At 43.0% G+C, this 61,077-nt stretch overlaps 9 non-coding genes across 9 annotated transcripts; 5 read left to right on the top strand and 4 right to left on the bottom strand.

Moving 5' to 3' along the window:
• Nucleotides 1-25,195: 25,195 nt before the first annotated feature.
• On the bottom strand, nucleotides 25,196-25,268 carry trnav-uac (transfer RNA valine (anticodon UAC)). The gene has a single exon. It is a non-coding gene; the product is annotated as a tRNA-Val (tRNA).
• A 1,325-nt stretch (nucleotides 25,269-26,593) lies between these two features.
• Nucleotides 26,594-26,675, top strand: trnal-caa (transfer RNA leucine (anticodon CAA)). Its single transcript has one exon. It is a non-coding gene; the product is annotated as a tRNA-Leu (tRNA).
• A 14,808-nt stretch (nucleotides 26,676-41,483) lies between these two features.
• Nucleotides 41,484-41,557, top strand: trnav-uac (transfer RNA valine (anticodon UAC)). The gene has a single exon. It is a non-coding gene; the product is annotated as a tRNA-Val (tRNA).
• Nucleotides 41,558-49,031: 7,474 nt separating this feature from the next.
• On the top strand, nucleotides 49,032-49,103 carry trnaw-cca (transfer RNA tryptophan (anticodon CCA)). The gene has a single exon. It is a non-coding gene; the product is annotated as a tRNA-Trp (tRNA).
• Nucleotides 49,104-49,764: 661 nt separating this feature from the next.
• trnav-uac (transfer RNA valine (anticodon UAC)) lies at nucleotides 49,765-49,837 on the bottom strand. Its single transcript has one exon. It is a non-coding gene; the product is annotated as a tRNA-Val (tRNA).
• Nucleotides 49,838-51,120: 1,283 nt separating this feature from the next.
• Nucleotides 51,121-51,203, top strand: trnal-cag (transfer RNA leucine (anticodon CAG)). Its single transcript has one exon. It is a non-coding gene; the product is annotated as a tRNA-Leu (tRNA).
• Nucleotides 51,204-53,877: 2,674 nt separating this feature from the next.
• On the bottom strand, nucleotides 53,878-53,951 carry trnaa-agc (transfer RNA alanine (anticodon AGC)). The gene has a single exon. It is a non-coding gene; the product is annotated as a tRNA-Ala (tRNA).
• Nucleotides 53,952-55,858: 1,907 nt separating this feature from the next.
• On the bottom strand, nucleotides 55,859-55,946 carry trnap-cgg (transfer RNA proline (anticodon CGG)). Its single transcript is given in 2 exon segments — nucleotides 55,859-55,894; nucleotides 55,911-55,946. It is a non-coding gene; the product is annotated as a tRNA-Pro (tRNA).
• A 2,852-nt stretch (nucleotides 55,947-58,798) lies between these two features.
• trnan-guu (transfer RNA asparagine (anticodon GUU)) lies at nucleotides 58,799-58,872 on the top strand. The gene has a single exon. It is a non-coding gene; the product is annotated as a tRNA-Asn (tRNA).
• Nucleotides 58,873-61,077: the final 2,205 nt, after the last annotated feature.

Below are 61,077 nucleotides of genomic sequence, written 5' to 3'. Positions count from 1 at the left end.
GCCTAAACCTGCTCTTTAGTATGATGGGAGTGATTAGCGACAGTGTGGGTGCTTCTGGTTTTCTTTCGACGCGTGACGTCCACATGCACCGGGCCACCCGATGTTAAACAGCTCCGTTAATGACACTGCTTCCCATGACGTCACTCTCACCCGTTCTCGTTGAACGAAATGCGCTCTCACTAAACCAACCTCACAGCTCACATTATGTAACATTGTCAATGCTGTAGATTTATCAAATTCAGCCTCAGAGAAATGGTTATTGTACCCCGCATGATCTTGCAGTGCCCGTTCATGGGGCCACATATTTGAAGGGGCCCACAAGTCAATTGCTGGGTGGATCTCGCTTGGCGTGTTTTCAGAGTCAAAGCGAGGTGGGAGGCTGCTCAATGTGAAGGCCTCACTCCCCCAGCAGACGGGAGTTTGGTGGGAGTTTTTACAGATCATGCTGATAACATTCGACAAGGTTCCACATAAGTGACTGTTAGATGAGAGCACATGGAATTGGAGGCAACCTTTTGGGTTGAATGGGGAATTAATTAGTAGGTAGGAGAGAGACTAGGAATAATGGATATATACTCAAATTGGCAGGATGTGACTAGTGGTGTCCCCCAGTGATCTTTACTGGGGCCATGGCTTTTCACTATATTTATAAATGACTTGGGTGAAGGAATAGCTGAACATCAAAGTTTGCTGATGACACTAAGTTAGGTGACACAGTAAATAGTGTAGATGGGAGCAGAAAGTTGCAAAACTGTGGAGACAGAGTTCAATGTGGGAAAGTGTGAGGTCATCGACTTTAGGCCGAAGAAAGTTCTAAGAATGTTCTGAATGATGAGAAGCTCGGAACTGTTCATGAGCAGGGAGATTTAGGGTCCAAGTACAGAAATCACTAAAAGCTAGTGGACAGGTACAAAATTTAATTTAAAAGGCAAATGGAATATCGGCCTTTATCTCGGGAACTGTAATGCAAAGGGGTAGAAGTTATGTTACAGCTGTACAGAGCTCTGGTTAAACACCATCTGGAAACATTGTGTTCAGTTCTGGGCACCGCACCTCAGGAAGGATATATTCGTCTTGGAGGGGGTGCAGCACAGATTCACCAGAATGATACCGGGACTAGAAGAGTTAAATTATAAGGACCGGTTGCATAGTCCAGTCTTGTGTTCCCTTGAGTATAGAAGATCTACTTAAGGTGTTTAAGATGATTAAAGGATTTGATTGGGGCAGATCGAGAGCCCAGAACAAGGGGTCATGACCTTAAAATTAGAGCTCAGGTGTTCAGGGATGATTTCAGGAAGCACTTCTTCACAGAAAGGGTAGTGGGAATCTGGGACTCACTCCGCCCTAAAAAGCTGTTGAGGCTGGGGGTCAATTGATAATTTCAACACTGAGACTGATAGATTTTTGTTAGGCAAGAGTATTAAAGGGTCTTGGAACCAAAGCAGGTAGATAGAATTAAGATACAGATCAACCATGATCAATAACAACAACAACTTGCATTTATATCGCGCCTTTAACATAGTAAAACGTCCCAAGGTGCTTCACAGGAGCGATTATCAAACAATATTTGACAGCGAGCCACATAAAGAGATATTAGGCCAGGTGACCAAAAGCTTGTTCAAAGAGGTAGATTCTAAGGAGTGTCTTAAAGGAGGAGAGAGAGGGAGAGAGGCGGAGAAGTTTAGAGAGGGAATTCCAGAGCTTGGGGCCTAGGCAGCTGAAGGCACGCCCTCCAATGGTGGAGTGATTAAAATTGGGGACGCAAAAGAGGCCAGAAATGGAGGAGCAAAGAGATCTCAGGGCGTTGTCGGGCTGGAGGAAGATACAGAGATGGTGGGGGCGGCGAGGCCATGAAGGGATTTGAAAACAAGGACGAGAATTTTAACATCGAGGCGTTACCGGACCAGGAGCCAATATAGGTCAGCGAGCACAGGGGGTGAGGGGAGAACAGGACGTGGTGCGATTTAGGATACGGGCAGCAGAGTTTGGATGAGGACAAGTTTATGTAGAGCGGAAGATAGGAGGCCAGCCAGGAGAGCATGTAATAGTCAAGTCTAGAGTTAACAAAGGCATGGATGAGTGTTTTAGCAGCAGATGATCTGAGGCAGGGGCGGCGACACGCGATGAAATGGAGGTGGAAACGGGCGGTGTTGGTGATGGAGCAGAATGTGGTCAGAAATTCATCTCAGGTCGCCAAGGATGTGAACAGTCTGGTTCATCCTCAGACAATGGCCAGGGAAAGGGATGGAGTCGGTGGTTCGGGAATGGGGTTTGCACCAAAGACAATGGCTTTGGTATTCCCAATATTTAGTTGGAGGAATTTTTTTGCTCATCCATTACTGGATGTCGGTCAAGCAATGTGGCAAATGAGCGACAGTGGAGGGGTCGAGGAGGTGGTTGTGAGGTGGGGCTGAGTGTCGTCAGTGTACATGTGGAATCTGAAATTGTATTTTCGGATGATGTCGCCAAGCGGCAGCATGTAGATGAGAAATTGGAGGGGTCAAGGATAGATCATTGGGGGACTTCAGAGGTAACGGTGCAGGAGCGGGAAGAGAAGCCATTGCAGGTGATTCTCTGGCGATGACTGGATAGATAAGAATGGAACCAGGTGAACGCAGTCCCACCCAGCTGGACGACGGAGGAGAGGTGTTGGAGGAGGATGGTGTGGTCAACCGTGTCAAAGGCTGCAGACAGGTCGAGAAGGATGAGGAGGGAGAGTTTACCATCGTCACAGACACATAGGATGTTATTTGCGACTTTTATTAGGGCCGGTTCAGTACTGTGGAAGGGGCGGAAACCTGATTGGAGATTTTCAAACATGGAGTTGTGGGAAAGATATCCACGGATTTGGGAGGCTACAACACGTTCAAGGAATTTGGAGGGGAAAGAGAGGTTGGAGATGGGGCGGTAGCTTGTGAGGACAGAGGCTTCAAAGGCGGGTTTTTTGAGGAGGGTGTTGATGACCGCAGATTTGAAGGGGAGGAGGACAGTACCTGAGGAGAGCGAACCGTTAAAAATATCAGCTAGCACGGGGGCCAGGAAGGGAAGTTGGGTGGTCAGCAGTTTATTGGGAATAGATCGAGTGAGCAGGAAGTGGGTCTCATGGTCAAGATGAGCTCCGAGAGGGTATGAGGGGAGACAGGAGATAGACAAGAGAAAGATGTGAGGACAGGACAAGGGCAGGGGGGAGCCGTAGGGGAAGTTTGGCTTGGTGGGCTAGGGGAAGGGAGGCAGCTGAACGGATGGTCTCAATCTTAGTGACAAAGAATTCCATGAGCGACTCGCATTTTTCGTTGAAGGTGAGGGTGGAGGGGGCAGGGATGAGGGGTTTAAGAAGATGGTTTGTAGTGGAGAAGAGAAGCCGGAGTTATCTTTACATTCCAGGATGATCCTGGAAAAGTGAGCAGTTTTGGCAGAAGAGAGCAGGACGCGATAGTGCCCGAAAGAAGGCCCAAAAGAAGGAGATATTAGGAGGAATGATAAAAGCTTGGAGCAAGAGATGGGTTTCATGGTCCGGACGTCTGAAAGAAGGAAAGAACTTGCCATTATATAGCGCCTTTCAAGGCCTCAGGACGTCCCTAAATAGTCAATGAAGAACATTGTGAAGTGTAGTCACTGTGGGAATGTAGGAAACGCGGCAGTCAATTTGCACACAGCAAGATCTCACACACTTCACTGAGATAAATGACCAGAACATCGGTTTCAGTAATGTTGGTTGAGGGAAAGTTATTCGCTAGGACAACGGGGAGAACTCCCCTGCACTATTTTGAATATTTCCGGGGGAACTTTTACACCCACCTGAGAGGGCAGATGGGCCCTCGGTTTAATGTGTCTGAAAAAAGTTGGCACCTCCGACATTGATGCGCTCCCTCTGTATTGACCCTCCGACAGCACTGCGTTCCTTCAGTAGTGACCCCCCGACAGCACTGCGCTGCCTCAGTATTGAGCCTCCGACAGTACTGTGCGACCTCAGTATTGACCATTCGACAGCACGGCGCTCCTTCAGTAGTGACCCTCCGACAGCACTGTGCTCCCTCAGTACTGACCATCCGACAGCACAGTGCTCCCTCAGTACTGACCATCCGACAGCACTGTGCTCCCTCAGTACTGACCATCCGACAGCACTGTGCTCCCTCAGCACTGTGCATCCGACAGCACTGTGCTCCCTCAGTACTGACCATTCGGCAGCACAGTGCGCCCACGGTACTGACCATCCGACAGCACAGTGCTCCTTTATTACTGACCATCCGACAGCACTGTGCTCCCTCAGTACTGACCAGCCGACAGCACTGTGCTCCCTCAGTACTGACCATCCGACAGCACTGTGCTCCCTCATCACTGTGCATCCGACAGCACTGTGCTCCCTCAGTACTGACCATCCGACAGCACTGTGCTCCCTCAGTACTGACCATCCGACAGCACTGTGCTCCCTCAGTACTGACCATCCGACAGTACTGTGCTCCCTCAGTACTGACCATCCGACAGAACTGTGCTACCCCAGTACTGACCATCCGACAGCACAGTGCTCCCTCAGTACTGACCATCCGACAGAACTGTGCTCCCCCAGTACTGACCATCCGACAGCACAGTGCTCCCTCAGTCCTGACCATCCGACAGCACTGTGCTCCCTCAGTACTGACCATCAGACAGCACTGTGCTCCCTCAGTACTGACCATCCGACAGCACAGTACTCCCTCAGTACTGACCCTCCGACAGTACTGTGCTCCCTCAGTACTGACCATCCGACAGAACTGTGCTACCCCAGTACTGACCATCCGACAGCACAGTGCTCCCTCAGTTCTGACCATCAGACCACATTGTGCTCCCTCAGCACTGCACTGCAGTGTCAGCCTGGATTATGTGTTCACATGTCCGGAGTGGGACTTGAACTCACACATTTCTGACTCAGATGTGACAGTGCTAACACTGAGCCACGGCTGAAACCTGAAATGGGGAGATGGAAATGGAGGGGCTGACGGAGGGCATACTGGAGCGTGAATATGGCTGAAGACACGGCTGTCAAAAGTCGGACAAATGAACTGTGGATGCACAAGTTGCCAAAGGTGGAGGACCGGAGTGGTGAGCGACTCACCAATCAAAAAGCCAGGGATGGGAAGGAATTCGTCACTCGGACTTCCCAATTTTTAACTGGAGGAAATTGTGTCTCATCCAAAACAGAATGTGGGTCTGACGAGCACAAAGACTTTGGAGTCATAGAATCTTAGAACGGTTACTGCATAGAAGGAGGCCATTCGGAGCATCAAATACGTGCTGGCTCTATGCAAGAGCAATCTAGCTAGTCCCACTCCCCAGCCCTATCCCCGTTGTTCTGCCTTTTTTTTCCTTTCAAGTACTTATCCAGTTCTCTTTTGAAGGCCATGATTTAATCTGCCTCCACCACCCCCTCGGGCAGTGCATTCCAGATCCGAACCACTCGCTATGTAAAAAAGTTTTTCCTCATGTCACCTTTGGTTCTTTAGCCAATCTCCTTAAATTGATGTCCTCTGATTCTTGACCCTTCCGCCAATGGGAACAGTTTCTTTCTATCTACTCTAACTGGATCCTTCATGATTTTGACTACCTCGATCAAATCTCCTCTCAACCTTCCCTGTTCCAAGGAAAACAACCTCAGCTACTCCAGTCGATCCACGTCACTAAAGTGCCTCATCCTGGGAATCATTCTAGTAAATCTCTTTTGCACATTCTCTAAGGCCTTCACATTTTTCCTAAAGTGCGGGGCTTAGAACTGGACACAATACGACAATTGTGGTCGAACCAGTGTTTTATTAAGGTTCATCGCGACATCCTTGCTTTTGTGCTCTTTGCCTCTATTTATAAAGTCCAGGATCCTGTATGCTTTTTGACCTGCTTTCTCAATCTGCACTGCCATCTTCAACGATTTGTGCACATATAACCCCAGATCTCTCTGTTCCTGCACGAAGGGTCAACAGAGGCGGTGGTTTTGTCATCGTCCATGTGAAAGCAGGTCCAGGTCTGTGGACTGTGTCACCAAAGGGCAGCATGTAGATGAGGAAGAGGAGGGAGCCAAGGATTGAACCTTTAGAAACATCAGAGATAACGGTGATAGGGTGGGAAGAGAAGCTTCTCCTGGCTCTGATCAGATCGGTGAATGGAACCAAGTGAGGGTAGTCCCAGCAAAAGAGACCAGTGTCCGATGAATGAGGAGGTCATTGGTGGGTTTCCTGTAGGTGTACAGATGGGGAGGGGTGGGCCATGGAGGGATTTAAACCCAATGATGAGAATTTTAAATAAAAGTGATATGGAACTGGGTGCCAGTGAGGGTCAGTGAGGCCGAGCAGGACCTGGTGCTGGTTGGACACAGACAAAAGAGTTTTGGACGAGTTCACATTTATTGAAGGTAGAGATTGGGTGGCCGGCCAGGAGTGCATTGGAGGAATGGAGTCTGGAGGGGACAGAGGCATTAATGAGGGTTTCAATGGCAATGGGCTGAGAAAGGAAAGGAGGCGGGTGAGGGAATCACTGGGCCTTTATGATGGAGGTCAAATCGGGTCATGAGCTCAGCTCGGTGTGACACGGGACCAATTTACTGGAGCCGTTAACCAATCTAGAATAAACGGGTAAACATCTGCAGTAAAATAGCGGAGAGAGGAATGTCAATGGGACACGTTCAGTGTCCGTCCCCTAATATCACCCACAGTCATTTCTCGGCTGCAATCCTCAACCTGCCCTTTAACTGTCCTCGTGTCAGAGACTCACAATTCATATTTTAACTGGGAAACTGCAGGAACAGAGTGAAACGGGTCTGCTTGTGCCCCTGGATTCAGTCCACACTGCGGAGACATCTGTCTAAATTATAAATGAAACACCAGGAGTGAACATGGTCAATATAATTATATAAAAGCTGTAAATGGACCCGCTCATTATTATTGGATCAGTCCTGCATGAGAACAGATTTAAACTTTATTCCTGAGAGAGGTCTGATTAAGTAATATCGTGGACTTTGAGATGTTTGTGTTTGATTCACCACATTATTTACATCGGAGTCAAAGCTGCTGATGTAATGTGTTTGTTGAACTGACTGTAATTAACAGCAATGGTCAGGAGTATAACCGTGTCAGTGGAGACTTACCCACTGTATAAATCAGGACTTGTTGGAATGGATCAGCTCAGAGTGCCTGCTGGAGCTGTGGTTTCCAGGCCAACAGAAGTCAGTGCTTCTCACAGAAATGGGATATCCAGTAATAATTCATGTACAACGCATGTATTATCCTGTTCTTGCAGCCGTTGGAGTTCCAGGTAAGCCATTATCCCAGCAATTATTTGTAGAAATCAGTGTTAAGTCCAATGCTGCACTTGGCAAATTACTTTTTCTCCCTACACATATTACACAGTGACCTGTTCTGTTCTATTGGTTGAATGATGGAATGTGTTAAGTCTCTGCTCTTTCGGTCTTGTAGGAGGTGCATTATATCCGTAATGAACTTCGTATATCCAACACTGGCATTGTAACTGGATTAATCCCTGTATTAATATATTGTTGATTCATGCTATCTCCTTAACTTGTAAACGCTCGAAGTTGTAGGAGTTATATTATGTCTGTCGTGACCTTTGTACTTACAAACCTGGCATCATTACTGGATAATTCCCGTACTGAATGTATTGGAATCAGACGCTGTCAGGACTAAGAGCTGGTATCAGACCATCAGGAGCTGTTAATATTTCCATCGTGTGGAACTAACCTGTTCTGGAATATGTTTTTCATCAATGTGTTTTCAGTGATTGATAATGAGACAGCTCACGGTCTCAGTGTTACAAGGAGGCAGTGCAGTGTCCTCCCTCCCCAATAACATGCTTCAGTTTAACTGGGATTTCAATGTATGTATTGGTGATCACTGTTATGAAATATTATTTCATTATGTGTGTATCTGACGCCGCTTCAGATGTCTGGCTACTGAACTGAGTTTGCTGCTGACTCTTTCACATCTCCTTCTCTGCTTCACTGTGGATGAATTCACTGACTGTCACTGGACTTCATTGTAAAATGAAATGTTTCGATGTTATCTTGTATCAGTTAACACTCTATCTGTTGGAAACAGGAGCCCTTCTATGTATCTGTAGATTATAAGTGTGATTTTGTCGTTTTGTTAATTGAACAATCCCGCCATCTATCACTTTACTTTATAATTACTGCAGCAGGAATCTTAATTATTGTGAGATCTATTTGGGAGAGGAAATTGATTCTGTTTATTCCATGATTTGTAGATGAAGTGAACAGTGTAGGTGAACAAGTGGAGAATCGGATGATCTGTAGAAACATTAAACTATTCCACAGAGGCTTCACTATTTAACAAACTGACACTGAGAATAGGATCGGTTGAACACGGGGCTGGTGAACAGAATGCAGGCACAAGCTGATAGGATTTAATCGGATATAAAAATGGACTTGAGAAAGAGAGTAGATTGAGTGATAGAGAGGGCCACTGAGAGGGAAAGCGAGAGGCTGTGGTGTGAATATATCATCAGAATGAACTGCTGAAACTTCCAGTACAATTAAATATAGAACATGTGACTTATGATATGGTCAGATTGGGTGAGTTTATATTGTGGGACTCGCTCCTTGTGTTTATATCCCTGTCAGGCACTCAGTCTGTTTTTGTGAATGTTCCTTGTTTTCCAACGTGTCACTAAACATGATTAAAAGTTACTTCAAGAAGAGAATCAATAATTTATTGATCGTAATGAATTATCCGGATACTGTACGTTAAAGTTGGGGTGAATTCAATGAACAACGAGGTTGATTTAATTAATACATATCAATTTAATTTTAATTGAATGCACAAAGTGAATTTATTGAACATATTTTATACCCAACACAGGTTCGCTGACAGCTATCACCACAGAAATGAACTGTTGAATGTATTAGTTGGATTGTGTTAGTGGGACCTATAGATTAGATTTCCTCTAACACTCTGCTGCAGTCTCTCCCTGTGAATCCCAGCCTCTCCTCCCACTGCATTTTATCCATTGTCTCCTCATCCGTTCCTTCAGTTTGTCCACTGTCCCAAATCTTCTGCTCCTGATTCCCCTCCAGCTCCGACATGTTCTTTTCCTTGTCTCCCTCCCAATCTCACTCAATGGCTCGGACTCCAGCTGCCTTTCCCGTTCAGTCCCAGCCCCTGTCGGCTCTCTTAACCCAGAGCAACAAAGAGGCTGCACGTCCCCCTATCCCCGCACCTTCCCGACACTTCCCTCTCTTTCCCATCAGTCTGGGACCCAAATCCAGCTTTAATCCGCTGGATTCCCATTGTGTAAAACGTCTTCTCCTTTCCGCACCGGCACTGCGCCCTCACTCACCCCTCCCAGTGGATCCGGTGCTCACTGTATTCGCTTTCTGTATCCATCTCCCAATTCCTTATTGATCGTTGTGTTTAAAAACATCTCTCTGCCCGAAAGTGCTGTCCACGTCAATCAATCACTTCCCACCCATCGATGCTGCAACAAAGCTGGAAATTTCACCCCAGATCCTCTCAAACTGCTGCTTTGTCTCCAGGTCTGATCAGTAATTTCTCTGCTTCCTTTTCTCTCTCTTACAGTTAACTTGGCGGCGATTGTGATCCTGTCCCGAGGAAAGTGCGGTCTCTCCAAATGTATCAGTCGCTACCTGGTGGGAATGGCAGTGGCCGATCTCATGGTCGTTATAGCGGATCCGATATTGAGAGAGATTCTTTGGATGTATCGCCCATTTTCATTCCTGGACATCACTCCCGTGTGTAGTTTTATTATATTCTTGGGTTCTGCAGCCACGGGGGTTTCTGTCTGGTTCACAGTCACTTTCACCTTTGATCGATTTGTGGCCATTTGTTGTGAGAAGCTGAAAACTAAATATTGCACGGAGAGAACGGCAGCTGTGGTTCTGGGAACAGTGAGTGTGCTGGGCTGTTTGGTGAATGTCCCCTGGTACTTTACAAATGAACCTGGCTTTATAATTGACAATGTTCCCTGGTTTTGTGAGACTAAATTGATCTTCCGTACTTCCCCCGCATGGGCCGCATTTGAGATGTTTCACCTCATTTTAACCCCATGTGTCCCGTTCTGTCTGATTTTGCTGTTCAATGTTCTGACGGTCAGGCGTATTTTAGTGTCCAGTCGAGTCCGCAGGGGACTCCGGGGCCGCAGCAATGGAGAGAATCAGAGTGATCCAGAGATGGAGAACCGAAAGAAATCCATCATTTTACTCTTCAGTATATCGGGCAGTTTTATACTGTTGTGGCTGACACAGGTTGAATTTTACATTCATGTGCGAATTGCAGACATTCAGTCTTATTACTCCTACACTGACCCTGTTTATCTCACAGAACACGCAGCAAAGATGCTGCAGCTTCTCAGTTCCTGCACAAACACGTGTATTTATGTCCTGACCCAGACTAAATTCAGAGAGGAGCTTAAGAACGCAGCGAAATATCCATTCAATCTAATTGTTAAATTAGTGAAATCATAGAAAGAGCTGAAGGGTTTCAAGCACTAGAATTAAATCGCATTTCATTCTCCATCCCCTACACTTCCCAGGGCATGGAAAGTACATTTTATATTTGCAGCACAGAGTCCTGAAATGATCTGAAATCTGATTCTGATATATTTTATTGACAATCTTTCCTATTGAGGCAGGATTTACTCTGCAGACGACACATGAATTGTTGCTCGAAATGGCGGCTCTAAAGAGCTCAGCTGGACTTCAACCAATTGGCCACCGGGCAAAATTTGAAAAGCTGGTAATAAAAGTAGCTGCTGTGGGCCTGATCAGAATGGATGCAGTCCACATAAATGGAAAAGGAGAGAGCGAGGGAGAGAGAGGGAGAGAGAGAGAAAAAAAATGACAGAGAGTTAGAGAAAGAGGGAGAAAGAGACAGAGGTGTGGGAGAGAAAGAGAGGGAGTGGGATAGCGAGACAGGGGAGGGAGAGAGAGACACAAACAGCGGGAGAGAGAAACAGAGAGAAGGGGAAAAAAGAGAGAGATTTAGACAGATGGGGAGAGAATACAGGGACAAAAGAAATATAATGATTAAAAAAGCGCAGAAAAAATTCAGACAGATTCACATAAAAGCGAGGGTGTGTGTGTGTGAGAGAGAGAGTGAGACACAGAGAGAGAGAGAAACAAAGAGGGAGAAAGACAGAGCTACTCGGCAAAGGAGAGATATAAAGACAGTTTGTAAGAAAGGAGAGAAAAATAAAGAGAGAAAGAAAGAGTGAAAGAAATCATCGATATAATGAGAGAGAGCAAGCAGGCATGGATGGAACGACAGAGAGAGACTGACAAAAAGTTACAAAGTGATGGAAGTAGAAGTGGAAAAAATAAGATAGAAAAACAGGCAGAAAATAAAAAGAGACAAACGATATAAACAGAGAACAGACACAATGAAAGACGGACAAACATATATAGTGACAGGAGGGTAGAGACAGGAGTGAGAATAGAACACAGAAAGCATTGAATAACCAAACAAACTGTGTAATCAGCCTGGAGTGTGTGAGAGTGCTGACCAGCAGAACAGCAGCAGATGAAGCAGGTCAGACAGTTCATGTTTGTTCTGGGGTAACACTCTTGTGGATTAAATTTTGACATTTCTAAAGGTGATGCCTGTAGGCTGCACAATAAAGTCCCTCAGTCTCGTGTACCTGACACTGACCATTACTTACTGCAGGAGTTTCCCAGCTGCTCTGTGTAGTGAAAGATCATCGGATGAACGAAAGCCTGAGAATAAGTCAGCTTCAGCATGTCTGAAGGAAAAGGATTGTTAAAAGGTGGAAGGGTTGTTAAAATGATTGATAATAACACATTATGAAAGATCACACAGCAGAGAATAGATCACTATAGCAACAAGAACGATTCCAGGAGGGCTAGAGGTGGTTTGAAAATCTACGGAATTAACTTGGTTCCGTTGTGGACACTGAGAGAAAACAAGTGAAGTGTCAATCAATCATGGGTTTTATTTGTAGGAACCTTTTGTTGATAAGCCATCGTCCCAGAGATGTGATTCTCTGTTAAAATGGGTCTTTAAAAGCTGGGCAGAAGTTGAGTGGGGAGAGACACAGATCCACCACTCGGGCTCCAACCTCACCTTTCGCTTCCTGTCAGCACCACCTCACCTCGAATTTTCCTGACTGCTCGCTACCTCCCAGCTTGATGCCTCGATGCTGGTTTACCGATTGCCTGTGAAGCAAATGACCTGGATGCAAGAGAAAGCCACGCTACACTGCAACATTATCCATCAAAATACCTGGAGACTTGCTCCAAGTTTGAGCCAACCACAAGGAAATAAATTTCGTTACGGACTTAGCCTAAGATCGACATTGGATTTCCAAACGGTTACGTATTTTTGGAATTCAGAATGTGTTGTTTTATTGGTGTTAAAGCAATTTTAATTCGGGCATAAACCCAAGGTGTTGTTTAAATTCTAATCTCAATTTTTCTGGTTTATTAACATTAATAAATTATTGTTTTCTTCATAAAACCATAGTTTGTGCCTGAAGTTTCTTCAGGATAAAGAGCCCGTTATTTAAATATGAAACTAAACCTTGTGGAGATAAACAGTCATTGCCGCAAATTAAAGTGTGAAATCACTTTGCACCTGTTTGCTCCTCCATCTGTACCATGTGTAACTTTCCCAGTGAGCTGCTGGATTCTGTAATAAATCACAATGTACTCTTACCCCTTCTGCTGTGTCACTAAAGTGCTCTGTATCTGTTACAAATACTGTTATTGTTTCAGATTAAAGAAAAATATGAATAATGGAGAAATTAACCAAATCCCAGATCAGAACGACATTCAGATTGAGTCCAATTTTACTCTGATTTATTTAGTAGAAGCTACAATTGCAAACTCTATTCAAAATGGCTCATTGGACCTTTCCTCTGAATGTCTGGTCTCTCCTTCTCTGTAAGAATTAAGTCCAAATAACCAAATGTTAATCCTTTTTTGCAGAAGTTCACATTTTGGTCTTTATTTCCCTCACTGCACCGCTGTCTTTGTGTTAAACACCAGCTAGTGCCAGTCTCACACAGTTTGTATCTTTAACTATAGTGCAACAATGATTTAACAGGAACACCAAATGAACCGTCTTCTTGTCTCTCACCGTAACAAGCTGCTCCTCAGTGAGATGGATGCCTTATTAACGGCCATTATGTTTCAGGATCAGGACGGCCATTTTGTTTAAGCTTCGTTGCGGTCAATTTGTTCCTGATCACCATATTGCCCCCATTAAGTTCGCCACCTTGCGCCTCAGTTAAATGGCAGCCTTGCCCCTCAGTAAGATGTCCAGCTTGCCCCTCAGTACGATGGCTGCCTCACTGGTGTCCATTTTGTTTCAGTTTCATGGCATTGAAGTTGTTGTTCATAGATTCATGGTTTCATGGTGACTATGGCAGAAAGGGAGGCCATTCGGCCCACTGTGCGTGTGCCGACTCTTCAAAAGGGCTGTCGAATTAGTCCAATTTCCCCCTCTGCTCTTTCCCCACATCCTTTATGGAGGCTTTATAATAGTAGTTGTATAATCGAAATACATGTGTATGTATAGATGCAAATTGATGTTGTAGCAGTTGCTGTAATATATAAATACAAGTTGTTGTTGTCGATAAAGATTGTCTCTCAATCTTTTACTCTTTAGATTCTTCTCCTTTATAAACTGGGCTTTGTTTCTGTGTCAATGAATGTTGCTGAGAGATTGTCCCTGTAAGTGAGTGAGGGATCATGCTGTTTATTAGCTTTCTAAAAAAAACTTTTTTGCTTTCGCTGTTTTAAACGTCATGAATTTGTTGGAGCTCTTTGGCTAATTGGAAAAATCAACAAACTGTAAGTTGCCCACAAACTGCAGGCTTTTTGTCCACTGCTAATTAAGGTAAGAGAAAAGAGCAAAGGCAAAGTTCGTTCACCTTTGCAAACTACAACAAAACGGGTGAAGCAGCAAAAAATGCCCTGGCTTTTTTCGGCTGCTCCAGGAACAGAAGATCAAATGAGCACAGGGGTAATTTGGACCCTGCAGCAAACACTAACCAGGACAGACAGACAGACCAGCACCTTTCAGGGGACGTTTGGGGGATGGTGAGTGAGGGAGTGAGGGAATGAGTGGCAAAGCAGGAGAGAACACGCAGCAAACTTGTATTAGAGAGAGAGAAGCAACTTGTGCTCTTCAGTCTGCCCTGAGTGTCTTTCTCTCTCTGTCTCTCTCTCTCTCTCCCAGCATTTCTCCCTTTTCTTCAGATTCTCTGCTTTTTAACTGAGGAGTTTGTTTGTCAGTGGTGTTTGCTGAGAGATTGCCTGCCTGTGTAATGGAATGAGTGAATGACTGTGTGTGAATATGTGTGAGTGAGTGAGTATGGGGGAGCTCTGGGCTCTTGCTGTGCCTTTTTAATCACTTGCTTTGTTTACAATCAATTCCTTTTCACAATCTCTCTCTCCAGAGGAATTTGTTTGTGGAAATGCTGTAACATAAAGATGTGGAATGAGAATGTTTTGGAGGAGGAGTATTCCTTGTACAAGAAGCTTTCTCTCCACAGGGGACTGACCGAGGCCTTCACCAGAGGCTGCACGCAATGGGGCTCACGTGAATTTTGTACGGATCACTATGGGATCAATGGGTCACGGTGGGATCACTAGGAACACTGTGGGATCACGGGCTGCTGGTGGATCACTGGGACACTGTAGGCTCACTGGGACATTGTGGGATCACTGGGACACTGTGGGATTAGTGGGACAATGTGTGATCATTGGGTTGCAGTGGGATCACTGGGACACTGCAGGTTCACTGGGACATTGTGGGATCACTGGGGTCACTGTGGGACCAGTGGGACAATGTGTGATCATTTGGTTACTGTGAGATCACTGGGACACTGCAGGTTCACTGGGACATTGTGGGATCATTGGGTTACTGTGGGATCACTGGGACACTGCATGTTCACTGGGACATTGTGGGATCACTGGGACACTGCAGGTTCACTGGGACATTGTGGGATCACTGGGGACACTGTGGGACCAGTGGGACACTGTGGGATCATTGGGTGACTGTGAGATCACTGGGACACTGGCGGCCATTTTGCTTAAGATGGCCGCCTTGCTGGCCGCCATTAAGTTTCAGCTTCATGGTATTAAAGGAGAAATGTCTTTCCTCATTCTATGTAATATATAAATATTATAACACACGTTATTTTATATACACAAGTTGTTGAATACAAAGAAAGTCTCTCAAACTTTTACACAAATGCAGTTTGGATACTGGGACCTCTGGGTGTACCGTGAAATCACTGGAAGCGCTTTGGGAACACTGGGTGCACTGTGGGATCGTTGGGATCATTTTGAGAGCACTGGGGCACTCTGGGATTAATGGGGCACTTTGGATCACTGGGTCCCTTTGGATCACTGGGTGCACTGTGGGATCAGGGGGTCACTCTGCGATCACTGTGGGATCACTGGGTGCACTGTGGATCATTGGGACACTGTGCATGACTGGGGAACTATCACTGGGTGCAATGTGGGATCACTCGGTGCACTTTAGATCACTGGGACTCTGTGGATCAATGGGGTACTATCACTGGGTGCACTGTGGGATTTTTATTTTACAGTTGGGCCGAAAGGCACTGTTTACCTGCTGTACATTCGATGCAATTCCATGTAGTATATAAATCGTTGTTGTTGTTGTTGTCGTCGTCGTCGTCGTCGTCGTCGTTGATGTTGTTGTTGATGTTAAGCAGGGAATCCCAGAGACACTTCTTTACCCAGGTGGGCCGAATGGCTTCTTTCTGTGCCGTGCTAGATTCTATGCAATGTGTATATATATATATATATATATATATATATATGTCTAAAGATAAATATATTTTACATATTAGAATACGTTGCTGCAAAATAGAAATAGCAGTTGGGCCGAATGGCCTCTGTGCTACACTGCGCTGTACTGTACATTCAATGTAAAATATATAGAACTATATAATTATATTATATATTATTTTATACTGCGTTTTCAAGAAGTTGTTGTTGTTGTCAAATAAGGATTTCAAAGGAAAATCTTTACCCATATGGGCCGAATGGTCTGTTTCTGTGAGGTGCTGCATTCTATGTAATATTTATTTAAAGATATATTATATTGTATTGTGCATACAAGAAGTAGTTGTTGTAAACTAGAAATAGCAGTCGGGCCGAATGGCCTCTGTTCTGTCTTGTACTCATGCATTCGATTTTAAATATATATAAATATATTGTTAGATTATATCTTGTATTATATTTTCTACTCCAGAAGTTGATGTTGTCAAATAAATTCAGGGGAACTTCTTAACCTGATGGGCTGAATGGCCTGTTTCTGTGCCGTGCTTTATTCTATGTAAAATATATATCAAGATATGTACGGGGTTAAATTCGATAACCCCTGATTTCGGGCGCGGGGGTCGATTAACCTCCACGTGATTAACCTGAACCCGGTCGTTGAGATTCAGACAGTCCATGAGATTGGTGCTGCCTGGTGATTCACCTGATTCCTGCGAGCAGTCAGGCCTGGCTGCGCTGTTGAGCGGCTTCTCACCAGCAAGAGGGAGGGGGAGCCCCCATATTGCGTGAGTGGTTTGCACCTCTTGAAGGCAGTCTACACCTCTAAAAGGCAGGTTGCACCTCGCAAATTCAAACATTTGATTCAGATACAAACCTCCGGGTTCATTTCTTCTCGTACAGTTTTGATTGGCAGTTTCTTTTCAATTAAACAGACCATTGTTTAAAATGACTCGCACCCAGTTGCTGTTTTTTTCAAACTGGTGAGTCTGTTTGGAATCTCTGAGAATTTTCTTCAAGTCGACAGCTTCCATAGTTTGTGAGAAAAAGACAACAAAGAACCAGGATGTTCGAAAGTTCGGTCACAGTTTCGTATAGTATTTGTGAATTATTTATTATTTTCTTTACCAATAAGGATCTGGTTGATCTTTACAGTAAAACTGTTGTCTTACTGCGACTATTCTGTTTGTTCTCATACTGTTTCATCAATTTGTTTGACAGTTAAAGTCTAAAACAAGGCCTAGTCTAGTGCGAATCTGTCACCCTCTGAAGAGCAGGCACTATTAGGCACTGGATAGAACGAGTGGGCTGAGATAATCTGAAGGGGTTTCACTGTTCATTACCTGGAGCCCTTCAAATGTTACATTGATATCAGGACAAGCGGAAACACTGAGACATTGGGAGTGAAGCCTCACCTAACAGAGGAGCTGCTTTTTCAAGCCTAGAAATACAGCTGATTTTAAATCAGCAAAATTTCACTTCATTAAAGTTGACAAAAAGGCAACTATCTCTGAAATGTCTCCACTATCTGAAAAACACGGACATTTTACTGACCGTGGAATAATGATCTTGTTGAAACTGTACAAAATAAAACTCAATTGTAATCTTTTTACAATAACGATCTGATATAAAGCATTCTCCAAACAAACAAAAGCACCAAGCATCCCCGGGACATTGAGAGATTATGTGAGTGGGTAAAACTGTGGCAAATGGAGTTCAATGTGGGGAAATGTGAGGCCATCCACTTCGGATCTAAGAAAGATAGATCAGAGAATTTTCTAAATGGTGAGGAGCTCAGAACTGTGGAGGAGCAGAGAGAATTAGGGGTCCAAGTACAGAAATCATTCAAAGCTGGTGGACAGTTACAAAAATGATTTAAAGGCTAATAGAATATCGGCCTTTATTTCAAGACGGCTGGAACAAAAAGGGGTGGAGGTATATTTCCACCTGCAAAGAGCTCTGGTTAGAGCCCATCTGGAGGACTGCATTCAGTTCTGGGCACTGCACCTCAGGAAGGATATATTGCCCTTGGAAGGGCTGCAGCGCAGATTCACCAGAATGATATCGGGGCTAAAAGGGTTAAATTATGAGGACAGGTTGAATAGACTAGACTTGTACCCCCTCAATATAGAAGATTAAGGCGTGATTGAATTGAGTGTTTAAGATGATGAAAGCAGTTGATAGGGTAGATAGAGAGAAATTACTTCCTCTCTTGGGGGAGTCTAGAACAAAGGGGCATAATATTAAAATTAGAGCTGGGCCGTTCAGGGGTGATGTGAGGAAGCACTTCTTCAGACAAAGAGTAGTGGAAATCTGAAACTCACTCCCACAAAAGTCTGTTGAGTCGGGGGGTCAATCCGAAATTTCAAAACGGAGAATGATAGACTTTTGTTCGGCAAGGGTATGAAGGATTCTGGAACCAAGGTGGGTCGATGGAGTTAAGATACAGATCAGCCATGATCTAATTGAATGGCGGAACAGGCTGAGGAGCTGAATTGCCTACTCCTCTTCCTATATAACAGGCTCGTGTGGCTGACTGGACTCCTCTTGCTGCTATGTAACATATGCGAGGGGCTGAATGGCGTCCAGATCCTGTATAACAGTATCGAAGGGCTGAATGGCCTCCTCCTGTTCCAGTACAACAAGCTCGAGGGGCTTAATGGCCGAGTCCTATTCCAGTGTAACAGGCTCGAGGTGCTGAATGGCCTTCAGTTCCAGTCTAACACGCTCGAGGGGCTGAATGGCCTGCTGCTGTTCCTATGTAACAGGCTTGAGGGGCTGATTGGCCTCCAGGTTTGGTGTAACGGGCTCGGGGGCTCAATGGCCTCCTCCTGTTGCTATCTGACAGGCTTGAAGGGTTGAATGGCGTCAAGTTCGAGTATAACAGGCTCGAAGGGCTGAATGGCCTACTCCTGTTCCGATGTAACAGGCTTGTGTGTCTGTCTGGCCTCTCGTTCCGGTGTAATGCGCTCGAGGGGCTGAATGGCCTTCAGTTCTCGTATAACACGCTCGAGGGGCTGAGTGGCCTCCTCCTGTTCCGATGTAACAGGCTTGAAGGTCTGATTGGCCACCAGATCTGGTGTAAGGAGCTCGAGGAGCTGAATGGCCTCCTCCTGTTGCTATCCGACAGGCTTGAAGTATTGATTGGTGTCTAGTTCCTGTATAACAGGCTCGAAGGGCTGAATGGCCTTCAGTTCCCAGATAACAGGCTCGAGGGGCTGATTGACCTCCTCCTTTTGCTATTTGACAGGATTGAGGGGTTGATTGGCCTCAAGTTCCTATATAACAGGCTCGAAGGGCTGAATGGCCTCCTCCTGATTCTATGTAACAGGCTTGAGGGGATGATCGGCCTCCAGTAACGATGTAACGGGTTTGAGGGGCTGAATGGCCTCCTCATTTTCCTGTGTAACAGCCTTCAGAGGCTCAATGTCCTTCAGTTCCCATATAAGAGGCTTGAGGAGCTCAATGGCCTCCTTCTGTTCCTGTCGAACAGCCGTGAAGGACTTACAGCCATTTTGTCCAAGATGTCCTGCGAACTTGCCACCATTTTGTCTAAAAATTAGATCCGGACCTTTCAGGAGCGAGATTAGAAAACATTTCTACACACAAAGCGTGGTAGAAGTTTGGAACTCTCTTCTGCAAACGGCAATTGATACTGGCTCAATTCCTAAATTTAGATCTGAGATAGATAGCTTTTTGGCAATCAAAGGTATTAAGGGATATGGGCCAAATGCGGGTATATGGAGTTGGATCACAGATCAGCCATGATCATATCAAATGGCGGAGCAGGAACGAGGGGCTGAACGGCCTACTCCTGTTCCTATGTTCCTATGATATTATTTGTATGGAATTACGACAGGCATTTGATAAGGTTCCACACAAGAGACTGTTGGCAAAAATGAAAGCGCATGGAACTTGAGGCAATGTATTGACATGGGTAGAGAATTGGTTAGGAGATAGTATTCAGAGAGTGGGGATAATGGGTACATATTCCAATTGGCAGGAAGGGACTAGTGGTATCCGCCAGGGATCTGTAACTGGGGTCTCAGCTTTTCACCATATTTATCAATGACTTAGATGAAAGAACAGAGAGTCGTACATCCAAGTTTGCTGATGACACTAAGTTAGGTGGTACAGTAAGTAGTGTGGATGCGACTGGAAAGTTGCAAAGGGTCTTTGATAGATTAAGTGAGTGGGCAAAACTAATGCAGATGGAGTTCAATGTGGGGTAATCCACTTTGGACCTATGGTCAGGGTATTTTCCAAATGGTAAGAAGCTCGGAACTGTGGAGAAGCAGAGAGAATTAACGGTTCATTTCCATAAATCAGTAAAAGCTAACGGATGGGTCCAAAAATAATTTAAAAGGCTAACGGAGTGTGAGCCTTTATCTCAGGGGCTGGAATATAAAGAAGTGGAAGTTATGTTCCAGTTATATAAAGCTCTGGTTAGAATGCGTCTGGAGTAACTGCGTTCAGTTTTGGACACTGCACCTCAGGAAGGATAGATTGGCCTTGGAGGGGGCGCAGAGCAGATTCACCAGAATGTTACCGGGGCTAAAAAGGTCAAATTATAAGGACAGGCTGCATAGACTGGGCTCGTATCCCCTCGAGTATAGAAGATTGAGGGGCGGTCTGAGCGAGGTGTTTAACATGTTCAAATGATTCGATAGAATAGAGAGAGAGAATCAATTTCCTCTGGGGAATCAAGAACGAGGGGGACATAACCTTAAAATTAGAACCATGCCATTCAGATTCAAAATCAGGAAGCACTTTTTTACACAAAGGGCAGTAGAAGTCTGGAACTCTGTCCCCCAAAAGGCTGTGGATGCTGGGGGTCAATTGAAGCTTTCAAGACTGAGATCGATCGATTTTTGTTGGGTCAGGGTATCGAGGGATCGGGAGCAAAGGCGGGAAATGGATTTGAGGTACAGATCATCCATGATCTAACTGAAGGGCGGAACAGGTTCAAGGGGCTGAATGGCCTCCTCCTGTTCCCAGTGGAAATGTTGAGAATATGTTTTGTTGAGGCTGTGACGTCTGGGTCAACCCCTGTCCAAACAAGGCAGGCCAAATTTTGGAGTTTAATAACTTTGAAATGAACATTTTTCTTTTGTGACTTGTGCAACTTCGATCAATTGAATAGTTATGAAAGAGAATCAATGCAGTTATTCGAACTTCTGGTTAATAATCAAATTAGTAGTGTAGCGGTTATCACATTTGCTTCATAATGTGAAAATTTCCTGGTTCGATCCAGTGCGGGGACATTATGTTGGGGCAAATTTATTTTTTCTCTGTGAAATAGCCGATCCTGTTAAATTTAACACAAATTCGTGGTCTCACGAGCACTGAACATTTTAAACCGAGCCCTTAAAAATACAGTGTGTAAAATGAGAAGGGATAAAAAGTTCATCGCATAAAATAAATTATTAAAGTTTTCCAACTTCCCTTAGTCGCCTTTCATTCTGCAAAATAACGTTATCGGTTAATTAATGGTGATTAAAACAATTATTTTTTTTTCCCCACAGAGTTTGAGTAAGTTCATGCAATTAATGTAACAAGTTTTCAAAAGTTGCGTTTTGACTGGGATTCGAGCCTGGGCATAGTGATGAAAGCGATGAATCCGAACCACGAGACCACAAGGTATGGTGGCTGGTTAGTTTATCAGGTATCACATGGATTTCCCTTTCTCTGTGATTCATCTTTTAATTCGTTTTAGCTGATTGAGGATATTCCCGTCATTCAATAGGAATAAAGTACAATAGGCTCAGGAAACAGTAGCGCCTCTGACTCCCGATCAGAAGGCTGCGTGTTCAAATCACGTCGGGGTCACACTTGTTCTCAGCGCTGGTAGGAGTTTGAATAATTCCGGAATTCATATTGCATTGCCTTTTTCACAATAAACAGAACCCTGCTCTGAATTCTGCTTCACTACTTCCCCAGTGTCAGGGAGAGAAGCGTCTGATTCCCTCATTTATTTATTGCAAGAAACATACACAAACAAATTAATTAATTCAAAATCAGCCTGCAGCTCCACACGCACAGAGATAATCACAGCCAGAGACACAGGCCAATACCGGGAAATAGGCAAACCGGTTTCTCAGAGAATTACCTGTACCTCCACGGTCGAATGTAAGGGCTTTTGTTGTTCGCTTTCGTTCCACACTTGGAATTCAGGAGAATCTGGTACATGGCTTGTCGGCAAGGCACGGGCGCGATGGCCCGAATGGCCTGCTTCTGAGCTGCATCCTTCCTGATTCAAAATTCAGCCCCTGGGGCGGAGCCAGCAGCCGCCTCGCTGCAATAATGGACCAAATGGAGAAGTTTCAGCATGCCCTGCTAACTCGATCGGTAGAATAGGAGACTCTTAATTTCACAGCTCGTGGGTTCGAGCCCCACGTTGGGCGAATTCTATTTTAAACTTTGACACTTGCTTGACTGTCAGTGCAAGAGACGATTCTGTCAGTGCCGCGTCAGTGTGCAATGGTCAAAACTTCAAAAGGAGCAGAAGGTTATTCGGGGTTCAGATACACAAACCTCTCTGATGAGCCTGAGATTATATCAGAGGTTGCTGCCTCCCCTACATCTCTTGCCCTCTGACGAGGCACTTGCTCCGGTTTCAATTTACAAACTGGGTGAGTTGGTGATCGGGTGTAGGAGAGCTGGTTTGTGATCTGAGTGGGAGACTCAGCGGCCCTGGGTGAGACAGAGAAAAAAAATCAGTCCAGGCCCGGCCCCAATCTGTGGATGTGGAAGAAAACACGGGAGGAGGGTGCGGTGTGAGGTCCCTGTCAAACCAACTGCCCGAACAAAGCTGGCCACAGTCACAGAATCAGAATGGCTACTTCCTGACGGGGGGAGGCTGGTTCATGTGGAAACGGATCCGGAGCGAATGATCTGATTCATACGGTTAGGGGAGGGAAATTAGGGAGCTCCTTCGGAACATTAATTACTTGAAAATGAAGACTTTTTCCTGTGTAACTTGTGTGGTTTTGATGAATCAAATGTTTGTAAAAAGGCATCCGTGGAGAAGGATTGTGAGCTTTTAGGACTAGAGGGGAAATGAGGAGATTTTTTTTCACACAGAGGGTTGTTACGATCTGGTAGCCACTCCCTGAAAGGGTGGTGGAAGCAGCTTTCATAGGAACTTTCAAAAGGCAATTGGACAGGTACTTGAAGAGGACTGATTTGCAAGGTTACGGGGAAAAGGCTGGGTTTTTTGGACTAAATTGGACAGCTCTTTCAAAGAGTCGGCAGGGCATCACAGCCGAATGGCCTCCTTCTGTGCTTTAATAGTCCATGATTCTATTCCATGATTTTAGTGTGGGAGAGGAGAGATGTTGTTTAAAGAGAGGTAAAACTGTCCCAATCAGAGCAGAGAGAGGTGACTGGTCGGTTCCCCTCTGCCCAGTATAAGTCACCAGCGGTTTTTTGTGGTGTAGTGGTTACCAGTTCGCTTGACACGCGAACGGCCCTGCTTTCGATCCTGGGCGGACAATTTATGATGCAATTGCTGTTTACATTCTATATTAATGACATGGATGAGGGGACCGAGTGTAATGTATCCAAGTTTGCTGATGATACAAAGGTAGGTGGGAAAGTAAGCCGTGAGGAGGACGCAAAGGGAGGTGGACAGGTTAAGTGATTGGGTAAGAAGGTGGTAGTTGGAGTATAAGGTGGGAAAATGTGAAATTGTCCACTTTGGTAGGAAGAATAGAAAAGCAGAATACTTTTTATAAGGTGAGAGTCCAATAAATGTTGATATTCAGAGGGAGTTGGGTGTACTTGTAAACAAATCACAGAAAGTTAACATGCAGGTACAGCAAGCAATTAGGAAGAAAAATGGTATGTTGGCCTTTTTGCAAGGAGGTTGGAGTATAAGAGTAAGGAAGTCTTGATGCAATTAAATAGAGCTTTGGTGAGAACACACCTGGAGTACTTTGATGTAGTCTTCATGGATTTTAGCAAGGCTTTTGACAAGGTCCCAATGGACAGACTGGTCAAAAAAGATGCGATTGCACTAGAGAGGGTACAGAGGAGATTTACGAGGAGGTTGCCATGGCTGGAGAATTTTGGCTGTGAGGAAAGATTGGATAGTCTGGGGTTGTTTTCTTTGGAACAGAGGAGGCTGAGGGGTGATTTAATTGAGTTGTACAAAATTATGAAGGGCCGAGAAAGAGTGGATGGGAAGGACCTATTTACCTTAACAGGGAGATGAATAACTTGGGGGAATAGATTTAAAGTGATTGGTGGAAGGATTTCAGGGGAGCTGAGGAGAATTTTTTTTTTTCACCCAGAGGGTGATGAGGGTCTGGAACTCACTGCCTGAAAGGGTGGAAGAGGCAGAATCCCTCGTTACATTTAAAAAATACTTGGACATGCATCTAAAGTGACGTAACCTGCAAGGCTAAAGACCGAATGCTGGAAAGTGGCATTCGCCTGGGTAGCTCATTTCCGGCCGGTACGGATACGATGGGCCAAATGGCCTGCTTTGTGCCGTAAGTTTGCTGTGATTCGACAAAATTGGCAATTCTTTTTTGTAACAGCATATTCCCTGACCGGGAACCCAACCCAGGCCGCCGTGATGAAAGCACCGAAGCCTAACCACTAGGCCAGCAGGGAAGTGATATGAGAGTGCTAAATATATCAGGGAGTGTTTGTATTCGGTACAAATAATATTTCTGGTTCAGTGACTCTGTTCGTTGCAAATGTATTTTCATGTATCTGCATTATTTATTTATTTATTGGGGTGTATATATTGTAAAGCTACTTTTGGCGCTGATAAGAGTCTGTATAATACCGCAATTAATGCTTTATTCGCGTTTTCACAATAACAAGTCTGTCTCACTGATTCCCCAGTGTCAGGGAGGGAAGTGTCTGATGCCTTCTTTTATTTAATGTTATATACAGAAGATAAACACACGTCTTCGTTCAAAAACCACCCTGCAGGTGGGCACATAGTGAGATAAACACAGGGCAGAGATGCAGACAGTATCCAGAAACATCGAGAAATAGATTGAGCGCTTTGTTATCAGAAAATTGTCTGAACCTCCACGGTCAATGAAAGGGCTTTTGTTGGTCGGTTTCCCATTGCACCTTAGAATTCAGGAGAACTTGGTAGATGGTTGGTTTGGTTCCCTTGTCCCCAACCAGCGGAAAAGGATTGTTGATCCCACCCTAATAATTCCTTTCAAAAGCCACTCTGTCCAATGCCAATATATCCTTCCAGATTAAAAGGGAATAAAACTTGAAATGTGCATCACTGTGGATCAGTTTTCTCTCACTCAAAGTTATCTGTTTAATGAAGTAAGAGATGCAGCTTACAAAGAATAAGGGAGCAGCCACTGTCTCCCTTTTTGACACGAGAAAAAATTCGATCTGGATGTTCATGGAGACCAAGTTCCAAAATAATGCTTTCGCCCGGGATCGAACCGAGGACCTTTTGCGTGTAAAGCAAACGTGATAACCACTACACTACAGAAACCGATGGCATTTTGTTCAACACATTGAGCAACTGAATGGAGTCCTATCTCTGGTCATACTTGGAATGTGTTGTTTCAAGTACAGCAAGAGGTACAGACAGTGGCTGCTCCCCCTTTTCATTAAAAACTCTCAGGGTAGTGGGTTTGAGCCCCACGTTGGGCGAGTACCGTTTTAAACTTTGATGCTGCTTCCACCGGTGAGCCCCAGCTCTGACGCTTCCCACACCCCCCTCCGTCTCACCGCGCACGATGGGGCCGCGCCCGGGCTGAATCTCTCCAAATAGGTTTCCGCCACTGTCGCAGCATGAAATGGTCCTTATCAAGGTCACAAATGATACCCTATGTGACTACCACCATGATAAACTATCCCTCCTCATCCTTCTCAAATACAATATCTCACCGTGCTGTTATCCTGTTAGACTGGTTTCCTCTCTCTGCTCTTATTTGGAATGTGTTGCTTTTCCATCTGATAACACTTGGTATCATCGTATTATGCTAGTCAACAAGAGGAGATCATTCGGCCCATCGTGCCTGTGCCGGGTCAAACACATTAATTCCTTCAATGTTCATTCAGAGATAGATTGAGTGCTTTGTTATCAGAAAATTGCCTGAACCCCCACAGCCTACAGCTTTCTTCCTCGCTATCAACGACACGGCCAATTTTTGTGTCACCTGCAAATTTCTTAATCATGCCCCCTACGTTTAAGTCCAAATCGTTAATGTAGACCTCAAAAAGCAAAGGACCAAGTACCGAGACCTACGGCACCTCACTGGAAACAGCCTTTTAGCCGCAAAAACACACGTCGACCATTACCCTTTGCTTCCTGCCAATGAGGCAATTTTGGATCCAACAAGCCACATTCCCTTGGATCCCATGGGCCTTTACTTTTTTGACCAATCTGCCATGTGGGAACTTTTCCAAAGCCTTGCTAAAATCCATTTGGACTACATCAATTGCGCTACCCTCATCGATCCTTCTTGTCACCTCCTCGAAAAATTCAATCAGGCTAGTCAGACACGATCTCCCCTCAACAAATCCATGCTGACTGTCCTTGATTAGTCCGTGCCTTTCGAAGTGACAGTTTATCCTGTCACTCAGAATTGATTCCAATAATTTAAAATGGAGTCTTTCTCCTGCTTGCTGCAATAACAGATAAGGCGGTTAGGCGAATTTAGGACCGGCTAGCTCAGTCGGTGGAGCATGAGATTCTTTATCTTAGGATCGTGGGTTCGAGCTCCACATTGAGCGAGTGCCATTTTAAACTTTTATGCTGCTTTCGCTGGCCAACAGTGCAGAAATGATGCAGAATGAAAGTTGAAATCGGTAGTCAGAATGGCCGAGCGGTCTAAGGCGCTGCGCTCAAGTCGCAGTCTTTTCGAAAGGTTGGGTTCAAATCCCACTTCTGACATTGCTTGTTTCTACTAAGACGTGGAAATATTTTCTTTGTCGATTGGGCTGCAGCTGATTTTTCGACCAAGTTGATTTGCTCCTCCCACAAAAGCAACTGGCTTTGTCATGGATATGTGACTTGAGAAGTTTCGAACGGTGAAATGTTTGACAGATGAATGACCTGGATAAAGAAATAGAACAGCAGTGGGAAACATTTAAAACGGTGATCAATAGAGTCCAGGAGAAATATATCCCACGAAAAAGCCAGAAATGACACACCAGGGATGAATAAAGAAATAAGGGCAACATTGAAACTAAAGAAAAAGGCACACACTGGACAATAAAGGAGAGGGGGAATGTGAAAAGACTGGGAAAGAAGTCTAAAGAACTATTAGGAAGGCAAAAAGTATATTAAAAAAAAGCAAAGTATTCTAGACACATCAACAGCCAAAAAAAATTTAGGATAGGAATAGGTCCCCTAAGGGATACACACGACAAACTCACAGGCAATGACAGCGAAATGGCAGAAATATTAAATAATCACTTTGTTTCAGTATTTACCAGGGAGACTAGCATTGTGGGCATGACAGTGGAAGAAGAGATCAAAAAATATGTAAAGACATTAAAGATCGAAAGGGGGGAGATAATTGATAAACTAATTTAACTTAGAGAGGAAATTTCATGTTAGGAGCCAAACCTGAGTTTCAAACCGCTCAGCCACGCTAATTTCCGTATTACTGTTCAGGAGCTCATTTCACAGGGACACGATTACTGTCCTCCATTTCGGGAGGCTCAGTGAAATGCGGAAATTGATCTATTAATCGAATCATAGAATAAGACAGCGCCATTCGAATGCCATTCGGCCCATCGTGCCTGTGCCAGCTCTCTGAAAGAGCCCACTCGCCTGCTGTTTCCCATTTCTCCCTGAAAATGTTTCCATCCAAGCGTTTATCCAATTCCCTTTTGAAAACTGTGAGTTGAGAAAAACAATATTGAAAGGGGTGCTGGGGCCTCTGCAGCGTCGATGTAGAGTGTGTGATGATTGAAGTTATCAAGATGGTTGCTTTGCACATGGTATGTTGTGCAATCATCCTGAAATATCTTCAATATCCAATACAAATTGAATTGCAAACCTGACGGACAAACACTGGAAAACAAGTCACGAGTGAACACAAATCATCTGGGACCCGTTTTTAGCTTCACGGCACTTTAAATAAAGTGAAATAACTTTGCATTGAAAATATTTGGAACTTGCATCTGTGCCTTCACCTGTTCCATTTCTTAAAGTTGCTGGTGTCTGATGATGTACTCGCCTCTGCTCCCTCTATTGAACAAGAAAGGAGATGTTTGACGTTGACGGGACCTGTTGGTTATGAGCTCATCCTTTGCATTGAGTGGGTTCGCGTTTTATAAACGGCGTCAACTTTAGCCCAGCGGTGAACTTCGCAGCAAACAAGTTCGATACCGTCTCACCGCGGGCGCTGACTGACACGTTTATTGTTATTTCTTTCAGACCAAAATAAATAGTAACCGTGATTTTAAATTTGCACTAAGTGATTTTTAGGTAGTCTCCTTTAAGTGTTTCAAAGGCGACTCCTAATTTATGATAGTCCGGCCATTTCACCAGCCGTGTTGAAAACAAAACATGTCTCTGCTTTTCGAGTCTTTTTTCGAAAGGCAAAAAATATATTTCCCGTGACCTCTGAAGGATGGACAAGTACATTTCAGAAAGCAGAAGCAAGTTCACCGAGCTTAAATCGCCTGACCACGTTAAAGGCGCTATATATATATATATATATATATATATGCAAGTAGTTGCTGTCTGTTTCTGTGGTTGTCTTTTTTCTGTGTGTGTCCATCTGCAGGTCGATTTTGAATCAATACCAGTATTCGTGTCAGTTTGTTGCATGAAATAAATGAGGGTTTCAGGCGCTCCCCTCCCTGCCATTGGGTAGGTACTGAGTCAGGGTTTAGACCAAACATCTTTTTTTTTGTGAAAAAGCAATTAAAACCTTCATTCGGGAATTATCCAGTTTCATGTGAGCGGTGAAAGAAACAGTGACCCCGATGTGATGTGAACACGCAGACTTTTGATCTGGAGTCAGATCTTTGCGACACAGACTCTGAAGACAGGATCCTGGATAATATTATATATATGAATGTTTCTCAAACACGGTTTCATTTCTCCCACCTTTGATGAATAATTATCCCACCTTGGTCAAATCTCCGCCAGGTCCCACCGGGAATGAGACAGTATTGGAAGCAGCCTTCACCCCCAATACCACGCTGGCATTCATCGCCTGCTCCCAGCAGACTGCAATGACAGGGCTGAGAGATATGGACTTTGTTCACTTTGTTCGTTAAATATTTACTCATTTTTAATGGGAGCAAGGTTTACAAAATGCTTCCCCACGGTTCCGAATGAGGAAATTTACACGTGTGAGGCAAACGTGATAACCACTACACTACGGAAACCTAGTGATTATCATTCTGTGTTAGGGACATAACCCTTCAGCCAAAGTAATTCCCGCATTGCTGTCCAGGAGCTCATTTCACAGGGATACATTTACTGCGCTGTATTTAGGAAGGCTGCAGAGAAGGATCGGTGGCGATGGTCAGGCAGGGAATCCCAGAGCAAAGTAACAGTGTTCCTCAAACAATACAGCACTTCAAACTAATAACGTATCTCAAACAAATACAGCACCTCAAACGAATAGTGTTCCTCAAACAAATACAGCACCTCAAACGAATAGTGTTCCTCAAACAAATCCAGCACCTGAAGCTAATAGTGTTCCTCAAACAAATCCAGCACCTCAAACTAATACTGTACCTCAAACAATACAGCACCTCAAATTAAGAGTGTTCCTCAAACTGATGCAGCACCTCGAACTAATACAGTACCCCAAAAGTAATCATTAACTGAAATGTCAAAGACCGAACTGGACAACCAGGTTGACCTTGACAGGTGGCGGATCTGTTAAGAGGATATCAAGCTGCAGCAGAAAGTCCCGTTCAGGAACTGTAGTTGTATTCAATTAATTTCGAGTCTTTTCTCAACATTGGAACAGAGAAACACGTGGTCCGTAATATCACCGCAGGGCCTTCCATGGTCTGCCGAATTCAGTACAACATCCCCAGTACATTTCGTCTGAAGCTCATCACCAGATGCCTTTCAAGTCACCTTTGCTGATTTGTTGCATTTCAGTTTGGGTTTAAATCGAGTTGTTTCTTTACCAGCATAGCTTTATTGTGGCGAGGGGTATTTGAGTTTGTACCGGGCAATTTGTAGTTGCCCATTGCTAATTGATCTTCAATTGACTCAATACATTTCAATTAAACTATCACAAAAAGGCGGACAATTACTGCACCCATTCCCCGCCCCCCGCATGGTACTCAGTTTACATTGAATAAAGTTACAGTTAATTAGTTACATTGGAAATGGTGACCAGTATTCAGGGAGCAAATTTACAATAAATTGTTTAATTGAACATAGTAACCAGTAAACAGAGAATAAAGTTACAGTTAATTATTGAATTTGGAAAAGGTAACCAGTATACAGGAAGTAAACTTACAATAAATTGTTAATTGGAATATGGTAACCAGTATACTGGCAATAAAGTTACAGTTAATTGTGATATTGAAGATGGCAACCAGTTTACAGGGAATAACTTTACAGTTTATTAGTTAAATTGAAAATGGTGACCAGTATGCAGGGAAGAAAGTTACAATTATATTTTAAATTTAACATGCTAACCAGTAAACAGGGAATAAAGTTACAGTTAGTTGTTAAATTGAAAATGGTGACCAGTATAAAGGGACGAAAGTTAGAGTTAATTTTTAAATTTAACATGGTACCCAGTATACAGGGAATGAAGTTACAGTTAAATGTAAAATTGAATATGGCAAACAGTATACAGGCAATAAAGTTACAGTTAATCAGTTAACTTGAACATGGTAACCAGTACAAAGGGAATCAAGTTACAGTTAATTGTTGATTTGGACATGGTAACCTGTATACAGGGAATAAATTACAGTTAGTTTGTTAAATCGAATATTGTAACCAGTATACAGGGAGTAAAGATAAAGTTAATTGTTAAATTAAACATGGTGACCAATATGCAGGGAATAAAGTAACAGTTAATTGTTAATTTGAATAATGTAAAAAGTATACTGGGATTAAAGTTGCAGTTGATTGTTAAATTGAACATGGTAACAAGTGTACAGGGTATAAATTTACAGCTAATTGTTCAATTGAACATGGCAACCAGTATAAAGGGAATTAAGTTACATTTAATTGTTAAATTGGACATGTTGACCAATATACAGGGAATAATGTTACAGTCAATTGTTAAATTGACCATCATAACCACTATACAAGAAATACAGTTACATTTAATTGATTGAATTGAACACGGTAACCAGTATACAGAGAATAAAATGACAAATAATCAGTGAAATTGAAAATGGTGACCTGTATAAAGGGAATAAAATTATAATTAATCAGATAAATTTAACATGGTTACCAGTATACAGGGAATAAAGGTAGAGTTATTTGTTAAATTGAACATGGCTACCAGTAGAAAGGGAATAAAGTTAGAATTAATTAGTTAAATTGAACGTGGTAATTAGTATACATGGAATACAGTTACAGTTAATTGCTAAATTAAACATGGTTACCAGTATACAGCGAATAAAGTTAGAATTAATTAGTTAAATTGAACGTGAGAACCTACATTCAGGTGACGATCCGGATTCTTTCCCCTCAGTCTGGTTCAGTAATAACTGAAGTCGAATACATTTTAAAATTCAACACATCTTTAATAGCAGGGTTCTTAGTCTGCAGCATTGATTTGGACTCCTGATAGAGTCCTTCTATGCTGGCAGAGCAAGAACAAAAACATACAGAAATCCACACGTTTTTATACAAATCAATAGGGTTGGAACATACTTAACGAGGGTCAACACCAATCATAAGCCGGGCACAGGTTGCCATGCGAGGTTACATTATTTCCGGCCAATCATAAATAATCATGTGCTGACCATGTTGCTGTTAGACATCAAAGGGGATAACTTCCTCACTTTCCAACTTGGAATGTTCTTCCCTGTTCCTTCTGTTCCTTATCTCCCAACCTGGAATGTCTTTCAACTTTGGCTAAGCTCGTTACCTATATTGATCTGCCATAAACATGGAGACATTCAGACCAGTCCTTGACTCACATCAAAGACCTATCATTGATAAGACAATGCAGGCCTGCTGACTAAGCAAACATATGGCCCAGCAGGAGGGCCAGGCCACTTGTATCAATCTCAGTTACTAACTAATTAACCCTTTCTAACCATTTTGCATTCTGCTTCTTTGCCACGTAGGCATTTTAATATTTTACTAAAAACTGACCACGTAGGGATTCTCATTCCCCCCTTTTATCATATCATGATAACCAATTATTACGGTGCTCACTGGTTCTGCAGGTTCTGCAGTGCAGCAACATTTAAGTAAGCAATAAACTATAAGAATTATAACAATGAATATGACTAGCCCTTGAACGATGGAAGTCCCAATAGAACACAGACATGTTTCATCAATACGCCTTTGTATCTTATCTGTTCTCAGGAACAGACTCCTTCTAAACATCTCTCAAGTAAGCTGCGAATGTCCTTGGTCAGCTAAACCTATTCATGTTAGTTTGAAAAGGCTAACATAGTCAAATATCCTATGGTGCTTTATATTTTGTTTCCAGCCTAACTAGACTGAATGGTACCTTTCAGACCATTTTACACCTGTGAATTGGTGCCCTCCCCATTATATCCCTTAATCCAAATTCTCCCTACAATATCCCGTTAGATGCTGTACCTCATCTTAACCAGGTTCCCTTCGTGTTGGCCACCAGTCCGGGTGGAAGAGAGGCAGAGCATCTGATAATCCTATCAAACTATAATTGTCTTCCCTTTTACATGCACCTTACCCCAGCGGGTGCTACTCACGGTACCATTAAGATGTTTTCTTAGTTGAAACCACAGAGACAATGGGGACATTCTCACCCAGGCTCTGTTTTACTATCTTTGCCAAACCCTTCATCCTCTGCTTACATTTATTACATGCAATGAAAATCAAGAAGCACATTACAACAAACTGCACTACGACTAATACATATGAAACTAATCTAATCCAAAGATGGATCTGTATATTCAGTCCCAAATTCCAGAGGTCATTTGACCAGGTGGTGACTTTAATTTGGTCAATGTCATGCTTAATGTTGTTATTGTCCTGTTGTAGGTTATAATAAACCTTCTGGGAGAGGCGTATCTCCATTCGCAATGCTTCCAAGTATTTAGGCAACAGGGGTGTCAGATACCCAAATGTGTCCTGATATGCTTTTAAGTCCTTTCTGACATTCTCAGAAACTTGTAAGGTGGTGAGGTTATGCCGATGTATCTCTACCAGTTCCTCGGGTCCAATCCGAACCAGGACTTCAGAAATGGAGTAGAATTCTGGACTTAAAATATCACAAGTTAGATTGGCATATTTAAACGTTTTCAAATTACTTGTAACACAATATTCGCCCTCTCCGGCATATACCACTTAAGTGGGTTTTAGATCCGCCTCTAGGGCCTCCATGGTACAGTTAATATCCCGATTGGTACCGGTATTATTAAACCCACACTGTGCTTCTAGGCTGTGTCCAACACTATGTGGACACACAGTGACAGCATGTCTAGTAACACATCCCTTTAATTTTGTTCCAGCCAATCAGCTTAAATCTACGTCCTCTAGTTCTTGAACCCTCTGCTAGGGGAAACAGGTACTTCCTGTCGACTCTATCTGGGCCCCTCATAATCTTGTAATTTTGTATCCATCGTGCGGATATCTTCTAAATATTGTTTCTCCCAATTTTATTGTTAACTGATGGGAACCTAACCCTGAATTTTGGAAATCCAAATTACTGTGTCCCTCTTTACTTTAATTTCAGTCCTTTTGATTGATACCAGTGTTTCCTGACTGTTTCATTAATTAGTTGGTTTCTCTATGGACCATGTGTCAGTGCCTTGTTTAAAAGGATTTCTCACTCGCCTGAACCACATTAACCATTTTCCTGTTGTGCTGTTGTCAAGTAACTGAGCCTGTCTGAGACGCATTCTTCAATGTATCTTCTTCATGTATCTCAGCATACTAGCAGCATCTCATAGGAATGAGCTTAGTGTTCTTGGATATTAACTTTCTGCTGGCCAGTCTCTTCTTCCTCATGGTATTTCCGAACATTTTCCATGGCACACATCATATGTCCTGTAGGATTCAGTCCTGTAAAAGCAACTGGTTTGTTTAAAGAGTGGTTGCAATAGCTCACCAGGCCATAGGCATTTGTAATCATGTTCTTCATCCTGATCTCCGTTTCAGATGATGGCCACATACATTTGTATCGTTTATGTCCACTGTAGCCATTCTTAGGTTTTCAGGTTATCTTATCAAAAAGATCAGGGGTATCTAGAGTGCTTATCTCCCCCTGCATGGTCCCGATGTCAGGGTAATGGCCAGGCTTTTGAGTGTAGTTTTCTCATTATTCATTATAGGCAAGGACACAAATATCTCCACGAGAAAGCTATCAATTTACTATTCTCAACTACACTTTCCTGACTACCACTAGATTGTATATTTATGCCAGATTGATTTTTTATCATGCCCAATTCAATGACTTTAGAGAAATTCCCATATCTCCCCACCTCGAGCATTCTGTCTCGGAAGACAACAAATAGGTTAAAACAAAACAAATCAAAATGTTTTCAAAAGAGAATCAGGTTGATATCACCACGCTGTGACATTTGGTATCCGCTGATGTCTGCAGCTCAAGTCTTAAATCTTTAACACCACTGGATCGTTTCCTGCACCAAATTTCTCCAGCAAAGGTTGCACCGTAACTTTGTAACTACTCTTGGTCATCCTGCACCATCAACACTCACGTGGTCCCCAAAAAAAAAACAGGGTCACCTGTTTTAAAAGAAACACAGACAATCCATTCCGGCTCTTCTTGAGAGCCCAAGTGATTAATTTGTCAAATCTTCATTTATTATTTATTTATCCAAAGGAATAATCCCTTCACCCGAAACAAATTCAGAAAACAAAACAGGAGAGAGAAATTGCCGAGCCTCTCTCTCTCTCAAGCACGCAGCCTGTCTGAAATAAACACTGTCTCTTCTACATGCAGATGTACGCAGGGCTGCAGACTGGAATTTCTAACTCCAAGTCCTAATCTCTGTGTTTTCAAGATGTAACCACATTAAGCAGATATCATTAGCAGCCGCCTGCTAAGATACGTTATATTCCTCTTTTATTAATTTATTAATGGTTTGGGCATGTGTTTCTAGCACTGTAGCTATCCTTTGCAAATATATGGTCAGCATTTGATCCTCAGACAATTCCTTATCTGTATTTTCATTTATCTTTTAATATATCTTTAATGCGAGATCCTAAATCTCTGACCTTTTGATCTAATGTTGTCAAATCAATGGTGTTAACAACTGAGGCAAAGGCAGTTGCTATATCACTTATCACAGATCTTTACATCTCCATATTTGCCTATCTCTTTTTACGATGTCCACCTCCATTCCATGTTTTAACACTTGAGTTAGGAGGTGTTGATCTAATTGTTGAGTTTTCTTAGCATTCTCAATGCGAGTTATATAATTTGTCAGGGAAGGTCTCCCCTCTTTGGTCAGATCTTGGATTCTACTATTAATTTCAAATAAAATTGAATAGCCCCAGAACTTGTCAAAACTTCCTTATCATACTGTGGCAGGGTAAAACTGATAGGCGTTTAGTACCCTGTGTCAGTACATAGCTCAAGTAATGGACTTCCAATTGTCTAACCTATGCTTCCTTTTCATATGATTTGTTTTATATTCCTTTCTAATCAATTTTTCACTGTAGCGTGAAAACTTATATCTCAGTCAATTGTAGCCTTTGGCATTTCCGAGTGATTGGGACAATTTTACTAATATAACCTATACCAATTATTACCTCATGTTCACCTGTGTTCTGGGCAAGCCTCAGACAGTTCTCAACCGACTGGGTCATTTCTATCTGTTTGAACTGCTCTTGGCATGACAGTCTGGCTTCTTGGGATGGAAGGGGTTAATATTAACTTGCTCTTGTGGTAGGAGTTACTTGATCCTTCTCCCTTTTGAGATTAAGTTCCCACCTTCAAAATTTCACTTCACACAGGTTTGACTGATTTGTTTACTTCTCACATTTGTGGATTGCTTTATACTATATTTTTGCACACTATTTTTTCACATACTTTTAGTGGATCTGATTATAATCAACGCTCCGAGCTGTTCCAGCTTTCCGACTTTTCCTATCACAATGATACCAGATAGTTTTTTAATGTATCCCGTTAATTTGTAACCTCTTTTTAAACCACAGCCAATCACAAAATAAACAATCAAAATGCCAATTTTTTGAAGATCCCATGTCTGGAATTTAACATGCCCACACTTTATAAGAACCAGAATTTAATAGGTCACTTAACCTCAATAACTCCAATTTTAATTCGGCAGTATCAGAATTAAACACACGACAAGACAGATACATTACACAAAGGAAGAAAACACACAAGACACAGTAAGAAGGGGGCGTGGCCCACAACACCGACAAAATAAACACTGATCAAAGACAGGCTTTTTAAAGGGACAGTACACTTAAACAACAAAACCTTTCTTTTTCGGGTCTCTGTCTTTTAAACATTTGTCTAGTCACTTAATTCTATCCATTTTTTTTACAGTACTGTCTCCATAAAGCAATTAGTTCTTTGGCTGAGGTACCTCTGTTATTTTTCCAAATTAATTCCTGAGCCTTTTTTGGCGGCATCTAAGTCTTTATCAATAGTTCCTGTTTATATCCAATCATCAGGAACTTAAACCCTGACTACCCTCAGTGATATTAACCACTGACCTACCGCTTACAAGTTATTCCCTCAGTGATATTCGACCACTGACCTCTTCCTGCTATTCTGTGTATTCGCCAGACTGACCTGAATCTTGTAAGGATGCCACACGAGTGTTAGCGATCGGACGATTCGTCGTCAGACTGACGGATTGGAGGAAAACCGACATAGTAAATTAAGACTACTTACATCGGGGCGCCATTTCCTTCCTCCGTGTCTGAGACAATCCGCCTCTTACTCCGCGAACCCTCGGTGAACGACCGTTAAGATCCCACCGCTGCCACCAAATGACGATCCGGATTCTTTCCCCTCAGTCTGGTTCAGTAATAACTGAAGTCGAATACATTTTAAAATTCAACACATCTTTAATAGCAGGGTTCTTAGTCTGCAGCATTGATTTGGACTCCTGATAGAGTCCTTCTATGCTGGCAGAGCAAGAACAAAAACATACAGAAATCCACACGTTTTTATACAAATCAATAGGGTTGGAACATACTTAACGAGGGTCAACACCAATCATAAGCCGGGCACAGGTTGCCATGCGAGGTTACATTATTTCCGGCCAATCATAAATAATCATGTGCTGACCATGTTGCTGTTAAACATCAAAGGGGATAACTTCCTCACTTTCCAACTTGGAATGTTCTTCCCTGTTCCTTCTGTTCCTTATCTCCCAACCTGGAATGTCTTTCAACTTTGGCGAAGCTCGTTACCTATATTGATCTGCCATAAACATGGAGACATTCAGACCAGTCCTTGACTCACATCAAAGACCTATCATTGATAAGACAATGCAGGCCTGCTGACTAAGCAAACATATGGCCCAGCAGGAGGGCCAGGCCACTTGTATCAATCTCAGTTAATAACTAATTAACCCTTTCTAACCATTTTGCATTCTGCTTCTTTGCCACGTAGGCATTTTAATATTTTACTAAAAACTGACCACGTAGGGATTCTCACAGGGAATAAAGTTAAAGTTAATTGTTAAATTGAACATGGTAAACAGTATCGAGGGAATAAAGTTACAGTTAATTCCTTGAATTGGACGTGGTAACCAGTACACAGTGAATAAAGTTAGAGTTAATTTGTAAAATTGAACATGGCAACCAGTATACAGGGAATAAAGTTACAGTTAATTGTTAAATTTGACATGCTAACCAGTATACAGGGAATAAAGTTAGAGTTAATTGTTAAATTGAACAATGTAAACAGTATAGAGGGAATAAAAATACAGTTAATTAATTGAATTGGACATGGTAACCAGTATACATGGAATAAAGTTAGAGTTAATTGTTAAATTGAACATGGTTACCAGTATACAGGGAATAAAGTTACAGTTAGTTATTAAGTTGAACATGGTAACCAGTTGATAAAGAATAAAGTTAAAGATAATTTCCAATTTGAACATGGTAACTAGTACACCAGGGATAAAATTACAATTAATTGTTACATTTAATATCGTAACCAGTATACAGGGAATAAAGTTAGAGTTAATTTTTAAATTGATCATGTTAACTATTATAGAGGGAATAAAATTATAATTGTTTGGATAAATTGAACATGGTTACTTGTATACAGGGAATAAAGTTCGAATTAATCAGTTAAATTGAACATGGTAACCTATATATAGGGAATAATGTTGGAATTATTTGTTAAATTGACATGGTAAACAGTATACAGAGAATAAAGGTACATTTAATTGTTAAATTGAACATGGTAACAAGTATACAGGGAAAAGAGTTACAGTTAATTGTTAGATTAAACAAGGTAACCAGCATAATGGGAATAAAGTTACAGTTAATTAGTTAAATTGGTCATGTTGACCAGTATCCAGGGTATAAATTTCCAGTTAATTGTTCAATTGACATGGCAACCAGTATACAGGTAATAAAGTTCGAGTTAATTGTTAAATTGATCACGACAATCAGTATACATGGAACAAAGTTACAGTTAATTATTGGAATTGGAAACGGTAACCAGTATACAGGGAGTAAATTTACAGTAAATTGTTAAATTAAACATGGTAACCAGTATACAGGAAAAAATGTTGCATTTATTTTTTGAAATTGAACTTGGTAGCGAGTATAAAAGCAATAAAGTTACATTTCAGTAGTTGAATCAAACATTGTTACCAACATACAGGCAATAAATTTACAATTAAGTCGTTAAATTAAACATGGTAACTAGTATACAGCAAATACAGCTACAGTTAATTTTTAAATTGAACATGGTACCCAGTATACAGGGAATAAAGCTGCAGTTAATTGTTAAATTTAACATGGCAACCAGTATACAATGGACAACGTTACAGCAAATTAGTTAATTTGGACATGGTAACCAGTATACAGTGAATCAATTTGAAATTAATTGTTGAATTGGACATGGTAACCAGTATACTGGGAATAAAGTGACAGTTAATTGTTAAATTGAACATGGAAACAAGTATACAAGGAATAAAGTTACATTTAATAAGTTGAATTGAACATGGTAACCAGTATACAGGGATGTGACTAGTGGAGTCCCGCAGGGATCTGTCTTGTGGGCTCAATTATTCACAATATTTATTAACGACTTAGACAAAGGCATCGAAAGTCTCATATCAAAATTTGCTGATGACACAAAGATTGGTGGCATTGTAAGCAGTGTAGATGAAAACATAAAATTACAAAGCGATATTGATAGATTAGGTGAATGGGCAAAACTGTGGCAAAAGGAATTCAATGTAGACAAATGTGAGGTCATCCACTTTGGATCAAAAAAGGTTAGAGCAGGGTAATTTGAAAATGGTAAAAAATTAAAAACAGTGGATATCCAAAGGGACCTCGAGGTTCAGGTACATAGATCATTTAAGTGTCATGAACAGGTACAGAAAATAAACAATAAGGCTAATGGAATGCTGGCCTTTACATCTCGAGGACTCGAGTACAAGGGGGTAGAAGTTATGATGCAGCTATACAAAACGCTGGTTAGAATGCACCTGGAGTACTGTGAGCAGTTCTGGGCACCGCACCTTCGGAAGGACATATTGGCCTTGGAGGGAGTGCAGCGCAGGTTTACGAGAATGATACCCGGACTTCAAGGGTTAAATTACGAGGAGAGATTACACAAATTGGGGTTGTATTCTCCAGAGTTTATAAGGTTAAGGGGTGACCTGTTCGAAGTTTATAAGATATTAAGGGGAACGGATAGGGTGGATAGAGAGAAACTATTTCCGCCTGTCGGGGATTCTCGGAGCAGGGAGCACAGTCTAAAAATTAGAGCCAGACCTTTCAGAAGCGAGATTACAAAACATTTCTACACACAAAGGGTGGTAGAAGTTTGGAACTCTCTACCACAAATGGCAATTGATACTAGCTCAAATGCTAAATTTAAATCTGAAATAGATAGCTTTTTGGCAACCAAAGGTATTAAGGGATATGGGCTAAAGGCGAGTATAGGGAGTTAGATCACAGATCAGCCATGATCTTATCAAATGGCGGAGCAGGCACGAGGGGCTGAATGGCCTACTCCTGTTCCTATATTCCTATGATATTATTTATATAGAATCCCGACAGGCATTTGATAAGGTTCCACACAAGAGACTGTTGGCAAAAATGAAAGCGCATGGAACTTGAGGCAACGTATTGACAGGGGTAAAGAATTGGTTCGGAGATAGGAGACAGAGAGTAGGGATAATGGGTACATACTCCAATTGGCAGGATGCGACTAGTGGTGTCCCCCAGGATCTGTAACTGGGGTCTCAGAGTGTCACCATATTTATCAATGACTTAGATGAAGGAACAGAGAGTCGTATATCCAAGTTTGCTGATGACAAGAAGTTAGGTGGGACATTAAGTAGTGTGGATGCGACTACTTAATGGAAAGTTGCAAAGGGACATTGATAGATTAAGTGAGTGGGCAAAACTATGGCAGATGGAGTTCAATGTGGGGTAATCCACTTTGGACCGATGGTCAGGGTATTTTCCAAATGGTAAGAAGCTCGGAACTGTGGAGATGAAGAGAGAATTAACGGTTCATTTACAAAAAATAGTAAAAGCTAACGGACGGGTCCAAAAATAATTTAAAAGGCTAACGGAATATCAGCCTTTATCTCAGGGGGCTGGAATATAAAGAAGTGAAAGTTATGTTCCAGTTATATGAAGCTCTGGTTAGACTGCGTCTGGAGTAACTGCGTTCAGTTTTGGGCACTGAACCTCAGGAAGGATAGATTGGCCTTGGAGGGGGTGCAAAGCAGATTCACCAGAATGTTACCAGGGCTAAAAAGGTTAAATTATGAGGACAGGCTGCATAGACTGCGCTCGTATTCCCTCGAGTATAGAAGATTGAGGGGCGGTCTGAGCGAGGTGTTTAAATAATTCGATAGAATAGAGAGAGAGAATCAATTTCCTCTGTGGAATCAAGAACGAGGGGGACATAACCTTAAAATTAGAACCATGCCATTCAGGTTCGAAATCAGGAAGCACTTTTTTACACAAAGGGCAGTAGAAGTCTGAAACTCTGTCCCCCAAAAGGTTGTGGATGCTGGGGGTCAATTGAAGCTTTCAAGACTGAGATCGATCGATTTTTGTTGGGTAAGGGTATCGAGGGATAGGGAGCAAAGGCGGTTAAATGGATTTCAGTTACAGATCACCTGTGATCGAATTGAAGGGCGGAACAGCTTCAAGGGGCTGAATGGCCTCCTCCTGTTCCCAGTGGAAATGTTGAGAATATGCTTTGTTGAGGCTGTGACGTCAGGGTCAACCCCTGTCCAAACAAGGCAGGTCACATTTGGGAGTTTAATAACTTTGAAATGAACATTTTTCTTTTGTGACTTGTGCAACTTCGATCAATTGAATAGTTATGAAAGAGAGTCAATGCAGTCATTCGAACTTCTGGCTAATGACTGAAGCAGAAGTTTCTGTAGTGTAGTGGTTATCACGTTCGCTTTACACGCGAAAGGTCCCCGGTTCAATCCCGGGCAAAATTTATTTATTTGGAGCAAATTTATTTTTTCTCTGTGAAATAGCCGGTCCTGTTAAATTTAACACAAATTCGTGGTCTCACGAGCATTGAACATTTTAAACCAACCCCTTAAAAATACACCGTGTCAAATGAGAAGGGATAAAAAGTTCATCGCACAAAATAAATTATTAAACTTTTCCAACTTCCTTCAGTCGCCTTTCATTCTGCAAAATAACGTTATCGGTTAATTAATGGTGATGAAAACAATGATTGTTTTTTTTTCTTCTCACAGACTTTGAGTCAGTTCATGCGATTTACATAACAAGTGTTCAAAATTTACTTCCCTGATCGAGAATCCAACCCGGGCCGCGGCGGTGACAGCGCCGAATGCTAACCACTAGACCACCAGGTAATTCTATTAACCACCTTATCAGATGTAGCATGGATTTCCCTTTCTCTGTGATTCAGCTTTTAATTTGTTTTCGCTCTTGATTGCGAATATTCCCGTGATTAAATAGGAGTAAAGTACAATAGGCTCAGGAAAAGGCAACGCATCTAACTCGAAATCAGAAGGCTGCGTGTTCAAATCACGTCGGGGTCACACTTGTTCTTCGCGCTGGTTGGAGTCTGAATAATTTGGGAATTCATATTGCATTGCCTTTTTCGCAATAAACAGAACCCAGCTCTGAATTCTGCCTCACTAGTTCCCCAGTGTCAGGGAGAGAAGCGTCTGATTCCCTCATTTATTTTTTGCAAGAAACATGCGCAAACATGCTTATTAATTCAAAATCAGCCTGCAGCTCCACACGCAGAGAGATAAACACAGCCAGAGAGACAGGCAAACACCGGGAAATAGAGAAACCTGTTTCTCAGAAAATTGCCTGTACCTCCACGGTCGAATGTAAGGGCTTTTGTTGTTCACTTTCGTTCCACACCTTGGAATTCAGGAGAATCTGGTACATGGTTTGTCGGACAAGGCACGGGCGCGATGGCCCGAATCGCCTGCTTCTGAGCTGCATCCTTCCACGATTCGAAACTCAGCGCCTGGGGCGAAGCCAGCAGCTGCCTCGCTGCAATAATGGACCAAATGGAAACATTTTTGCAGGCCCGGCGAATTCAGTCGGTAACACATGGTTGTGGGTTCGAATCCCACGTTGGGCGAATTCTGTTTTAAACTTTTCCGCTGCTTTCGCGAGTGAACCCTCCGCTTGCTTGAAGGTCAGTGCAAGAGACGAGTCTGTGAGTGCCGCGCAGTGTGCAATGGTCAAAACTTTAAAAGGAGCAGAAGTTTATTCGGGGTTCAGATACACAAACCTCTCTGATGAGCCTGAGATTTAGTCAGAGGTTGCTGCCTCCCCTACATCTCTTGCCCTCTTACGAGGCACTTGCTCCGGTTTCAATTTACAAACTGGGTGAGTTGGTGATCGGGTGTAGGAGAGCTGGTTTGTGATCTGAGCAGGAGACTCAGCGGCCCCGGGTGAGACAGAGAAAAAAATCAGTCCAGGCCCGGCCCCAATCTGCGGATGTGGAAGAAAACACGGGAGGAGGGTGCGGTGTGAGGTCCCTGTCAAACCAACTGCCCGAACAAAGCCGGCCACAGTCACAGAATCAGAATGGCTACTTCCTGACGGGGGTGGGGGAGAGCCGATTCACGTGGAAAAGGATCCGGACGAGAATGATCTGATTCATCAGGTTAGGGGAGGGAAATTAGGGAGCTCCTTCGGAACGTTAATTATTTGAAAATGAAGACGTTTTCCTGTGTAACTTGTGTTGTTTTGATGAATGACATTTTTGTATAAAGGCATCCGTAGAGAAGGATTGAGAGCTTTTAGGACTAGAGGGGAAACAGAGGAGATTTTTTTTTCACACCGAGGGTTGTTCCGATCTGGTAGCCACTCCCTGAAAGGGTGGTGGAAGCAGCTTTCATAGGAACTTTCAAAAGGCAATTGGACAGGTACTTGAAGAGGACTGATTTGCAAGGTTACGGGGAAAACGCTGTTTTTTTGGACGAAATTTGACAGCTCTTTCAAAGAGTAGGCTGGTCAACACGGCTGAATGGCCTCCGTCTGTGCTGTAATATTCTATGATTCCATTCCATGATTTTAGTGTGGGACAGGACAGGTGTTGTTTAAAGAGAAGTGAAACTGTCCCAATCAGAGCAGAGAGAGGCGACTGGTCAGTTCCCCTCTGTCCAGTATAAATCACCAGCGGTTTTTTGCGGTGTAGTGGTTACCAGTTCGCTTTACACGCGAACGGCCCTTGCAATTTAAGTTGCAATTGCTGTTTACATTCTATATTAATGACTGAGATGAGGGGACCGAGTGTAATGTATCCAAGTTTGCTGCTGATACAAAGGTAGGTGGGAAAGTAAGCCGTGAGGAGGACGCAAAGGGAGGTGGACAGGTTAAGTGATTCGGTAAGAAGGTGGCAGTTGTAGTAAAAGGTGGGAAAATGTGAAATTGTCCACTTTGGTTGGAATAATCGAAAAGCAGAATACTTTTTAAAAGGTGAGAGTCCAATATATGTTGGTATTCAGAGGGTGTTGTGTGATTTAAGTGAGGTGTACAAAATTATGAAGGGCCAAGATGGAGTGGATGGGATGGACCTATTTACCTTAGCAGGAAGGTCAATAACAAGGGGGGCATAGATTTAAAGTGATTGGTGGAAGGATTAGAGGGGAGCTGAGGAGAATTATTTTTACCCAGAGGGTGGCAGGAGTCTGGAACTGACTGCCTGAAAGGGTGCTGGAGGCAGAATCCCTCGTTACATTTAAATAATACTTGGAGATGCACCTGAAGTGGCGTAACCAAAAAGGCTACGGACCGAGTGCTGGAAAGTAGGATTCGGCTGAGTGGCGCATTTTCGGCCGGCGCGGACATGATGGGCCGAATGGCCTCCTTCTGTGTCGAACATTTGCTGTGATTCTCCAAAATTGGCATTTGTTTTTTGTAACAGCAAGTCCTCTGATCAGGAATCGAACCAAGGCTGTGGCAGTGAGAGCGCCGAATCCTAACCACGACACCACCAGAAAACACATGTCAGGTTTCTAAATATATCTGGGAGTGTTTGTATTAGGTTCAAATAATATTTCTGGTTTTGTGACTCTGTTCGTTGCAAATGTATTTACATATACCTGTATTATTTATTTATTTATTGGGGTGTATATATTCTGAAGCTACTTTTGGCGCTGATAAGAGTCTGTATAATTCCGCAATTCATGCTTTAGTTGCGTTTTCACTGGTTCCCCAGTGTCAGGGAGGGAAGTGTCTGATGCGCTCTTTTATTTAATGTTACTAACAGAAGACAAACACTCGTATTCGTTCAAAATCAACCTGCAGATGGACACACACACACAGATAAACACAGCCAATGATATGGACGTTATCTTGGGATTGCTACACATGGACACCCAGGGGCGAGTTTACTGCAATGACAGACAAGAGTGGTTGGATTTCTCAGGCCCGGCTCGCTCAGTCGGTAGAGCATAACACTCTTAATCTCAGAATCGTGGATTCGAGCTCCCCGTTGGGCGAATTCGCTTTTAAACTTTTTATGTTGCTTTCAGGGGTGAACCCAAGCTCTGACTCCACCCCCGACCTCCCCTGCAGTGTCACCGCGCACATTGTGGCCGCGCCCGGGCTGATTTCTCTCTCTCTCACCCGGGACCGCTGAGTCTGCTGTACCGTGATCACCAACTCATCCAGTTTGTGAATTTAAACCGGAACAGATGTCTCGCAAAGGGCAAGAGAAGTCGGGAAGGCTGCAACCTCTGACAAAATCTCATTCCCATTAGAGATTTGTGTATCTGAACCCCTGACACTTTCTGCAACTTTTACAAGTTTTGACATTCACTGTACAGGACGCAGCACCAAGGGGCTCGTCTCTTACACTCACAGTGATGCGTAGGGCCGTTTTCACTCGTAAAACATCTACTGTGATATTGTGATATTGTCTTAGGCTCCCTCACCAGCGGAAAGGGTTTGTCTATCTACCTTTCAAAATCATAAAAAGCCTTCTATATTCCAGGGAATAGAAGTATGTAACCGCTCCTCATAATTTAACCCTTCGAGCCCTGCTTACATTCTGGTAAATCTGGGCTGCGCTCCTTCCAAGGACAATATACCCTTTTAGAGTAAAAGGGAATAAAACTTGAAATGAGCGTCACTGAGGATCAGTTTTCTCTCACTCAAAGTTATCTGTTTCGTGAATTAAAAGATGCAGCTTTTCAAGAATAAGGGAGCAGCCACTGTCGCCCTTTTTGGCACGAGAAAAAGTCTCCTCCGTGGATGTTTATGGAGAGCAAATTTCAAAACAATGTTTACACTCGGGAACCTTTCGCATGTGAAGCAAACGCGATAACCACGACACTACGGAAACCGCTACTATCTCATTAAAAACAATGGTGAACTGACTTAGTCTCCTGTCTCTGTTCTGATTTGGAATGTGTTGCTTCTCCGTCCAGCAAAACTTAATATGTTACAACACAGAAGGAGATCATTCTGCCCATCGTGCCTGTGCTAGTTCTTTGAAAGAGCTATCCAAGATGTCTCACCACCATAAGCTTTTTCCTCATAAGCCCTGCAAATTATTTTCCTTTTCAAGTATTTATCCAATCCCGTTTTGAAAATTACTATTGAATCTGCTTCCACCGGTCTTTCAGGCAGCGCATTCCAGATCATAACAACTCGTTGTGTAAATTATGTTCCCCCATGTCGCCTCAGGCTCTTTTGCCAATTACCTTAAATCTGTGTCCTCTGGTTACCGACCCTTCTGCAACTGAAAACAGTTTCTCCTTATTTGCTCTGTCAAAACCTTTCATTATTTTGAACAACTCTTTCAAATCTCCCCTTAACCTTCTGCGCTTTCAGGGGATAATCCCAGATTCTCCAGTCTCACCACATAACTAAAGTGCCTCATCCCTGTTACCATTCCAGTAAATCTCCTCTGCACCCTCTACAAGGCCTTGACATCTTTCCTAAAGTGCGGTGCTCAGAATTGAATACAATGCTCCAGCTGCAGTCTAACCAGTGTTTTATAAACGTTTAGCATAATTGTGCTGCTTTTGTACTCTATGCCTCTATTATTAAAGTCAATTTCACCAGGCTTTCTATGTCCTCCTGAAGTCTGATACGATCCACCACATTGTTTACTACATTCCCGAGATTCGTGTCATCTGCAAACTTTCAAATTATACCCTGTATACTCATGTCCAGGTCATTAATGTATGTATCAAAAATGAAAACGTTTTGCAGTGTGACTTGTGTGATTTTAAACCTAATTTATACAACATCTTCTCATAATTTAACTTATTGCACCCTGGTAACAATCTGGTGAATTTTTGCTGCACTCCTTCCAAGGCCAATATATCCTTTCAGATTAAAAGGGTATAAACTTGAAATAAGCCTCACTGTGGATCAGTTTTCGCTCATTCAAAGTTATCTGTTGAGTGAAATAAAAGAAAGCGCTTTTAAAGAATAAGGAAGCATCCACTATCGCCCATTTTGACAAGTCTATTTTGTGGCACTTTATCAACCGTCTTTTGAAAGGCCATTTACACAACATCAACCACATTGCCCTCATCAGCCCTCTCTGTCAATTCATCACGAAACTCAATCACGGTTTGCCTTTAACAAATCCAAAGTGGCTTTCCTGTCCAAATGACTATTAATTTTGTCCCAGATCATCATTCCTAAAACCTTCCCACCATCGTGGTGAAACTGACTGGCATCTCGTTGTTGGTTTTATCCTTACACCCTTTTTTGAACAAGGGTGTAACATCTGCAATTCTCCAGTTCTGTGGCAGCAAACCCTGTATCTAAGGAGGATTGAAAGATTATGGCCAGGACCTCTGCAATTTACACCCTTACTTCCCTCAGCAACCTAGCATGCATCCCATTCGGACCAGGTGACTTATCTACTTTAAGTACAGCCAGCCTTTCTACGATCTCCTCTTTATCAATTTTCACCCCATCCAGTATCTCAACTACCTCCCCATTTAATGTGATTTACTGTGATTAGGCAGCATTTTCTACCTCGGTAAAGACAGATGCAAAATACTCATTTAGAACCTCAGCCATGCCCTGTGCCTTCATGTGTAGATCTCCTTTTTGGTTCCTAATCGTTCATACCCCTCCTCTCACTACCAGTTTGCTATTTATATGCCTATAGACGACTTGTAATGACTTGATGAAGGGATCGAGTGTAATGTATCCAAGTTTGTTGAAGATACAAATCTAGGTGGGAAAGTAAGCTGTGAAGAGGACACAAAGAGTCTACAAAGGGATACAGACAGGTTAAGCATGTGGGCAAGAATGTGGCAGATGGAGTATAATGTGGGGAAATATAAGGTTATTCACTTTGGTAGGAAGAACAGAGAACTGAATATTTTTGAAATGGTGAGAAACTATGAAATGTTGATGTCCAGAGAAACTTGAGTGCCTGGACACCTGAATTCCAGGTTGTGCTAACCTAGTATAATTATCCAAAACCTGATGACGGAGAAAGTCTAAAAAAAACTAAGACAATAAACAACCCTTGGTGGTTTCTGAGAGTCAGCAAAGTGGGATGGTTTACGACCATGAGTTAAGATCAGTGGTGCTGACGTACAGAACAATGCAGCCGAATCGTATAAAGATCGGGCATGTTCCCTTCTCAAATGTTAGAGCTCTCAATAGGGGATAGTCAGAAGTCCATTTCCACAGGCAGTCCGCAAAGGTCAGGTCTGATCTACCTGGATTCGCAGACAGGTCAGTTTGTGTTGATTGCTTGTCATTAATGTAATCTGTAGACAGTTGTATTATGATAATAATACTGTTGAATGTAATGTTGAAGACACCTATAGTGCAACTCTGTTGTAATCAGTCTATTAAAATTGCTATTTTGTAACCACTCGGGCTAAAATCAAGCGGAAGTTATTGTTGATGGATTAACAACCCATAGTTGCGACAGTAACGGGAGAAATCCGCAAACAAACATTCACTTTAAATAGAAGCATCACACCCATAATTTATATTTTCACACGTTCATTTTTGCAGTTCTCACCAAAGTCCAAACATCGAAAGTCCACGTGTTTTTCAGAAGATTCCCATCCTGTTATGTATTTTGAGCAGTTTCCTACATGTATAAACATCACACCCATAGTTTATATTTTCACACGTTCTTTTTTGCAGTTCCAATCGAAGTCTAAACACGGAAAGTCTAAATGTTTTTCAGAAGATCCCCTCCTGTTATGTACCTTGAGCAGTTTCCCACATCCATTTCCTGTGATGTGATAATTCTGGGTGCAGGATGAATGGAATTGGATTTGCTGCAGTCCGCTGACAGCAGGCGATGGAAGCGAGCGCCTTGCTGCCGCTGACAGGTGACGGCGACTTCTGATGCTGCCTGACATCCGGTGGGAGTGGGCGGGGATTTGAAAGCCAACTCATTCCACCAATCTCGGATCTCTAAAGCGGTGCTTGACAAACATTGATTGAAACAAACACGCAATGCAGCAGCCAGGCCTCGTAGAGCAACGATAGCGCGTCTGACTCCAGATCAGAAGGTTGCGTGTTCAAATCACGTCGGGGTCACATTTTTTTCCCTGGTCGCCGGTTTGAACAATTCTGCAATTCAAGTTTTCTTTGCGTCTTCACAATTAACAGAACCCTGCTCGAAAGTCTGCCTCTGGCCGGGAGGGAAGCACCTGATGACCTCATTTATTTAATGCAAATAACAGAAGACAAACACACATCTTCGTTCAAAAACCACCCTGCAGGTGGACACATAGTGAGATAAACACAGGGCAGAGATGCAGACAGTATCCGGAAACATCGGGAAAGAGACAAGAGAAATAGATTGAGCGCTTTGTTAGCCAAAAATTGTCTGAACCTCCACGGTCAATGAAAGGGCTTTTGTTGGTCGGTTTCCCATTGCACCGGAGAATTCGGGAGAACTTGGGAGATGGTTGGTTCGTATTCCATTGTCCCCCACCATTGGAAAAGGTTTGCCCATCCCACCCGACTAACTCCTTTCAAAAGCCACTCTGTCCAAAGCCAATATATCCTTCCAGATTAAAAGAGAATAAAACTTGAAAAGAGCGTCACTGTGGATCAGTTTTCTCTCACTCAAAATTATCTGTTTAATGAAGAAAAAGATGCAGCTGACAAAGAAGACGGCAACAGCCACTGTCTCCCTTTATGGAAGGAGAAGAAAATCGGTCTGGATGTTTGTTGAGACCAAGTTCCAACATAATGTTTCTGCCCGGGATCGAACCGGGGACCTTTCGCGTGTAAAGCGAACGTGATAACCGCTACACTACGGAAACCGATGGCATAGTATGTAACACAATGGGTAGCTGAATGGTGTGCTCTCTCTGCTCGGACTTGGAATGTGTTCTTTCCATTGCAGCTGGAGACACAGACAGTGGCTGCTCCCCCTTATCTTTAAAAACTCTCAGGGTAGTGGGTTTGAGCCCCACGTTGGGCGAGTACCGTTTTAAACTTTTATGCTGCTTCCACCCGTCCCCCTCCGTCTCACCGCACACGATGGGGCCGCGCCCGGGCTGAATCTCTCCAATCAGGTTTCCGCCCCTGTCGCAGCATGAAATGGTCCTTATCAAAGTCACAATTGATACCCTATGTGACTCCAACCATGATAAACTATCCCTCCTCATCCTTCTCAAATACAATATCTCACCGTGCTGTTATGCTGTTAGTCTAGTTTCCTCTCTCTGCTCTTATTTGGAATGTGTTGCTTTTCCATCTGACAACACTTAGTATCATCGTATTATGTTAGTCCACAAGAGGAGATCATTCGGCCCATCGTGCCTGTGCCGGGTCAAACACACGTATTCGTTCAAAATAAGTTCAGAGACAGATTGAATGTTTTTTTTATCAGAAAATTGCCTGAACCCCCACAGTCCACAGCTTTCCTCCCCGCTATCAACCACACGGCCCACTTTTATGTCAACCGCAAATTTCTCAATCATGCCCCCTACGCTTCAGTCCAAATCGTTAATGTATACCACAAAAAGCAAAGGACCAAGTACCGAGCCCTGCGACACCCCACTGGAAACAGCCTTCCAGCCGCAAAAACACCCGTTGACCATTAACCTTTGCTTTCTACCACTCAGCTAATTTTGGATCCAATAAGCCACATTCCCTTGGATCCCATGGGCCTTTACTTTTTCGACCAATCTGCCATGTGGGAATTTTTCAAAAGCCTTGCTACAATCCATGTAGACGACATCAATTGCGCTACCCTCATCGATCCTCCTTGTCATCTCCTCGAAAAATTCAATCAGGTGAGTTGGACACGACCTCCCCTCAACAAATCCATGCTGACTGCCCTTGAATGGTCCGTGCCTTTCGAAGTGACAGTTGATCCTGTCCCTCATTTGAAATGGAGTCTTTCTCCTGCTTGCTGCAATAACAGATAAGGCGGTTATTAGTACTCAGGCCTGGCTAGCTCAGTTGGTAGAACATGAGACTATTAATCTCAGGATCGTGGGTGCGAGCCCCACAGTCGGCGAGGACCATTTTTAAGTTTCACGCTGCTATCACTGGCCAACCGTGCAGAAATAATGCAGAATAAAGTATGATATCGGTAATCAGAATGGCCGAGCGGTCGAAGGCGCTGCGTTCAGGTCGCAGTCTCTTCTGGAGGCGTGGGTTCGAGTCCCACTTCTGACATTGCTGATTTTTACCAAGACCTGGAAATATTTTATTTGTGGATTGGGCTGCAGCTGATTTTTCTGCGAAGTTGATTTGCTCCTCCCACAAAAGCAACTGGCTTTGTCGTGCAGATGTGACTTGAGAAGTTTTGAATGGTGAAATGTTTGACATATTAATGACCGGGACAAAGAAATAGAACAGCAGTGGGAAACATTTAAAACGATGATCGACAGAGTCCAGGAGAAATATATCCCACGACAAAGCAAGAAAAAACTAGCCAGAAATGATACAACAGGGATGAATAAAGAAATAAGGACAAAATTGAATCTAAAGAAAAAGGCACACACGAGACAATAAAGGAGAGAGGGGAATGTGAAAAGACTGGGAAAGAAGTCTAAAGAACTATTAGAAAGGCAAAAAGGAATATCAAAAAAGCGAAGTATTCTGGACACATCAACAGCCAAAGAAAATTTAGGATTGGAATAGGGCCACGAAGGGATGCACATGACAAACTCACAGGCAATGACAGCGAAATGGCAGAAATATTAAATAATCACTTTGCTTCAGTATTTACCAGGCAGACAAATATTGTGGGCATGACAGGAGAAGAAGAGATCAAAAAAAATATAAAGAGATTTAAGATCGAAAGGGGGTAGATAATTCATAAACTAATCAAAGCTAGAGAGGAAATTTCCTGTTAGGAGCCGAACCAGAGTTTCAAACCGCTCAGCCACGCTAATTTCCGTATTACTGTTCAGGAGCTCATTTCACAGGGACACGATTACTGCGCTCCATTTCGAGAGGCTCAGTGACAGGTGGAAATTGACCTATTAATAGAATCATAGAATAGGACAGCGCCATTCGGATGCCATTCGGCCCATCGTGCCTGTGCCTGCTCTCTGAAAGTGCAGTCCAGTTAGTCCCACTCGCCTGCTGTTTCCCCATAGCCCTGAAAATGATTCCATCCAAGCGTTTATCCAATTCCCTTTTGAAAACTGTGAGTTAAGAAAAACAATATTGAAAGGGGTGCTGGGGCCTCTGCAGCGTCGATGTCGAGTGTGTGATGATTGAAGTTATCAAGATGGTTGCTTTACACATGGTATGTTGTGCAATCATCCTGAAATATCTTCAATATCCAATACAAATTGAATTGCAAATCTGACGGACAAACACTGGAAAACAAGTCACGAGTGAACGCAAATCATCTGGGACCCGTTTTCAGCCTCACCGCACTTTAAATAAAGTGAAGTAACTTTGCATTGAAAAGATTTGGAACTTGCATCTGTACCTTTATCTGTTCCATTTCTTAAAGTTGCTGGTGTCTGATGATGTGCACGCCTCTGCTCCCTCCATTGAACAAGAAAGGAGGTGTTTGACGTTGACGGGACCTGTTGGTTCTGAGCTCATCCTTTACATTGAGTGGGTTCGCGTCCTTCAACTTTAGCCCAGCGGTGAACTTCGCAGCAAACAAGTTCGACACCGTCTCACCGCGGACGCTGACTGCCATGTTTATTGTAAACAATTTTACAACACCAAGTTATAGTCCAGCAATTTTATTTTAAATTCACAAGCTTTCGGAGGCTTCCTCCTTCCTCAGGTGAACGTTTGTTGGAAATGACAAACGTTTCCAACAAACTTTCACCTGAGGAAGGAAGAAGCCTCCGAAAGCTTGTGAATTTAAAATAAAATTGCTGGACTATAACTTGGTGTTGTAAAATTGTTTACAATTGTCAACCCCAGTCCATCACCGGCATCTCCACATCATGCCATGTTGATTGTTATTTCTTTCAGACCTAAATAAATAGTGACCGTGATTTTAAATAATTTGCACTCAGTGATTTTTAGGTAGTCTCCTTTCAGTGTTTCAAAGGCGACCCCTAATTTATGATAGTCCGGCCATTTCACCAGCCGTGTTGAAAACAAACATGTCTCTGCTTTTCGCGTCTTTTTTCCAAAGGCAAAAAATATATTTCCCGTGACCTCTGAAGGATGGACAAGTACAGTTCAGAAAGCAGAAGCAAGTTCACCGAGCTTAAATCGTCTGACCACGTTCAAGGCGATATATACAGATATATATATATATATATATATACAAGTAGTTGCTGTCTGTTTCTGTGGTTGTCTTTTTTCTGTGTGTGTCCATCTGCAGGTCGATTTTGAATCAATACCAGTATTCGTGTCAGTTTGTTGCATGAAATAAATGAGGCTATCAGGCGCTCCCCTCCCTGCCACTGGGTCGGTACTGAGTCAGGGTTTAGACTAAACTTCTGTTATGTTTTGTGTGAAAAAGCAATTGAAACCTTCATTCGGGAATTATCCAGTCTCATGTGAGCGGTGAAAGAAACAGTGACCCCGATGTGATGTGAACACGCAGCCTTTTGATCTGGAGTCAGACCTATGCGCCACGCACTCTGAAGACAGGATCCTGGATGTTATTATATTTTTTGAATGTTTCTCAAACACCGTTTCATATATTGGTTAAATGGATCGGGCTTATCAAATCTCCGCCAGATCCCACCGGGTGTGAGACAGTCTTGGAAGCAGCCTTCACCCCCAATATCACGCTGGCATTCATTGCCTGCTCCCAACGGACTGCATGAACAGGGCTGGGAGATGTGGACTTTGTTCACATTATTCAGCAGTGTGAATCGTTAAATATTTCATCATTTTTAATGGGGACAAGGTTTCAAAATGCTTCCGCCCGGTTTCGAACCGGGGACCTTTCGCTTGCTCGGCAAACGTGATAACCACTACACTACGGAAAACTGATGCTTCAAGTTCTGTGATATGGATATAACCCCTCAGCCAAACTAATTTCCGTATTACTGTCCAGGAGCTCATTTCACAGGGATACATTTACTGCGCTGTATTTCGGAAGGCTGCAGAGAAGGACAGGTAGCGATGGTCAGGCAGGGAATCCCAGAGCATCGCGCCGACACAAACATTTCACTGTTTTTTTCATGTACCTGTTATCCGACCGCAGTTTAAACTATTGCGAATGGCATGCGCAGATGATATTGTTCATTGAGTGTTTTCTTGCTCGAAACATCAGCCTTTACGGTTAACAGCCGAACGCGCTAACCGATTGCGGCACAGAGACCAACCGGTGTGGTTTCTTGCAAGATACACGAAAGCAGCGTGTCACCTGGCCAAAGTTTCATGTTGCAGCCACAGAAATGTAGTTGTCCATTATCAGTGTTACTTTTCCAGAAATAAAGGAAGGAACATTGTTTGTGGAAACATGGAAACGGTCTGATCTCGCTCACAGCATCGATATCACCGCCAACCAGCTCTCCTGCAACCGGCGCGCTAATCGCTGCTTTGTCTGTTACTTATTAGCACTGCGGGAGAGCCTTCGTCACACGGATTGCAGCGGTTCAACAAGGCGGCTCACCACCACCTTCTCAAGGGTAATTAGGGATGGGCAATAAATACCGGCCTCGAAAGCGACACCCACATCCCATTAACGAATAAAAAAAATATTAATTTCAGATTCTGCATCAGTTTGAGGTGCTGTATTGGATTAAGTTTTGTATTTGTTTGAGGTACTTTATTGCTTTGAGATACTGTATTAGATTGAGGTACTGTATTAGTTTGAGGTATTAATTTATGTTTCAGGTTCTGTATCGGTTTGAGGTACTGTATTAGTTTAAGGTGTTGTATTTGATTGAGGTACTGTATTAGTTTGAGGTACTTTATTCGTTTGAGATGATGTATGAGCTTGAGGTATTATATTAGTTTCAGATTCTCTATCCGTTTCAGGTATTGTATTTGCTTGAGGTACCGTATTAGTTTGAGGTACTGTTTTAATTTGAGAAGCTCTATCAGTTTGAGGTGTTATATTAGTTTGGGGTATCTGTATTATAAGGAAAGAGTTAGTCTTTATATTGAATTAATATTAACCTTTACCTTTTGCCTCTTAAGTAAGGAAGTATAAATCTCTGTTGGGAGAACGAAACTACAATCATCAGACAGATTTGCTTCATTTTATATGCATGCATATGTTTAATATAGAGACGAGTAGATTCTGAAGTCCAGAAACTCTTGGATCGGAGCTGATATCATATTACTCATAAGTTTAATTATCCTTTTGATATAAACAATTCTCTGACAATCATAACAAGGCCTTTAAATCATTCAGAGCTGGTGTGTATGTGTGTCAGACAGCATTGTGTGCTATTCGTCTTACCAGCTTCACAGGGAAGCAGGAGAGGTGTGACATCTGTATGAATGCTACGTATCATTCCAAGCTGACGAAGCGGGAAAGGGCTGTACTGGTGAGAGACAAACACCATTCTGCTCTCTGGTCAATGGGCAAGGCCATATGTTTTAACTAACAAGTTCCAAAGTTATAGTTATAATTAATGCCTAAAGCAGAACACCGGGCTGTGCGGAAGGAGCCTGCTTGCACCACAAGGCGACATCTAGTGGAGGAGTGCAGTTAGGTGATGAGGGAAGTGATACTCTGATGACATCGAAAATTCTGGAAACCCTCAGCAGGTCAGGCAGAATCTGTGGAGAGAAAAACAGAGTTAATGTTTCAGGTCAATGACCTTTCATCAGAACCACGTTGGGCAGTTGTGTTTGGTAATAGTATGAAACATTGGAATTGTTTCACTCATGTGGGTTGATTTGGATACTTTTCTGTCTTTGGAAGTTGAAGAGTAAAATAAGGGCTCGTCCGGGATTTGAACCCGGGACCTCTCACATATTTGGACAGACAACCCCGAAGCGAGAATCATACCCCTAGACCAACGAGCCCGTTGACAAAGCCCAACGCATTAAAGAGCCAGCCGTCGTAAAACCCTTTTTGTTGGCTATCCTTGATAAGCAATTATAAGGACAGGTTGCAAAGACCAGACTTGCATTCCCTTGAGTGCAGAATATTAAGGGGTGATCTAATTGAGGTGTTTGGATTATTAAAGGATTTGACAGGGCAGATAGAGACTATTTCCTCTGGTGGGGAGAGTCCAGAACAAGGGGGCATAACCTTAAAATGAGAGCTGGGCCGTTCAGGGTTGATGTCAGGAAGCACTTCTTCACACAAAGGGGAGTGGAATTCTGGAACTCTCTCCCTCAAAAAGCAGTTGAGGCTGGGGGTCAATTGAAAATTTAAAAACTGAGATTGATAGATTTTGGGGCTAATTCGGGAGTTTAATGACTTTGACATTTTTTCCCTGTGACTTGGACAGTTTCGATCGATGAAATATTCGTGAAAAGAGTCAGTGCAAAGAGAGTCAACAGTTCATGTTTTCCCGAGACACTTCCTTCAGAGCTAAGAACGAAAAGTTTCTCATTTCCATAGTGCAGCGGTTATCATGTTCACCAGTTACACGCAGAAAGTCCCCGATTTAACCTCGGAGGGAAGCATGTTGTTGGGACTTGCTCCCCATAAACCTCCAGGGTCGAGTTTGTTCATGCATGAAAGGGGCTACAAACCTTTTTAAATTTAACAACGGCTACACCAGATTCCTGGTATAATAAGCACTAAACACTTTTAAGCAGACTCCTAAAATACAGTATGTAAAACGGGAAGGGATAAAAGTTCATGACATACAAAACACAAAGATTTATTGACGTTTTAATTGTCACTTGGCAAACAAGTTAGCATTTACTTAAGTGTGCAACAGAACGTATTAATGGCGATTAAAAAAACATTAAATGTCTCACAGACTTGAATTATTTTTGTGCAATGAACTATTCCCAACCACAAGGGAACACTGCATCAAACATATATATTTAAGTATATAATAAGTATATATAATATATACATATAATCTACGCCATCAGTAGACCTCGTGGTGAAACGGTAGCGCGTCTGAATCTGGATTCTGAAGGCTGCGTATTTAAATCATGTCGAAATCACTACTTCTTATACCATTCATATCAGCCTGGATAATTTCGGAATCACTGCTTTTTAATAATAAACGAAACTTTGCTCACTAGTTCATTGTTCATTGCTCCCTGTCATTGATAATTGAAATGAAATATTAATCTAGCTAAGCCGGAGAACAAAATATTAAACAAGCGAAACAAATACTGAGCAAAATTATTTGCAATGTTTGGGGGGAAGTGCAGCTGAAAAGCAGAAGATCTGAATGGAATGATCAATGATTGAGCGGAATACATTGCTCGACTTGTTACTCGATTGTCTTCTTGCACAGCACCTCACAAACCCGTGACCTCAACCATCTAGAAGGACAAAGGCAGCAAGTACATGGGAATAACACCACCTGCACGTTCCCCTCCAAGTCACACACCATCCCGACTTGGAAATATATCGGCCGTTCCTTCATCGCCGTTGGATCCTGGAACTCCCTACCTAACAACACTGAGGGAGAACCTTCACCACACGGACTGCAGCGGTTCAAGAAGACGGCTCACCACCACCTTCTCAAGGGCAATTAGGTTTGGGCAATAAATTTTGGCCTTGCCAGCGACACCCACATCCCATGAACGAATAAAAAAAATCTCTGTGCTCCTCCAATTCTGGCCTCTTGCGCATCCCCGATTTAAATCGCTCCACCATTGGCGGCTGTGCCTTCAGCAACCTAAGATCTGGAATTCCCTCCTTAAACCTCTCCGCCTCTCTCTCCTTTAACACATACCTTAAAACCTACCTCTTCGACTAAGCTTTTGGTCACCTGTCCCAATATCTCCTAATGTGGCTTAGTGTCAAGTTTTGTTTAATAACGCTCCCGTGAAGCACCTTGTGACGTTTTACTACGTTAAAGGCGCCAGAAAAATGCAGGCTGTGTCCTCTGGTTATCGACCCTCCTGCCAATGGAAACAGCTTCTCCCCATCCATTCTATCAAAATCCCCTCATAATTTTGAATACCTCTATTAAATCTCCCCTGAACTTTTTTTGCTCGAAGGAGAACAATCCCAGATTGTCCAGTCTCTCCACATAACCCATCCCTGGACACGATGCAAGGTGGAGGGTTGCAACCAGGTTTTCAAATTATTGCCAGTCCGGAGCTGGAGAAATCGAAAGGAACCGAAATGACAAACAGCTTTGTGAATCTGTCGATACGCTTTGGGAAACGGAATTGGAGACGAATAAAAAACAGATCAGACAGGCGGCCAAGACGCAGCTGAGTCGGCATGTTCCCCTGGAACAGTTACTCTGATGTTGTGGGTGAAATTAAGAGGTCTGAGCCATTTCAAGCGCTCCCAGTTACTGCAGATCAGGGTTCAAAACCTGACATCAGCGTCAGGACGCTCAGAATACTTTTTCTTTGTTTGTTCATGGGATGTGGGCGTCGCTGGCGAGGCCAGCATTGATTGCCCATCGCGAATTTCCCTTGAGAAGGTGGTGGTGAGCCGTCTCCTTGAACCGCTGCAGTCAGTGTGACGAAGGATCTCCCACAGTGCGACTTCGCAACAGACAAAGCACCAGTGGGCGCGCCGGTTGCAGGAGAGCTGGTTGGCGGTGATATCGATGCTGCGAGCGAGACCAGACCGTTTCCATGTTTCCATAAACAATGTCCCATCATTTATTTCTGGAAAAGTAACACTGATCGTGGACAATTGCATTTCTGTGGCTGCACATGAAACTTTGGCTAGTTCACTCGCTGCTTTAGTGTATCTTGCAAAAAAAAAGCAACAGATGGTCTCTGTGGCGCAATCGGTGAGCGCGTTCGGCTGTTAACCGAAAGGTTGGTGGTTCGAGCCCACCCAGGGACGGAAATTGCACCTTTTTCTTCCCACTTTCGGATTCATTGCCGAATTCTGATCGCCCTGAAGCCGATGCCAGGTTTTAATTCCTGATCTGCAGTAACTGGGAGCACTTTAAATGGCTCCGATCTCTTAATCTCATTTCAAGTTTTCTAATGTGTGATTTGGCGACAAGAAAACACTCTGTGAACAATGTCATCTGAGCATGCCTGATTCGCCATAATTTACACTGCGGTCGGATATCAGGCACATGAAAAAAAACAGTGAAATGTTTGTGTGGGCGCGATGCTCTGGGATTCCCTGACTGACCATCTCCACCGATCCTTCTCTGCAGCCTTCCGAAATACAGCGCAGTAAATGTATCCCTGTGAAATGAGCTCCTGGACATCAGTACGGAAATTAGTTTGGCTGAGGGGTTATATCCCTAACAGGGAGCGGTTGATGTCAGGTTTCCGTAGTGTCGTAGTTATCACGTTTGCCTAACACGCGAAAAATCTCCGGTTCGAAACCGAGCGGAAACATTTTGAAACCTTGTCCCTATTAAAAATGATTAAATATTAAACGATTCACATTGCTGAATAATGTGAACAAAGTCCATATCTCCCAGCCCTGTTAATGCAGTCCGCTGAGAGCAGGCGATGAATGCCAGCGTGATATTGGGGGTGAAGGCTGCTTCCAATATTGTCTCACACCCCGTGGGATCTGGGGGAGATCTGATAAGCCCTATCTATTCAACCAATATATGAAATGGTGTTTGAGAAACATTCATATATATAATAACATCGAGGATCCTGTTTTCAGAGTGCGTGGCGCAAAGGTCTGCCTCCAGATGAAAAGTCTGCGTGTTCACATCACATCGGGGTCACTGTTTCTTTCACCGCTCACATGAGACGGGCTAATTCCCGAATGAAGGTTTTAATTGCTTTTTCACAAAAAAAAAACAGAAGTTTGGTGGAAACCCTGACTCAGTACCTACCCAGTGGCAGGGAGGGGAGCGCCCGATACTCTCATTTAATTCATGCAACAAACTGACACGAACACTGGTATTGATTCAAAATCGACCTGCAGATGGACACACACAGGAAAAAGATAACCATAGAAACAGACAGCAACTACTTGCATATATATATACATATGTAGCGCCTTTAACGTGATCAGACGATTTAAGCTCGGTGAACTTGCTTCTGCTTTCTGAAATATACTTGTCCATCCTTCAGAGCTTACGGGAAATATATTTTTTGCCTTTCGAAAAAAGACGCGAAAAGCAGAGACATGTTTTGTTTTCAACACGGCTGTTGAAATGGCCGGACTATCATAAATTAGGAGTCGCCTTTGAAACATTTAAAGGCGACGACCTAAAAATCACTGAGTGCAAATTTAAAATCACGGTTACCGTTTATTTAGGTCTGAAAAAAATAACAATAAATATGTCAGTCAGCGCCCGCGGTGAGACGGTGATGAACTTGTTTGCTGCGAAGTTCACCGCTGGGCTAAAGTTGACGCCGTTTGAAGCACGCGAACACACTCAATGTAAAGGATGAGCTCATAACCAACAGGTCCGGTCAACGTCAAACACCTCCTTTCTTGTTCAATAGAGGGAGCAGAGGCGTGTACATCATCAGTCGCCAGCAACTTTAAGAAATGGAACAGATAAAGGCTCAGAAGCAAGTTCTAAATCTTTTCAATGCAAAGTTATTTCACTTTATTTAAAGTGCCGTGAGGCTGAAAACGGGTCCCAGATGATTTGCGTTCACTCGTGACTTGTTTTCCAGTGTTTGTCCGTCAGGTTTGCAATTCAATTTGTATTGGATATTGAAGATATTTCAGGATGATTGCACAACATACCATGTGTAAAGCAACCATCTTGATAACTTCAATCATCACACACTCTACATCGACGCTGCAGAGGCCCCAGCACCCCTTTCAATATTGTTTTTCTTAACTCACAGTTTTTAAAAGGGAATTGGATAAACGCTTGAATGGAAACATTTTCAGGGCTTTGGGGAAACAGCAGGGGAGTGGGACTAACTGGACAGCTCTTTCAGAGAGCTGGCACTGGCACGATGGGCCGAATGGCATCCGAATGGCGCTGTCTTATTCTATGATTCTATTAATAGATCAATTTCCGCCTTTCACTGAGACTCCCTGAATGGAGCGCAGTAATCGTGTCCCTGTGAAATGAGCTCCTGAACAGTAATACGGAAATTAGCGTGG

The sequence above is a fragment of the Heptranchias perlo genome, unplaced genomic scaffold (genome assembly GCF_035084215.1).
Source record: "Heptranchias perlo isolate sHepPer1 unplaced genomic scaffold, sHepPer1.hap1 HAP1_SCAFFOLD_50, whole genome shotgun sequence".
Taxonomy (NCBI): Eukaryota; Metazoa; Chordata; class Chondrichthyes; order Hexanchiformes; family Hexanchidae; genus Heptranchias; species Heptranchias perlo.
The sequence above is the reverse complement of the archived record's forward strand: the minus strand, read 5'-3'. Positions and strand labels throughout refer to the sequence as shown.